At 44.0% G+C, this 72,089-nt stretch overlaps 1 protein-coding gene across 2 annotated transcripts; it reads right to left on the minus strand.

The window, feature by feature from the left end:
* Window positions 1-13,452: 13,452 nt before the first annotated feature.
* Window positions 13,453-58,291, minus strand: GPR141 (G protein-coupled receptor 141). Of its 2 annotated transcripts, XM_077809230.1 has the most exons (3): window positions 58,208-58,291; window positions 30,347-30,513; window positions 13,453-17,141 (listed from the first exon to the last, which is right to left on the minus strand). In XM_077809230.1, the coding sequence occupies exon 3, from the start codon at window positions 17,113-17,115 to the stop codon at window positions 16,183-16,185; it is 933 nt and encodes a 310-aa protein (XP_077665356.1). In that variant the 5' UTR covers window positions 17,116-17,141; window positions 30,347-30,513; window positions 58,208-58,291; the 3' UTR covers window positions 13,453-16,182. The 2 variants fall into 2 exon arrangements, with proteins under 2 accessions (XP_077665356.1, XP_077665355.1); XM_077809229.1 differs by lacking the exon at window positions 58,208-58,291 and having other exon boundaries at window positions 30,347-30,626.
* Window positions 58,292-72,089: the final 13,798 nt, after the last annotated feature.

A 72,089-nucleotide genomic window follows, 5' to 3' on the forward strand; every position in this document is an offset into this window, starting at 1 on the left:
TTTCTGGGGCAGAGTCTTGGAGCAGGGTGAGGTCAGTGAGGGATGGCGGCGGTATAGAAACAGAAAGGGAACCTAGAAATGCATCTGGGGAAGGTTCTATGGCAGCAGCATGTTTAGCAGAGGCATCAGCAAATGCGTTACCCTTAGCAACATCAGTATCCGCCATTGAGTGGCCAGGGCACTTAACAATAGCTAGGGCAGATGGAAGTAAAACTGCATACAGGAGGGCAGCGATGTAGGGCCCATTTTTAATAGGGGTACCGGCAGAAGTAAGGAAACCCCGAGTTTGACAGAGGGTACCAAAGTCATGTACAACCCCAAAAGCGTAGCGGGAGTCAGTGTAAATGGTGGCGGAGCATCCCTCCGCCAAAAAGCAGGCACGGGTGAGGGCAAGTAATTCAGCGACTTATGCTGAGGTTACAGAAGGTAAAGGCACAGCTTCCAGGGTTTCAGAGAGTGAAACTACAGCATATCCTGCAAGGAGACAACCTTGGTCGTCTCGAAAACAGGAACCATCAGTAAATAAAACAAGGTCAGAGTTAGGGAGAGGGACATCAGAAAGGTCAGAGCGCAGGACGGTGACAGCAGAGACAGTTGCAAGGCAGTCGTGGGGATCACCGTCATTAGACAAAGGAAGGAGAGTGGCAGGGTTTAACTGAGAACAACGCTTTATGGTGATATATGAAGCTGATAGTAGTAAAAGTTCGTACCTGGTAAGGCGGGCAGAGGAGAGGTGGCCTGTGTTACGTAGTAGCAGGAGAGTTTCTACAGAGTGAGGGACCAGGAGGGTAAGAGGAGAGCGGAGAACAAGGGAATCAGATATTTCGACTAGATATGCTGCAGCAGCCACAGCACGCAGGCAGGGGGGTTAGCCTTGGGCAACAGGGTCTAAAGTGGCAGAGAAATAAGCCACTGGGTGGTTCTTTTCTCTGTGCATCTGAGTGAGAACTCCAAGTGCACACCCAGATTGTTCATGGCAGAAAAGGGTAAAAGGCTTAGAATAGTCAGGCAGCCCTAAGGCAGGGGCAGAAGCCAAACCCTATTTGAAGGAAACAAAGGCAGAATTGGCCTCAGGGGGCCACGGCATGGGGTCAGGCACAGAGAATCGAGTGAGTTCCTGGAGAGGTTTTGCAAGGGAGGCATACTGGGGACTCCACTGTCTGCAAAATCCAGCCATGCCTAAAAACTTTCAGACCTGGCGTGGGGAGCAGGGTCGGGGAAAGCTAAGGATAGCTTGGACACGGGTGGGAGAAAGTGCACGGGAACCCTGGGAGAGGAGAAAGCCAAGTTATGTGATAGAAGCTTGACAGAGTTGTAGTTTAGAGCAAGAAGCTTTGTGACCCTTATTTGCTAGGGCAGTAAGGAGCACTAAAGAGTCAGTTTCAGAGGCAGACAATGAAGGGGAACAGAGGAGTAGATCATCTACATATTGGACTAGTGTGGACCTGGACGGCAAAACAAGGTCAGTAAGGTCTCGGGCTAATGCTTGGGAAAAATATGACGGGCTTTCAGTATACCTCTGGGGCAGTGTGGTCCATGTGTACTGTTGCCCCTTGTAAGAAAAGGCAAACAGGAACTGGGAGTCAGGGTGAACCGGGACAGAAAAGAAAGCAGAGCACAAATCAACAACAGTAAAATGAGTTACATCTGGTGGGATAGAAGCCAGAATCGTCGCTGGGTTAGGGACAACGGGAAAGGCAGGCATGACAATGCGGTTAATGGCCCGAAGATCCTGAACAAACCGCCACGATTTACCATCAGCTTTTCGAACTGGGAGGATAGGGGTGTTACAGGGGCTGGAGCAAGGGATAATAATGCTTTGTTCCCGCAGGGCGGTCATGACTGGAGCAATTCCAGCCTCTGCTTCGGGGTTTAAAGGGTACTGAGACAGGCGAGGCAGAGGTTTGGAGGAATCAAGAATAATGCAGACGGGGTAAGTATGTAAACAGCCCACTTCAGACGGGTGGGTTGGCCACAGAGAGGAAGGGACCTGTAAATTAGGTGTTCAAGGGATGGGACCAATGGGCAGCAGGGGACCGGAGTGGAAAGGGGAGTTTCAGACAGCAGGGAGGCTACAGAATCACTCAGAGAGGACTGGGGCATTTGTAAGTGGACACCATCCGGGGAACAGTAGATGGTACAGCCAAGTTTACATAACAGGTCCCAACCCAAAAGGTTCACCGGAGTGGAATCCGAGAGGAGGAATGCATGGTCCGCGGAAAGGGGACCAACCTGGACTGGTAAAGGTTTTGAAAGGGGATAAGGGGTTGGGACTCCCGTAATGCCCACAGCGGATATGGTTTTTTCGGAGCGGGGAACCTCAGGCAGGTCGGCAGTACAAACTGCAGAGAGCGAAGCTCCCGTATCAACAAGGAAAGGGAGAGAAAGATCATTAATAGTCAAAACACATTCACCCGTGGGAGCGAGAGGTAGTAAAGGAGCTAAAATTTCCTGAGGTTCCCTAGTGTTCTGTCATTGCTGTGGGACAAAGTAAGTCTGGGGACTGTCGGACTGTGCAGACAGGGGGTCTAGCTGGTTGTTTACAGAGCTATTAGGCCGGCGTGGACACTCGTTTTTCCAATGTCCGGGTTGTTTACAGTAATTACAAACACCCCCAAAACCCGAAAATCCAGTTCCACAGCCCCTCCCGTGATCACGTCCCCCTCCCCGGTACTGTTTACCTTGCCCTGAATAATGCTGTATTTGCAGGGCCATTAACTTTTGGGAAGATTGTTCCTCCTTTCCCTTTAGAGTGTGATGGCAGTATTCTGCCACTGATTGCAATTTATCCATGGTTTCAGTTTCCCACCCAATACTTATTCGCTTTAGCATACTGCCAATAGCAGGTAGGAGGCCATTAATAAACGCATGAGCCAGGGCGCCCTTCCCATTTTCACCCGGTTGCTGTATACCAGAATGTTGCAGAAAAACATCAGTCAGTCAGATGCGATAGTCACCCGGACTTTCTCCCTGTCGCTGTTTACAGCAATGTATGGCTGTCCAGTTTGTTTTTGGAGTCCATACTCGAGGAATGGCCTCATGTAGGCTTTTAGCTCGGTCTTTACACTTTTTCTGGTATTCAGCATCAGGACCGGTGTCTGGTAAAGTTGAATGGCGCTCACTGATGGGCCAATTGACTGCTGTGAGCCATTTTTCATGCTCGCTAGGGGTTACAAGTAGCTTGCACAGCTGCAGGAGGTCTGCCTCAGAGGGTTCATCGGTGTTGCACACTAACAAAAATTCCTCTGCAAATGTGGTAGGATTTTCCAGGGGCTTTGGAAAGCCTTTTACAATTGAAAGGAGCTCTGTACGAGTCCAGGGTTTATAGCTCTAAGTGGGACCCTCTTGTTGGCCCCCAGTATGCAGGATTCGGAGGGGAGCCTGGATAGGTTTAGAGCCAGAGTGTAAGTGTTGGGCCCAATCAGTGTCCAGGCTATCTTCGTATGTATGGGGAAAAACAGAGGAGTCAGGCAGACTGGAGGGTTTCGGGGGAATGGGGGGTTTTTCTTTATGGGTCTGAGTGGTACTGGCGGAATGGGCCTGGGCGGTATTGGACGATCCGGACTGGTCTGAACTGGAGACCCCTGGGAGTTGTTGTGACCGCCTATTGATCCCATGCAAGGATGCCAGGCCAATTAATGCATCTTCCTCATCATCATCCCCAGAATTTAACAAGGGGTTTTCTTCGTCCTATGAGATGGGAGTATGAAGGGGGATGGGATCGATCCTGGTTTTCTCGGAGAACGGGATAAAGGGGAGCGCTCGGTCTAGCAGTGGGAGAGGAGGCTTCTAATAAAGCTTTTAACTTATCATTTGAATCTTTGAGAGAGGCAAGTTTTGATTCTGTCCACCTATGATTTGCCTCTTCCCACCACTGCATGAAACAATCAACCTCTCCTTTTGCCAATTTAGTTTTAGGTTGGCTGAGTTTGTCTTTTAAGACATCTACTCAGTCTTTGTCCCAAGATCCTAACAGTGGCCACTGAATTTTGGGATTCTCCTGAGTTAGCCTAGACCATTTTTCCAGAAATTTACAGGAGTCCGGACCCTTCCTAAAATACATAAAATGAGCTGGTGTTCCTTTAGGAAACTGTCCCGACTTAGACATCTGGTTACCCATACAGGAGGACTTTACACACCAATCACACAAGAAGGAAAGTCGGGTTCATCAGAGCGATGCCCGGTGCAACACACAAAAGGAGCCCACAGACTACTGCCTCAATCGCCCTTGCTTTCACACCAAGGGTTTTACCCAAGGCACGGTGCGGTTGCGATTGTGCAGATTTCACTCACTCAGACCATGGGGACAGGAACCCTTTGGTCAGCTGATCCCCGGACGGAGATGGCGCCCAGACTCAAACACACCACAGGGAGGACGGATAGACACAGAGACAAGACAGTCCTCAGTCCGGACAAAATACAGAAATAATTACCTGACCAGATTCCTGATGTCAGATTCCGGGATCCCTACCAGAACAGAGTGGGAACCAATAGGTTTGATGGCGTAGACTTCACTGTGGTCATGCACCCTTCCGTTCTGGTGGAGGACCGCTCGGGCCAAATGCCCAGTTGCCGGCTTGCCACGGCCGTCCTAAGAACGGTCAGGAGTCACACGGCCCCAGTGAAGACGGTTGCCATCTCGGTGGAACCTCCAAATTGTCAAAGTCAGATTCAAGACTCACTGAATTTGTCAGACCACTCTGTTTATTAGCAAAGCGCTTTGCCAATGCACCCAGATATGTGAGCCTCCTGCAAAAGCTCAAGCTAACTTATTTAAACAGATAAGGGAAAGCCAATTTAACATGAGAGACAAAAGGACGCAGAAACTGACAAATATACATACATATCTTATTTGCATACTAACGTTTACCAATCTCCTAGCTCAGTAGGAGCTCTAAGTTAATTAGTTTGAGGACCCATTGTCTCACACTCCTTAATGTTTCTCTTCCTGACAACTATATTTCAACAAACCCTTCAAGCAGCATTTCTTTAATGAATTATAATTTCAATATAATTCATTCTACTTTCACAGGTGCAACGTCACAATTCCCTTTTAAATGATTCCTCCACTGGGACCATGCCTAGCAGGGGTGAGGGGGTGTGGCCTCTTGGGCCCAAAGCAGCTCTTTAACCTTTGCCTTACCAGTGCAGGGTTGTACACCCTGTCACAATGCCATAGAAGCAAAGAAGTGACAACATGTTACTTTAAAATCTTGTACTAAATTGCAAGTCACTTTTTAAACTACTAAACATTCAAATGAGTACAAAATACTTTTAATTAGTAATTACTATAGGGAAGTATTATTATCATTATTTGTATTATTGTAGCACCTGGGGGCCTGAATCATGGACTAGCACCCCATTGTACAGGGCACTGTACAAACACAGAATAAAAAGTCCCTGCCCCGAAGAGCTTACAAACTAAGTATAAGATAAGAGACAACAGAAAGGATACAGACAAAGAGACAGATGGGGGAGTGCAAGGAAACAATGAGCTAATGTTGGTCAGCATAACAGGCAATGGTCTCAGCGCACCAGCAGCCTAACTGTTGTCAAGTTTTTGTAGACATCACGGCAAACAGGAATTTTAAAGTGGGCTTTGAAGGAGGATAATGAGGTAGCTCTGTGGGTGTTTATTGTGAGCTCTTCCGAAGTGTGAGGAGGCAACATGGGAAAAAATCATACAATTATAGAATATCAGGGTTGGAAGGGACCTCAGGAGGTCATCTAGTCCAACCCCCTGCTCAAAGCAGGTCCAATCCCCAACTAAATCATCCCAGCTAGGGCTTTGTCAAGACTGACCTTAAAAACCTCAAAGGAAGGAGATTCCACCATCTCCCTAGGTAACGCATTCCAGTGCTTCACTACCCTCCTAGTGAAACAGTTTTTCCTAACATCCAACCTAAACCTCCCCCACTGCAACTTGAGATCATTACTCCTTGTTCTGTCATCTACTACCACTGAGAACAGTTTAGATCCAACCTCTTTGGAACCCCCTTTCAGGTAGTTGAAAGCAGCTATCCAATCTCCCCTCATTCTTCTCTTCTGCAGACAAAATAATCCCAGTTCCCTCAGCCCGTCCTTATAAGTCATGTGCTCCAGCCCCCTAATCATTTTTGTTGCCCTCCACTGGACTCTTTCTACTTTTTCCACATCCTTCTTGTAATGTGGGGCCCAAAAGCATCCTGTATCTTTCTAGGAGATAGAAGAATCGGATTCTCCACTGCCTTACCCCTTGTTTTATCAGAGGTGCCTGAGTAAATTGAGTACAAAGTGGATTTCATCCTGATTTGGTAGAGCTTTTCAGCTTTACACTCTTGCATAGATGTAAATGACTGCACCAAATGCAAGACAAGAGAATGAGGCCCACATTGTTTAAACTGTAGTATTGACCTGTCTATAGTTCCATGTTCAATTAGCTGTAAACTTTCATATTGAAACACTAGGGGGGAAAAAATTCATGTCAATTGAAAAATGTATGTGTCACCTTTGTCTACCGAGCCACAGAAACTGGGAAGAAGAAAACAAAATAACATCTTCTGGTGATAATGAGGTGGGGGTCTGGAAAAGTGTTACATAACATGCAGAAAGATTCAATTAGTTCAAGTTTTTAGTGAAGCTAGTTTGTCACCTCCCTTGTTAAGATCTTTATTTGTTTTTATGTAGTCTGTTTTGTGGTGTTACAGTTTAGCTGTTTGTTCCAAGCCCCATGCGCCTCAGTAGCGGGGTACACGCCACTTTACAAATACAAGAACATTTTTTACTGCATTATTTTATTTCTGAATATGAGTTTTCCTGATGGGAAAGTTCTAGTTTTGCTCCAAAAATACTGAAATATTTGAAAGGGCTTGAAGTTGCTCAGGTGCCATTTTAAATAAATTTCTTAGACCAATTTTTTACTCCAATATGCAGAGTTTATGGAGAGGTCTGGAGAAGCAGATTTTCTTTCCAAGGTCTTTTTCTTACCTGCATACAAATCTAGGCTTTCCGTGAGACTTAATTTATTTAGTACCTATGGGAAAGGAGTAATTTTAAATATAATGGCTAACTTGCACTAAATTATAAGTCAAATACTTGATGCCATTTTACCACAAATTGAAAAAGTACAAGAATCAGTAAAACAAATTGAAAGAATCAGATTTACAGGGAACAAGTCCCTTTAGAGACTAGGATCGTACGTATTAAAATTGATCTACCAAGCTCTAGGACCCTATTCAATACAGCAATTCAAAATAATCAGGCTATGCATCAGGGGCAGTGGCGTAGATAGGTGGGGCGAACAGGGGCAGTGGACACAAAAAAAGGTGCCACCCGCTTGTACTCACCGGGCGGCGCTCCGGGTCCTTGGCGGCACTGAAGGCCCCCACCCCCAAAGTGCCGCCGAGGAGCCGGAGCGTGTGAAGGCCCCTGCCACCGAAGACCCGGAGTGCCACCGGGTTAGTAAAAATTTAAAAGGGCACCTATAAATTAAAACAGCGCCACTTGTGCTCAGAGGGGGAGCAGCCACTCCCTCCGCTCCCCCCCTGGCTACGCTACTGATCAGAGGTTGTAAACACTGGAAATTAAATTCAGGGCTTCCATCCTTCATATATTAGTTTTAAAAGACGGTGTAGAAAGGTAATCCTCTTCTGGTTTTCTTCCTGTTTTACTAGACAGGATTTTAAATGTGAAATTCAAACCTTTGGTAAACATTGAAAAAGTTTTTCACCTATGAACATTTAGAAATTCATTGAAGGTATGTCTACACTACGGAATTAGGTCGAATTTATAGAAGTCGGTTTTTTAGAAATCGGTTTTATATATTCGAGTGTGTGTGTCCCCACAGAAAATGCTCTAAGTGCATTAAGTGCATTAACTTGGCGGAGTGCTTCCACAGTACCGAGGCTGGAGTCGACTTCCGGAGTGTTGCACTGTGGGTAGCTATCCCACAGTTCCCGCAGTCTCCGCTGCCCATTGGAATTCTGGGTTGAGATCCCAATGCCTGATGGGGCTAAAACATTGTCGCGGGTGGTTCTGGGTACATATCGTCAGGCCCCTGTTCCTCCCTCCCTCCGTGAAAGCAAGGGCAGACAATTGTTTCGCGCCTTTTTTCCTGAGTTACCTGTGCAGACGCCATACCACGGCAAGCATGGAGCCCGCTCAGGTAACTGTCACCGTATGTCTCCTGGGTGCTGGCAGACGCGGTACTGCATTGCTACATAGTAGCAGCAACCCATTGCCTTGTGGCAACAGACGGTGCAATACGACTGGTAGCCGTCATTGTCATGTCCGAGGTGCTCCTGGCCACGTCGGCCGGGAGCTCCTGGACAGACATGGGCGCAGGGACTAAATTTGGAGTGACTTGACCAGGTCATTCTCTTTAGTCCTGCAGTCAGTCCTATTGAACCGTCTTATGGTGAGTAGGCAGGCGATACGGATTGCTAGCAGTCCTACTGTACCATCTTCTGCCGGGTAGGCAAGAGATGAGGATGGCTAGCAGTCGTATTGCATCATCTTCTCCCAGGCAGCCATGAGATGTGGATGGCATGCAGTCCTTCTGCACTGTCTGCTGCCAGCCAAAGATGTAAAAGATAGATGGAGTGGATCAAAACAAGAAATAGACCAGATTTGTTTTGTACTCATTTGCTTCCCCCCTTCCCCTGTCTAGGGGACTCATTCCTCTAGGTCACACTGTAGTCACTCACAGGGAAGGTGCAGCGAGGTAAATCTAGCCACGTATCAATCAGAGGCCAGACTAACCTCCTTGTTCCAATAAGAACAATAACTTAGGTGCACCATTTCTTATTGGAACCCTCCGTGAAGTCCTGCCTGAAATACTCCTTGATGTAAAGCCACCCCCTTTGTTGATTTTAGCTCCCTGAAGCCAACCCTGTAAGCTGTGTCGTCAGTCGCCCCTCCCTGCGTCAGAGCAACGGCAAACAATTGTGCATCTGAGTTGAGAGTGCTGTTCAGAGCAGTCACAATGGAGCACTCTGGGATAGCTCCCGGAGGCCAATACTGTCGAATTGTGTCCACAGTACCCCAAATTCGATCCGGCAAGGCCGATTTAAGCGCTAATCCACTTGTCAGGGGTGGAGTAAGGAAATCGAGTTTAAGAGCCCTTTAAGTCAAAATAAAGGGCTTCATCGTGTGGACGAGTGCAGGTTTACATCGATTTAACACTGCTAAATTCAACCTAAAGTCCTAGTGTAGACCAGGGCTGAGGCAAATGGGATCAGAGTGGACTCTCCTTACTTTGTTTTATTTAATTGAGCATCCTCATGATGTAATCTGAAATACCCAAATGCTGTTGTTTCCTGACAGCTCATGGAATGACAATTTAGAAGAAAAACCACAGTTCATATTTCCTGTTATGCTGTTGTCCTCCCTCCCCATCGTTGTTGGTCACCCTCACATTTCACCATGTTTCAAATTACGTTGTAAGATCTTTGGATTACTTATTATTTGTGTTAGAGTAGTGCCTGGAGGCTCCGGTCAGGATCGGGGTGCTAGTGTGCTAGGTGCTCTTTGGATATTTGAGTAAGAGACAGTCTTTTTCCTGAAGAATTTACCGTCTAATTTAAGGTAGCACAACAAGTGGTGTAATGAAGAATTGGAAGGAATAGGGGAAGGGAGGGTGAGGGTAACTTTGATCTAAACACGTGGTTAGATTGACCACCAACTATACATACAGTTAAATGATATGGAGTCAGTTATTTTTTTTTAAATGTATAAAATATAATTAATTAAATCAAAAGGTATAATCCCTACTTGCCATCTGTCCAGTCACCATGATTAAGGCTAAGATTTAGTCATGGGTATTTTTGGTAAAAATCATGGAATAGGTCACAGGCAATAAATAAAAATTCATGGCCCGTGACCTGTCCATGACTTTTATCAAAAATACCCATGACTAAATCTCTACTTCTGGGAACCCACTCCTCTGGGGAGGCCCCTGATGGGGGGGAGCTGCTCCAGTGCTGGGGGTTGACTGTCCCTCCCCCGCAGCCGCTGCTCCCAGGGACCGTTCTCTGGACGGCCTCTGGGAGCCCCTGGGGCCACTGCTCCAGTCGCCCTGGGACCGCTGCTGCTTGGACGGTCCCCAGGGCACCCCCAGGACCGCTGCTCAGACGCTCCCCAGAGCTGCTCCCAGGACCACTGCTTGGGCAGCCCCCAGGACTAGCTGCAATGGCTGCTGCTCACATGGTCTCCAAGGTAACTTCCAAGAGCCACCTGATTAGCAGCTGGTATGGCTGGCTCTGGGGCGGTCCCCAGGATTGCTGCTCTGGCACTTCCCGGGGCCGCCCCCAGGACTGCTGTTCGGGCAGTCCGCGGGACCAGCCACACCAGCCACTGCTTGGGCAGTCCCTGAAGCCTGCTTCCCAGGGTTGCTTCAGCAGTGGCCGCTGCAGCTGGCCGTGGGGTGCCCAAGCAGCTGCTCAGGCAGCCCTGAAATCAGCCGCACCAGCTGCTGCAGAAGTCATGGAAAGTCACGGAAAGTCATGGAATCTGTGACTTCCTCGACCTCAGTGAAAGAATCGCAGCCTTAACTATGATGTATGGTTCTTGTGTTTTATGTTTCTGTAAACCACCTAGCCCACCGTCAGACACTGTAATAAGGTGACTATGTTTAAAAATAGCAACTTCTTTCTCAATAGTATATTTAGACACTTCACTGTGGACTTAAGTTTAAGAATTGGATTTTTAGTCCGGCTATCCCTGCAGAGTCAACACACCTAAGAGTGACAGAACTGAATTCTGTTCTTTTTGCATCAGATGCCGTATTGTTTGTAAAATTCCAAAGCTAGTTGAAGACACTCATGTTACATAGGTGACTGGGGACATAATCTGAAGACAGTGTTGTGTGGATGTAATTGTTGAAGGCATAACTTAATTTAGCCCTGCAGGACCATTATTACCAGTGTGACGGGGTGGACCAGCCCCGCACTGGGACTGAGAGGGTTAACCCTTCCCTCCTAGCAGAGGAAGCCATGCCCCTGAGGCTCTGCTGGGCATGCTCCGCCTGGAAGTCAGGTATAAAAACCTGTAGAGCTGTTCAGTCAAGGCTGGCAGCTGAGGAGGAAGGATGCTCAGCAGAGGCTCCAGCCCGGGAGCCGTTACAGCCCTTACCGGGGAGAGCTGAAGAGCCAGGAACCTGGACCAGAGGCCCACAGCTATCGGAACCCCAGGAAGCATCTGGTGCTGAGAGCCCTGGAGACCCTGATGCCACAGGGACTATGGCAACTGGTAGGAAGAGACCCAGGGAAGGTAAGGAAGGGAGTGGTACCTCCCACCACTATGAGGTCAGCGTGTTTCGGTCGGATTCCCCGCTGACCCAGTAGTGGATCTCTCCGCCCCTGACAGGGCCCTGGATCAGAGCCTGGTGAAGGCGGGTGGGCCTGGGCTCCCCTACTGGGGGTCACTACCCCTCCCCTTTTTTTCTTGAGATGACATAATTCTCTGACCCCTTGCTTGCCTCAGAGGATTTAAAGAGACTCTGGCCATTGGGTCCTACTGCTCTAGGAGCACACTATATGGACTCCGGCTGCTGGGCTGCGCTATCCCACTAGGGGGAAAGAGTTTAGGGGGACTCTGACCATTGAGACACACCGTACGGACTACCGGAGGGGTAGTAGAACAGATGTAGGTGCAGAAGGGTGGGGTTACTCCTCCTCCCCCCCCCGCAGATCAAAGGGGTGGATGAAGTACAAAACCCGCCACTACAAGTAATAAAGTAATCTGCTTTGCAATACAGCTCTCGTCTTGGGACAATATGGCCCTGCTTCTGGTTGTTAGACTAATATTTAATATTTCTCCAGATTCTTCCACCTCTTGTTTAGAAATGGACACCAGAAGTCCCAAGGGGTCTCCTGAGGATGTGATGCTTCATTGTACAGAGTTTGTTGCTCCATGACTAAAGGTGAATTTCTCTCACTAGTTGCTGGAATGGCTTTTTGTATGGTCCATAATTTGTTTTTTAGTTTTCACTCCTTCCCACTTGCTCTTCGATCTTTTATCTTCTTCACTTTATTGGAACCACTTAAAATCTTTGGAGAAACATAGGATCAATTTCAGTAGTGGTTTACACCATCGTAAGGTCTCTGGGTGGTAAAACTTCTTCGCAGGGGGAGTGAGTTATGGCAATGCAAAGTGGCTATAGTCCATTTTCAGACGGTTGTATGTTTATGGGAGTGGGGGGAGAGGGGTTCACTGTGACCCACCAAAGTGGGTGATGCTGTCTGAAAATTAACATGCTTGGACTGTGGGAGATTCTCTGCCTCTGTGAGGAAGGATCTGCCTACAGTTTTCCAGTGGAATTGAAAATCTCCTTCCTTCCAGCAGAACACTTGCGGGGGGAAAAAAGCAATGGTAACAGTGCCAGCCCTCCACTGATATAAATCTCTCCTACAATGGCTAGGTCTTTACTTCATTGCATCTAGCTTGGTGCTTATATATATAGTTACTTGCAAATATAGTATCTGGAACATTTAGTTACGCAAGTATTAATTGACAAAATTCCCTGTTCTTGACATACTTTGAAATCTGCTACACAAACCTGTGGTGCTTGCTACTTTTGTCAGCTCAGGGGTTTTCCAGGAATAGCAAAAATACCCTTTGACATTAAAAGAAATGAAACTTATTGGTCCTGATAAAGATTTTTGTTTGAGTTGCGCTTAATCACTAACTGCATTGGTTTCACATACTTCTTTGCTCCTACATATCTTTATAAGTGGTGGTTATGGTGATGCATTTTGCATACATTGTATTTCCATTCACCTCCCAGTTGCCACTTTTATCAACACACCCATCATGTATTTAAATGTGACCGCTGCTATCCTGATTAGATTTGGAATGTGGTGATTACACATTTTCTCACACATTTACTTTTTCACACACAAAGATGTGTACTTCACAGCTTGGTTTTGCTTGTGATCTCTCTTACAGAGTTCACTTCCGAATTTCACCTCTCAGATTTTTCATTTGCTGTTATAATTGCTGCTGCCTCACATATATCAATTCCATAGAATTAAAATTTTGCTCATGTAACTTTCTAGCTCATCGTGTGTAATTCTCCCTCCCCACCACTGCTGTTGTGTTACAAACAGTGCCCTCCCAGAAAGCACATACAAATCTTCAGCCATTCAGATGGCTTAACTGACTGAACATTAGTGCCCTTCACCAAAAGAGGTGTCGTGTTGGGGAGCGTAATGTTTAGCAATCCTGTGACAGCAGTGAACAGGCTGAGAATTCCACTCTCAGGTAGCAATGTACCATCATTTTTCCTTACCTCTTTTTGTGACTGTGTGAGTTTCCACATCACTTATTGTTCAGTCAAATTAAAATGCATGACGTGGTGTAATATCCGGTCAGCCACCCTGAACAGAACTATTGCTGGATGTCAGAATGGTGCTACAGCATTTATGCAATTTTTATTTAGTAAAAGATTGAATATTGTGAACATACATCGTGGAATTATACAGACTATTACAAACATTTGGGTTACATTAATTAATCCCACTCTATTGAAATGTATTAGTTGGAGTAAAAAATCAGATATACAAAAGCAAATTATTTCTTGTTCAGATCTCCTGGTTATTTCAGGATAATATGAACAATATCATTATATATTATACTTTAGAATATAATTATTATGATGGCAGCTCTGGTCGTGACTTTAGCTGAGGTTGTGTTCCAATTTCCATTTAAAGCAGGAATACCTCCCCTCTGCTAAATAATTAAAATATTGTTGTTTTTCACTAAATTAGGGTCAGTTGTTCTCCATAGACTAAATTTTCATAATTATCTTCTTGATTAATTACTTAAGTTTTTTATACATAAACTCTTTAAAAACACACCTGTTTTGAAATTTGGGCTTGGCTGCCAGGCCAAATGATCTAAGAAAATACAAAACATACTGTTCAAATTTGGCCTGGTAACAAGGCTTGCTTACAACACAGGTACATTTCTTCTAACAAGTCAGAATTCCTTTTCAAGTTATTTCCAATAATTGTCATAACTGTTTTTTATTTTGTTATACTGAATGCCAACAAATAACATACCCTGGAAATGAAGAGATTTTGACTCAACTGCACCCCTTTGGGTGAAGCTAAGGAACTGCAACAAAAGGAGAGAAACCAGTAACTACATGGTGTATGGTGTGGGTGTATTCTCAGAAGAATTACTTAAACTACATATGATTTTTCACAATGTATGAACAGTATATTTACTTCATGTCAACATTTTATTTAATGTGTTTACTGTATGTAACTCTATCTGTTCTGAGAATAAAATTTTACAAAATTTTAATATAAAGCAATTTTTATTTAATGTGTATTTGTAGGAAAGACTTGAATGAAAATATGTGCTTGTGAGCCAAACCAACAAATTTATTATTGTTATTATAAAACATTTATATAGTGTTGTAAAGGTAAAAGTTGCTCTATAGACCCTATACAAAGTATATTCTGCACACCACAGATGACATAGGAAAAAAATACAAACACAAATTTATTTTCACCTTCTCTCCCTGGTGTTACAGCCTTTGTTGACAGCTCCAAACTCTTGTTGTTGCACATGAGAATTTCTCAGTTCAGGATACTATAACCTGGTCAGACCTACTGAGCAATAAGGAGGGAGTTCTAAGCATGAGGGAAGAAGGCTCAGAGAGGCGAATGGTAGACATCAACACAAGGGATATTAAGGAGAGCAGCAGTACACTTTGTGTATAGACAATAGACAGTGAAGCAAAAGGAAATGAAAGGTGAGATATATGAAAGGGTGAGGTTGTGCAGTCTTGAGGTGAAAATGTGGGCAGAGCCATGAAAAAGAATTAATCAGATAATTTATCCAGCTAATACTACCCATTTGCCAAATGATTCACTTATTATTCAACTGACTCTAGATGGAAAGTTCGAACTTGATGCAGAAGGCAAAAAGAAATGGAAATAGGAATTAACCATCCACTGTTCTGAGCTACAGATATCAATGATATGTGTTATATATTGGGACATGTACAAGACAGTAGATCTGTGTAGGCTGAAGTATCTTCCACAAAGTGATTTTTTTATGTGCTTGATAATGGGTAATTCTAGGTTTTAAAAAATCCCCACTGCTCACCATGCATCTATAACTGTGAAATATAGCTGGCTGCTCAATCACACCACATATGCTAACCTCATCCCATCCCAGCCAGAGTTTCTATCTTTTTCACTTGCTCAGATAACAAAATTCTGTTGGACTAATTTTGTCCCAGGGACATTCTGAGAGGCCAGACTATGGCCTTCAAAACTGGGCAAAAGTATCATAGAAAAGGACATTATTGTTACCTTGGAGACTAAAATAAATGACCTGGAGAAACAACACAACTGCTGTCTGAATAATATTCTAAGTTAAATTATCTGTAGCGTTAACTAAATGAGCTCTTGAAAAAATTGGACAATTCTGTGAAGAAAGAGAAAAAACACTGGCTTTTGATTTGAACTGCCAATGCTGAATATAGTGCCCAGTGGTATGTAATTATTTATGGAGACATTTTTACAGCACAGGAAAGAGATAAATCAGACCTTTCCCTCCCACAATAAAGCTATTTTCAAAAGAGTGAGTTCAGGGGAAAAAATTTAAGAAATACATTTACTGCTTGCTTTTTAGGAGTTGTGTCAGTTGAGCATTGAACTAGAAAGCCACATTGCAGCGTAGGCCCAAAATTCCTCAGTGAAGACCTGCAGAACCACCACATTCTATCACAGATTGTTGTTAATAAATAACATATAAACAGTATACATAACATATACAGATCTAGGAACTTCAAAAGTCTATATATTTTATTATATAAGCCACTATCCATTGACTTTGTGTTTTATTTTTTTCTCTCCACATTCTTTACAAATCATCTTGGGCTATTGCTTCTTTTCCCTCTGAGGCATGGGATTGGAACCTTTGTCTCCATTGTGACACAGCACAGTTTCCACTAGTCTGCTAGGTTGGCCCTGTGAACACTGGTAAGTATTTCACCCACTCAAAGAACCTATGTTATTTTGCTGGTACTGTGTTTAAGGCATATAAAATAAATAGATACACATAATTTATAATGCTTTTTGACTTGTCTCCATAAATTATTATTTTAAAAAAATACAGACAAAGCCATATGTTTTCCTCCCACCTAAACACTTTAGTGTGGAAGATGGTCTCTAAAAATGAACAAACCTAACAGCATGCAAGTTTGTCTCGAAGAATAATAATCTTTTGCTTAAAGAAACGGCTTCCGCTTATAACAAATGACAGCAAATCAAGAGTGCTGATGGCAGTTATACTCAGACAGATATCATTGTAAAGTTCTAATTGTTTTTCTTTCATGTGCTGTATGTAATAGAGCCTAAAAAGGTGATACGGAAGGAAACAAATTATTATCACAGATATGAACATCAGACTTTTAATCTGGGCCCAGAATTCTTGATGTGACCAGACAGAGCCTGGAAGCTTTTTCACCACCTTTAGAATGATGAAGACTTGCAAGCCCAAGAGGACACATGTGATGGCAGCTACAGTGGCAATTATGACATAGTTCAGTGCTTTCACACTCTCCATCTTGAGTTCTTGTTGGAACGTAAAACATGTGTTATTTCCATAATCCCCAGACATCCCATACCGAGCACTGAACAACGGCAGCACAATCACAAGGGCCACTATCCACACTGTAGCACTAGCAGCCACAGCGTGCAGCTTCCTGTAGAACTCCACCTTGTCCTTCCATTGAAAGAAAATGAGCCACCGGATAACGAGCGTGATTATGTAGAATAGAAGCGTGAGGTACATGTGGATGTGCATCATAGCACTCACTGCTTTGCAAAAGGCCAGCCCAAAAATCCACTTCTGACTGATATAATAATAAAGCCGAAACGGCACAGTCAGGAGAACCAGGCAGTGCAACACCACGAGGTTGACGATCACCGCCGTGGTCACTGACAGAGTGTTCATTTTAACCAGCAAAAATGACATTGCGATGGCTCCAATTGTACCTCCAATAAATGCTACTGTATATATAGTAATCAATATGTAACGTGCAATGTCAGAATGAATGGTACCGGCCTGAGGTGTACCCACAGATGCATTCAGCAAGGTTGTAGTCTCTCCAGGCATGGTCCTGTAAATCTCTCTTTTGGACTCTATAAAAGAAGACATTAATGTCATTAAAGATTAAAGTGAGATTTAAAACTGAGAGCTACCATCTGAAAAGCAAACTGAGTCTTCAGCCCGGTTCTGGCTCCAGGGCGTATATATATATATAATCCTAGAAATGCTTGGATTACTTCATTTCTGATATCAGTTACTGTAAATGATTTTCCCCACTACTGAAATGTCCTCTGTTAGGAAAGGCAGTTCAGAGTTCCTACTAGTTAGGAAAGAATGGCTGCAAAAGTTGAATTTAAAGATGGAAAAAACCCAAGCAGATACATAGGTTAGAGGGAGAAGCTGATGAAGTTATGAAAATGTTACCAGCCATGTACTTAAAAACAGTTATTAATAAATATTTCAAAACAAAGGTAGGCAAAAAAGATCTGCTGCCTGGCCAAATTGAGTATGATCCTTATGGGGAATGACTGCCGAGGAAAGAGTACTGCAGAAAGAGATCGGGGGGAGAGGGGTCATATATGAATCAAGAGTGTCACACTGTTGCAAAAAGAGCGAACATCATTCTGGGACGTATTAGCAGAAGTGTTGTAAGCAAGACATGAAAAGTAATTCTTCCGCTCTACTGCACGCTGATTAGACCTCAACTGGAGTATTGTGTCCAGTTCTGGGTGCCACATTTCAGGAAAGATGTGGACAAATTGGAGAAAGTCCAAAGAAGAGCAATAAAAATTATTAAAGGTCTAGAAAACATGACCTGTGAGGGAAAATTGAAAAAACTAGGTTTGTTTAGTCTGGAAAAGAGAAGACTGAGAGGGGACATGATTACAGTTTTCAAGTATATAAAAGGTGGTTATAAGGAGGAGGGAGAAAAATTGTTCTTCTTAACCTCTGAGGATAGGACAAGAAGCAATGGGCTTAAATTACAGCAAGGGAGGTTTAAATTGGACATTCAGAAAAACTTCCTGTCAGGGTGGTTAAGCACTGGAATAAATTGCCTAGGGAGGTTGTGGAATCTCCATCATTGGAGATTTTTAAGAGCAGGTTAGACAAACATCTGTCAGAGATGGTCTAGATAATACTTAGTCCTGCCATGAGTGCAGGGGACTGAACTAGATGACCTCTCGAGGTCCCTTCCAGTCCTATGATTCTATGATTTTTATCAGTCCTTTGTGTTAACAGCTCAGATCTTTATTATAGAGGATCTACTTGGTGATCAAAAAGAAGACACAAATCATTAGAATCCTGCTATTTTTTCATTAGAGTTAAGGATTTTTAATTTATTTCTGATATAAATATTCTATTTAAGAACCAGATTCTACAGTTAATCACATGCTGCTCCATCGAAGTCACAAATATTAAATGTGACTGAGAGCAGAGTTTTGCTCAGGGATCTGTACATAATGAATTATATAAAATGTGTGTTATAGATATTAAATATTTAATATAAATAATATTTCTTCCCAGGTGCTAAAAGAGAGGGTAAGTATCATTCTGATGCTCTAAAAGGCTCACATTTACCACATATATGTTATGTTGTATTTTCACATTGAGCCAAATTCAGAAGTATTTATGTGCCCTTGAAAGGACCAAAATCAAAGTGAAAATTGTAGTTCTACTGTGTAGATGGGGACATCTTTGCAGTCCTGGAGGACTATTAAGACATGCAGCAGAAGAGAGAGCCATGGCAGGTCTCTGCAGCTCACTGGAAAGATGAAATCTTGATATGTTGGAAGGTGATGTGGGATGGGCAGACCACAGGACTGTATGACCACATACTGTTGGAGCAAGCAGGTAGATTGAATCCAGTGTTCCTTCCTATACCCGACAGTAGCTGGATATGTATGTGTGCCCTGAATTGTGTATCGACCTGGGTTCACCCCTGCCAGCTTCCTCCTGGGTCCTTGTGGGCGAAGCACTTTTATTTGAATTTGACTCATGGATTTTACAATGTAAAACCTGACCTGGTTTTCTTTTAACACCAAAGCAGTGTTAGCTTTGCAGTATGATAAGTAGTTCCTCTATCTATTGTATCACTGATCTTTTAGGTGATTTCCATTTTAAATAATACACATTTTGACAGTCAAAAGACTATTTAACAGTTTCCTCATTTGTGGAAAAGAGGAAATGCCTTTGATATTTCTAACAGCAGGTTTCAGTTGCAATGGGACATTAACAATATGATATTTCTCAGTGACTTCATTTTTTGATAAAGATTTTAGCTATTAACATGTTTTAGTATGCCTATCATTCTAGTATCTGAGCTCTCTTTATAGGCTGGCCACTATTTGAAAAGTCAACACTTACTTAAACTGTTACCTCAACATATCCAAAATACCAATTATTTCACTATATCTAGTATCAGCAATAACCAGGGGACCTTAGATATTGTATAGGAATTACTGGTAAATATTGACTCCCTAATGGTTGACTCTGTATTTTAGAGGTTAAAATTATATTTGTAGCTCAAAATGAAGTTCTCTCATTATTTTTCCAGTTAATTATAGCAAGCAAAATGTGTTGCAAAAGAGATTTTTTTCTGTAAGGAACTACAATTTACAGTTTCAGAGTAACAGCCGTGTTAGTCTGTATTCGCAAAAAGAAAAGGAGTACTTGTGGCACCTTAGAGACTAACCAATTTATTTGAGCATGAGCTTTCGTGAGCTACAGCTCACTTCATCGGATGCATACCGTGGAAACTGCAGCAGACTTTATATATACACAGAGAATATGAAACAATACCTCCTCCCACCCCACTGTCCTGCTGGTAATAGCTTATCTAAAGTGATCATCAGGTTGGGCCATTTCCAGCACAAATCCAGGTTTTCTCACCCTCCACCCCCCCACACAAATTCACTCTCCTGCTGGTGATAGCCCATCCAAAGTGACAACTCTTTACACAATGTGCATGATAATCAAGTTGGGCCATTTCCTGCACAAATCCAGGTTCTCTCGCCCCCTCACCCCCCTCCCAAAAACCACACACACAAACTCACTATCCTGCTGGTAATAGCTCATCCAAAGTGACCACTCTCCCTACAATGTGCATGATAATCAAGGTGGGCCATTTCCAGCACAAATCCAGGTTTTCTCACATCCCCCCCACCCCCATACACACACAAACTCACTCTCCTGCTGGTAATAGCTCATCCAAACTGACCACTCTCCAAGTTTAAATCCAAGTTAAACCAGAACATCTTGGGGGGGGGGGGGTAGGAAAAAACAAGAGGAATTAGGCTACCTTGCATAATGACTTAGCCACTCCCAGTCTCTATTTAAGCCTAAATAAATAGTATCCAATTTGCAAATGAATTCCAATTCAGCAGTTTCTCGCTGGAGTCTGGATTTGAAGTTTTTTTGTTTTAAGATAGCGACCTTCATGTCTGTGATTGCGTGACCAGAGAGATTGAAGTGTTCTCCGACTGGTTTATGAATGTTATAATTCTTGACATCTGATTTGTGTCCATTTATTCTTTTACGTAGAGACTGTCCAGTTTGACCAATGTACATGGCAGAGGGGCATTGCTGGCACATGATGGCATATATCACATTGGTGGATGTGCAGGTGAACGAGCCTCTGATAGTGTGGCTGATGTTATTAGGCCCTGTGATGGTGTCCCCTGAATAGATATGTGGGCACAATTGGCAACGGGCTTTGTTGCAAGGATAAGTTCCTGGGTTAGTGGCTCTGTTGTGTGGTATGTGGTTGTTGGTGAGTATTTGCTTCAGGTTGCGGGGCTGTCTGTAGGCAAGGACTGGCCTGTCTCCCAAGATTTGTGAGAGTGTTGGGTCATCCTTTAGGATAGGTTGTAGATCCTTAATAATGCGTTGGAGGGGTTTTAGTTGGGGGCTGAAGGTGATGGCTAGTGGCGTTCTGTTATTTTCTTTGTTAGGCCTGTCCTGTAGTAGGTAACTTCTGGGAACTCTTCTGGCTCTATCAATCTGTTTCTTTACTTCTGCAGGCTGATTTAGAACAACGCTTCCTCAGCTCTCGTCCCCTAAAGCCCCTACTCTACTTGCGCTATATTGATGACATCTTCATCATCTGGACCCATGGAAAAGAAGCCCTTGAGGAATTCCACCATGATTTCAACAATTTCCATCCCACCACCAACCTCAGCCTGGTCCAGTCCACACAAGAGATCCACTTCCTGGACACTACAGTGCTAATAAACAATGGTCACATAAACACCACCCTATACCGGAAACCTACTGACCACTATTCCTACCTGCATGCCTCCAGCTTTCACCCTGACCACACCACACGATCCATCGTCTACAGCCAAGCTCTGCGATACAACCGCATTTGCTCCAACCCCTCAGACAGAGACAAACACCTACAAGATCTCTGTCAAGCTTTCTTACAACTACAATACCCACCTGCAGAAGTAAAGAAACAGATTGATAGAGCCAGAAGAGTTCCCAGAAGTTACCTACTACAGGACAGGCCTAACAAAGAAAATAACAGAACGCCACTAGCCGTCACCTTCAGCCCCCAACTAAAACCCCTCCAACGCATTATTAAGGATCTACAACCTATCCTAAAGGATGACCCAACACTCTCACAAATCTTGGGAGACAGGCCAGTCCTTGCCTACAGACAGCCCCGCAACCTGAAGCAAATACTCACCAACAACCACATACCACACAACAGAACCACTAACCCAGGAACTTATCCTTGCAACAAAGCCCGTTGCCAATTGTGCCCACATATCTATTCAGGGGACACCATCACAGGGCCTAATAACATCAGCCACACTATCAGAGGCTCGTTCACCTGCACATCCACCAATGTGATATATGCCAGCAATGCCCCTCTGCCATGTACATTGGTCAAACTGGACAGTCTCTACGTAAAAGAATAAATGGACACAAATCAGATGTCAAGAATTATAACATTCATAAACCAGTCGGAGAACACTTCAATCTCTCTGGTCACGCAATCACAGACATGAAGGTCGCTATCTTAATACAAAAAATCTTCAAATCCAGACTCCAGCGAGAAACTGCTGAATTGGAATTCATTTGCAAATTGGATACTATTAATTTAGGCTTAAATAGAGACTGGGAGTGGCTAAGTCATTATGCAAGGTAGCCTATTTCCTCTTGTTTTTTCCTACCCCCCCCCCCAGATGTTCTGGTTTAACTTGGATTTAAACTTGGAGAGTGGTCAGTTTGGATGAGCTATTACCAGCAGGAGAGTGAGTTTGTGTGTGTATGGGGGTGGGGGGGATGTGAGAAAACCTGGATTTGTGCTGGAAATGGCCCACCTTGATTATCATGCACATTGTAGGGAGAATGGTCACTTTGGATGAGCTATTACCAGCAGGATAGTGAGTTTGTGTGTGTGGTTTTTGGGAGGGGGGTGAGGGGGTGAGAGAACCTGGATTTGTGCAGGAAATGGCCCAACTTGATTATCATGCACATTGTGTAAAGAGTTGTCACTTTGGATGGGCTATCACCAGCAGGAGAGTGAATTTGTGTAGGGGGGTGGAGGGTGAGAAAACCTGGATTTGTGCTGGAAATGGCCCAACCTGATGATCACTTTAGATAAGCTATTACCAGCAGGACAGTGGGGTGGGAGGAGGTATTGTTTCATATTCTCTGTGTATATATAAAGTCTGCTGCAGTTTCCACGGTATGCATCCGATGAAGTGAGCTGTAGCTCACGAAAGCTCATGCTCAAATAAATTGGTTAGTCTCTAAGGTGCCACAAGTACTCCTTTTCTTTTTACAATTTACAGTATATTTCGACTATGCTACTGGAAAGGATAGAGTACAAGTTCCTTCCTATTCTAGCTGTTGCCTCTTCTATAACATTGCATTTTAGCTTTAAGATGTTCATACCAGAAGGGATTAGCAATAGCTGTTTGTATGTCAATTTTTTAAGTTGTCAAACTGTAATTAGAAAACATGTCACTATAATGTTGCATTATCAGACAGTGTCAAATTAGAATGTGTATTTACAGTTTTAAAGTACTACTATACTAAAGGCAACTGCTGCAAATCTGGATTGCTATGACAGACATATGATTATCTGCATCATTAACAGTAGTTCTGTGGTTGGAGTTGGATGACCCCTGGTGGTTGCTTCTCAAGTTCAAACAATGAAACCTTTTCAGAATTCACATAGAAGAAACCAAGTAGAAACACCACATTTGGAATTTTTCACACACCTCTGCTATTGAGACAGTGAAAAAGTTACCTATGTCCCTCAGTGCATGCCAATGCATTGTAATGCAAGTTTCTACAGCATTATGGAGAATCTACACACCATCCTTGCAATAATTCTGCAGGAAGGCTCATCTTCATTGTGTGTACAAAGCATTCACCAACAGTGATGTTAAAGCACAGAAAATCAGCTTATCTGGCCACCACTGTTACAGCCATCCAGTTGAAACCTATTTATCTTGAGAATACATAACATAGCATGACACAGCGTAATATGCTTCACATAGAAAATTGCTACCTTCTCATAAGATGCAGTTTCCTACTGTGCAGACACCTGAAGAGCCAGAAAACATTGACCAGAATGGCAAGTGCCAGGTCTTACAGACATAACTTTTAGCAGGAGACACATGGAGTGAGAATGTGAAGTCTTTCATATTGAAAGGTAAATGCTTTATTACATTAAACCATGATCTTGGAACCTGCGTGCAGCCCAAGAAATAGACTCTATATGAGGGTCAAAGGGCAGACAAATAACTGCCACAGGCTGAGAACCACAGAGGAAACCACTCTGTGGCCACTAGTGCTGCCTCAGGGTTGCATTAGCTTCTGAGAGAGATGACTCCCATGTAGTTTCCCCACTCAGATTATGTAGTTGCAGATCTGCTGGCTAAGTCCCACCTCCAAAAGACTCCTCCACACTATGGATTCGCTACAGGATTGTGTTTTGTTGCTGCACAGGGTTCCCTCATTCTGGCCTTCACCTCTGTGTTGCAGAATTACATTAGTTTGCTACGCCCATGAAGATGGAAGGGGATTGGATTGACTCTGTAATATATATGTTCAGGGCTCTTCAGGGAGGGGCTTGCGTTTCCTTCCTTTCCTGATTCCCTCCCACCCAGGCTACATCATGGTCAGTGGTATTATGTGAGATCAGAAGCAAATCTCAAATCCTTCTCTACACTAAATGTCTTGTCATTTGGCTAAACTTTTGGGAGACAGGGGTTTTGAAGAACAGTAGCACAAAGGCACACAGCCACCTCATTTGGATCGTATAGAAGCCAAAGAAGCATCTATTGATGTTGGGGACCTTCAGGAAATCATCAAAACATCAGTATTTTGTTTCAGCAGAGGAGGTAGCAGATTGTGCTGGGCAGGAGTCCAGAAACTAGAGTCTTTCATAATAGTGATTGACAAAAAGATTTTTGTGATAAATTTGAGTATTGATGTTCCATAAATTCATAGATTACATTATTAATTATTATTATGTATTATTAATATGGCACAGGCCATAGGACTTCCCTGAAGTCATTCCTGTTTGAACTACAACATATGTTTTAGAAAAAACATCCAATCTTGATTTAGAATTTCCAATGACGGAGAATCCAAAGCAGTAACTCCTCACTTAAAGTCGTCCTGGTTAACGTTGTTTCATTGTTACATTGCTGATCAATTAGAGAACATGCTTGTTTAAAGTTGCACAATGCTCCCTTATAACATCGTTTGGCAGCCGCCTGCTCTGTTCACTGCTTGCAGGAAGAGCAGCCCGGTGGAGCCAGCTGGTGGGGGCTTGGAACCAGGGTGGACCGGCAGCCCACCATCAGCTCCCCGTTCCCCTAAGTTCCCTGTGTGGCAGCCGCCCAGCAGGCTATCAATTGCCCGGCAGCCCTCTCCCCACTGCTGTGTGCTGCTCCTGCCCTCTGCCTTGGAGCTGCTCCCGGGAGCCTCCTGCTTGCTGTGCAGGGGGAGGGGAAGGCTAATGTCAGGGTGTCCCCCTGCTCCTGCACCTTGCTTACCCCTTCTCCTTAGAGCAGGGTGGGGACATGACAGGGCTCAGGACAGAGGGAGCTTCCTGGCAGCAGCTTCTGTCTCAACTTGCTGATCTACTTAAAAAAGCTGTGTACTTAGAGTGCGGTCCTCATACTTAAAGGGGCAATGAGCATCTCTCTCTCACACTCACACACGGTGTATGTCTCTGTCTCTATCTGCCATGCTGTCTCCCCTCCCTCCGTGCTGCCTTGTAGAATGTGAGGCTACATTAACAACAATGGGTTAACCTTTGACAGCTCAGCTGATAACTAGTTCATCATTTAGCAGTAAGTCATTCCCTGGGAAATATCCCACCCTCTGATTCCACCACCTCAACCAAGCTTCACAATCATCATTGCTGTGTACAGCATTAAATTGTTTGTTTAAAATTTATACTCTGTGTGTGTGTGTGTGTGTGTGTGTATATATTTTTTTTCAACAGACAAAAGACTATAATATATATATGGTGAAAAAAAATTCCCTGGAACCTAACCCCTCCTATTTACATTAATTCTTATGGGGAAATTGGATTCATTTAACATCATTTTGCTTAAAGTTGCATTTTTCAGGAACATAACTACAAAGTTAAGCAAAGTTAAGTTTACCCTTGGTAAACGGTTCCAATGGTTAATTACCCTCACTGTTAAAAAATTAGCACCTTATTTCGAGTCTGAGTTTGTCTAACTTCAATTTCCAGCCACAGGATCTTATTATACCTTTGTCTACTAGACTGAAGAGCCCATTATTATCAAATTTCTGTTCCTCATGTAAAGACTGCGATCAAGTTGCCCCTTAACCTTCTCCTTGTTATACTCAAGGAGCTCAATCTATTTAGCATATCACGATACGGCATGTTTTCCAACCCTTTAATCATTCTCGTGGCTCTCTGAACATTCTCCAAATTATCAACATCCTTCCTGAAATATGACCACCAGAACTGGACATAATATTTTAGAACCGGTTGCACCAGCGCCAAATACAGAAGCAATATAACTAGGGCTGTCGATTAAATGCAGTTAACTCACACGATTAACTAAAAAAAAAAATCATGATTAATCACAGTTTTAATTGCACAATTAAACAATAGGATATCAATTGAAATTTATTAAATATTTTGGATGTTTTTCTACATTTTCAAATATATTGATTTCAGTTACAACAAATACAAAGTGCACCGTGCTCACTTTATATTATTATTTTTATTACAAATATTTGCACTGTAAAAATGATAAAAGAAACAGTATTTTTCAATTCACCTCATACAAGTACTGTAGTGCAATCTCTTTATCATGAAATTGCAATTTACAAATGTAGATTTTTTTTATTACATAACTGCACTCAAAAACAAAACAGTGTAAAACTTTAGAGCCTACAAGGCCACTCAGTCCAACTTCTTGTTCAGGCAATTGTTCACATTGTTTACATTTACAGGAGATAATGCTGCCCACTTCTTGTGGACAATGTCACCTGAAAGTGAGAACAGGCGTTCACATGGCACTGTTCTAGCTGGCATTGCAAGGTATTTACATGCCAGATATGGTAAACATTCATATGCCCTTTCATGCTTCGGCCACCATTCCAGAGGACATGCTTCCATGCTGATGACGCTCATTTAAAGAGAAATGCATTAATTAAATTTGAGATTGAACTCCCTGTAGGAGAATTGTAGGTCTCCTGCTCTGTGTTTTACCAGCATTCTGCAATACATTTCATGTTATAGCAGTCTCGGATGATGACCTAGCACATGTTGTTCGATTTAAGAACACTTTCACTGCAAATCTGACAAAACACAAAGAAGGTACCAATGTGAGATTTCTAAATTTAATGTGACAGAGTCAGGCCAGATGGCTACAGGAGAGTGATAGAAGGCAGATATATTAGCCCCAGGTTAAGTAGGTCCCTTTTCCCTGGATAAGGTAACAGGGAAGGTTCCAGAACAATCAGGAACTTTCTGGAAACAATTAAGGCAGATGGGCTGATTAGAACACCTGCAGCCAATCAAGAAACTGCCAGAATCAATTAAGACAGGCAGGCTAATCAGGGCACCTGGGTTTGAAAAGGAGCTCACTTCAGTTTGTGGTGTGTGTGCGAGGAGCTGGGAGCAAGAGGCACAAAACCTGAGAGTGAAAAGGCATACTATTGGAAGACTGAGAAGTACAAGCATTATTAGTCATCAGGAGGAAGGTTTTGTGGTGAGAATAAAGAAGGTGTTGGGAGGAGACCATGGGGAAGTAGCCCAGGGAGTTGTAGCTGTCACACAGCTGTTACAGGAGCCACTGTAGACAGCTGCAATCCACAGGGCCTTGGGCTGGAACCCGGAGTAGAGGGCGGGCCCACATTCCCCCTATCCCTCCATCCCCCCCAACTCCCTACTTGATACCAGAGGAGTTGACCTGGACTGTGGATTCACGAAAATGGCCAAACTGAGGGCTGCCGTGAATCTCCGAGGCGAGCAAATCCACCAATAAGCACAACACCCACCAAGGTAGAAGGGAAACTTTGTCACAATAGCTACAGCACTTGACCCAAGGTTTAAAAATCTGGAGTGCCTTCCAAAATCTGAGAGGGATGAGGTGTGGAGCATGCTTTCAGAAGTCTTAAAAGAGCAACACTCTGATGCGGAAACTACAGAACCCGAACCCCAAAAAAGAAAATGAACCTTCTGCTGGAACATCTGACTCAGATGATGAAAATGAACATGCATCAGTCCACTCTGCTTTAGACAGTTATGGAGCAGAACCTGTCATCAGCATGGAAGCATGTCCTCTGGAATGGTGTTTGAAGCCTGAAGGGACATATGAATCTTTAGTGCATCTGGCATGTAAATATCTTGCAACGCCAGCTACAACAGTGCCATGAGAACACCTGCTCTCACTTTCAGGTGACATTGTAAAAAAGAAGTGCATTATCTCCTGCAAATGTAAACAAACTTGTTTGTCTGAGCGACTGGCTGAACAAGAAGTAGGACTGAGGGGACATGTAGGCTCTAAAGTTTTACATTGTTTTATTTTTGAATGCAGGTTTCTTCGTACATAATTCTACATTTGTAAGTTCAACTTTTGTGATAAAGCGATTGCACTACAGTACTTGTATTAGGTGAACTGAAAAATACTATTTCTTTTGTATTCTGTGTTACAATTGAAATCAGCATATTTGACAATGTAGAAAATATCCCAAATATTTAAATAAATGGTATTGTATTATTGTTTAACAGCTTGAATAATCACGATTAATTTTTTTAATTGCTTGACAGCCCTAAATATAACTTCCCTGTTCCAACTTGCTATTCCTTTGTTTATACATCCAAGGAGCACATTAACCCTTTTGGTCATATGACTGCAATGGGAGTTTATGTTCAGCTATTATTTACCATGACTCCTAAGTCCGTTTCAGAGTCACTGCTTCTCAGAATAGAGTCCCCCATCCCGTATGTATTTTTTGGATTCTTTTTCGCTAGATGTATGGCTTTATATCATACCATACACATAGTAATACACACATTGTGTGCTTGTGCCCAGATCCAGAACACTCTGTATCAGTGACTAGTCCTTTTCCATATCTTTGTGCTATCTGTAAACTTTATTATTAATAATTTTATATGTTCTCCCAGCTCATTGATAAAAATATTAAATAGCTTAGGACCAAGAACGAATCCCAGTGGGACCCCTCTAGAAACACATGATGATTAATGATGATTCCCCGTGTACAATTACATTTTGAGAAGTATCAGCCAGTTTTTAATCCATGTAAGATATGTCATGCTGATTATGTATTGTTCTAGTTTCGTAATAAAAATGTCATGTGGTACCAAGCCAAGTGTCTTACAGAAGTCTAAATTTATTACATCAATACTATTACCTTTATCAAGCAAATTTGTAATCTCATTTTTAAAAAATCAAGTTTGACAAAATCTCTAAAAAGTATTATAATCTGTGCTGACGAATGAATTAAGCGGTCTCTCTCTTTCTCTCTCTCTCTCTCTCTCTCGCAAGTGTCTTTGCAAAATTTATCCTGTGATAAAGATCTGTATCAGGACTGTCAGAATTGCCCTCCGTAATCATGTAGATTTTCATGTAATCCAAAGGTTGGACTCCGTGGAAGAGGCATTTATATTCTTTGTACAGCTGACTGGGACCTGTTTTCCCCTCTCAAAATTTCAATGAGAACGAAAATTTTCCTTTTGTGTTGAAGTTTTTAGTGGAAATTGTTTTGGTTTTCATAACAGCTGAAAACCCTAAACCAAAATTTTACAAATTATCGACAACCAAAACCCAAAAATTTTCATTTTTTTTTACAAAAACCTGGAAAATTTTAAAAATAATTTTTTTCACAAAGATTTTCATTTAGTCAAAAAGCTATTTTATGTTAAAAAAGTATGACAGTTTTTGACTCACTCTAATTATTTTTGACTAATTCTAATTGAGTATGCTTATAAAATTTGCAGATGACACCACGCTGCGAGGGGTTGCAAAAACATGGGAGACAGGATTAGAATTCAAAACGACCTTGACAAATTGGAGAATTGGTCTGAAATTAACAAAAATTAAATTAAATAAAGACAAGTGCAAAGTGCTTCACCTAGGGAGGAAAAATTAAATGCACAACTCTTAAATGGGGAAATAACTGGCTAGGTGATGGTACTGCTGAAAAGGATCCGAAGGTTATAGCAGATCACAAATTGAATACAAGTCAACAATGTGATGCAGGGGTGAGAAAGACTAATATCATTCTGGAGTGTACTAACAGCAGTGTCATATGTAAGACACAGGAGGTAATTGTCCTGCTCTACTTAACACTGGTGAGGCCTCAGCTAGAGGACTGTGTCTAATTCTGGGCACCACACATTAAGACAGTTGTGGAAAAGAGGAGGGAAGAACCTACAAAAATGATAAAAAGTTTAGAAAACCTGACTGCTGAGGAAAGGTAAAAATAATGAGAAAAGAAGACTGAGGGGGACCTGATAACAGTCTTCAACCATGTTAAGGGCTGTTATAAAGAGGATAGTGATCGATGGTCCTCCATGTCAACTGAACATAGGACAAGAAGTAATGGGCTTAACCTACAGCAAGGGAGGTTTAGTTTAGATATTAGGAAATCTAGCCCTGTTTCTATGATTCTTCATGGTGTAGATTGCAGTGACTGCAATATCCACACTCCAACAAACAAACAGACCCCTATGAAACTTGTAAAATACATTTCTGCTTAGAGAAAACTGAAGTAATTAAATATATCAGATAGGAGAGTACACATTTACTATACATACCTATGATTTTTCCAAACAATTTTTAGAGATCTCTGTCACTTTTTCTGTAGTTCATTTACTGGATGTGAGCCGGTGGTCCCTCTGTGTGTGCCACCATCTGACTGAAACTTTGCAGTAGAAATCCAGTCTATTGATGTAGATGTAGACAAAGGACATATAACTTGTCACTGGAATGATGGAAAACAAAGGAGACTTCCAAAAATGCTGTATTCTTAGTTCTGGTTTTTTGAAAATAAATAAATAAAAATGGGGGGGTTACACAATAGAACTTTCCTTACAATCTTCTTTACCCTCCTAGCTGCCATGGGCATGTCATCTGACTTACCAGATGCAGCATCAGAGGAAAAAGAGAGAACAAACCCAAAATTTATGCACAAAAGAGGGAGGAGGAAGGGGAGGAAAAGTGACCTCCGTATACCGGAAACCCAAAAGAGTATGTGTTAGGAAAATAATACCACAAAAAAGCAATGAAGAAATGTTTCTTCCCATACCAGAACAGCATAAATAAGTAACAGTTATGAAAAATGGCTGTACAGAAAAGCTCTTAGATTTATTTAAAATAAGAAAGAAAAAGGCAGTTGGATGCATTTTTTTAATTACAAACTTTGCTTTCAAACCAGTTACAAATTGAATCACAGAACAGATTCTGCTTTTCCAGACACATACACCTTGTTCCTAATCAGGGTTTGTCCTCCACACTTTGAAGCTCATTGATTTGTATCTTCATTTTGTGCAATCTAAAATAATAAAGATCCAGATTCCCAAAGGTATTTAAGTGCTTAGCTCTCACTGAAATCAATGAAAATTAAGTACCTGAATACCTTTGGGGATCTGAGCCTAAATAAATGGTTTTCAATTAAAAAAAATATCATTATGTTACTTTCTCCTTTGGACCCTGTCGAAAGCGGTGACCCTGATCCTCAACTGCATTAGGGCAGCTTTGTGCCTAAAGCTTTTTTACCTAGTCCCTGGGTTTCCCTTGCATAAGGGGATGCTGAAGTGGTTTAGAGCCTCAGTAACAGCTTTTATATCTTTTCTGCCTCCCTGGAGTCAGTTCAGAGGATATGGGCAGGGGAAAGGACACTGGCATGCCCTGATACCTTAGTAATCTCTACCCCAATGACCCTTTGGCAGTACTGGATTTACCATGGCACGACTGGCGCCAGGCCCACGGTCCAAAGGGGCCCCAGCCTGGCCTGCTCTTCTCCATCCCCTGTTCTCTCCTGCGGGGGCAGAAGCTTGGTGCTCCCAGCTCCTGGGGCTCCTGCTGCAGCAGGGCAGGCTCCACCAGCAGCCAAGCTCTTCTCACGCCTCTTCCCCCAGTGTGCCACGTTCCCACCCCTCCCTTTCCCAGCCGGCAAATAGCTGTTTGCCAGCGCAAGGGAGGGGGAGGAGTGGAGCCGCAGTGTGCTCGCCACTCAGGGGAGGAGGCGGAAATGAGGCAGGGGCAGGGCCTTGGGGAAGGGGGTGGAATTGGGGCATGCCCCCTCCAGCCCCCTGCCGTGAGCGGCTCAGGGCAGGAGGCTGGGAGCACCCCCACGACCCCAGCCCACAACCCCAGCCCCCACCCCCACAACGCCAGCCCTTACTCCTGCACCCGCCACACATACCCAGCCCTCCCATGAACCCAGCCCTGACTCCTGCATCCCCTACACATACCCAGTCCCCCCACACCCGATGCCCTTACTCCTGCACCCCCAATATCTCCACCCCCACCACCAAACGGGAGCTCCTGCACCCCCCCCCCCACAATTCCCACCTGCACCTCTCGCACCAAATGGGAGCTGCCCCAGGTAAGTGCTCCACACCCCAACCTCCTGCCCCAACCCTGAGCCCCCTCCCTCACCCTAACTCCTGGCCAGACCCTGCACCCCAACCTGCTCCTGCACCCTAACTCCCTCCCAGACCCCCTGCACCCCCAGCCCTGTGCCCAGTGCCCAGTGCACTCCCACCCTCAGCTCAGTGCAGAGAGAGATGAAGAGAATGGGCTAAAACCAGGGAGAAGGTAGGTACCTGCTCTATGTGGGCAGGGGCGGGGGGGGGGATCCTGTTTACCCCCTCCCCAGCCCTGCTGCGCTTGAAGTTTACCCCCAGCCCCTCCCTTGCTCCAGGGACCAACCCTAGCTCCCGCCCCACTGTGCTTTTGCCCCAGGCCCCTGCCTTGCTCCAGTCAACAGGGACTAATCCTCCCCCCATTCCCTAATGTGCTTATCTTGCCCCTGGTCCCTGCCTCGCTCCAGCTGGGGACCAATCCTTCGCCCCCTCTGTCATGAGTCCCTGGGCGATGCTCTGGAACTGCTCCCTATGAAGCCAGTCAGGACTCTGGGGAAGTCTCCTTTCTGTGAACAGCCTGTCTTCAGGACACAAAGCTCACACAGCTTCCACCTTCCTGGGTCTGACCTCAGAGCATTCAGCATCCTCTGCCCCTCCGTGCACTTCCCACAGCAAGTCCGCTCAGGCGGGGGTCCTGGGGAAGCCAGAGGGTCCTGCACCCCAACTTCGCAGTCAGACGTGACTCTCAGCCAGCCAGTAAAACAGAGGTTTATTAGACGACAGGAACATGGTCTAAAACAGAGCTTGCAGGTGCAGAGAAGGGGATCCCTCAGCTGGGTCCATTTTGGGGGGCAGTGAGCCAGACAACCGCGTCTGCACTTCACTCCATATCCCAGCCAGCCCCAAACTGAAACTCCCTCCAGCCCCTCCTCCTCTGGGCTTTGTCCCTTTCCTGGGCCAGGAGGTCACCTGATTCCTTTGTTCTCCAACCCTTTAGCTCTCACCTTGCAGGGGGGAAGGGCCAGGCCATCAGTTGCCAGGAAACAGGGTGTTGGCCATTCTCTGTGTCCAGACCCCTGCACACACCTGCCCTCTAGGGCTCTGCAACGATCATACACCCTTATCCCACCCCCTACATACTTAAGAACTGCCTAGGGGAAACTGAGGCACCCCCACACTATTCAGAGGAAACATGAAGAACAGTCCCGCTTCGTCACATCCCCCCATACCTTGCTGTCAGGGTGGATAAAAATCAATGATTTTTTTAAAAAAATTAAAAAATCGGATTTTTTTTAACTTAAATTGGATTTGTGAGGGGGAAAAAACCTATCTAAAGATAGTTTTAATTAAGATACATTATATCTTATCATGGAATAGGGATTATAAATTCTAATTCTATAGTATGAGACAATATATTGATGTAATGTTTAAGAAAAGTTTTGTAAATGAGTTCTAATAGTTCATGGATTAGAGACCCAATTTTATGGGGTTCCACGGGCTTCTGTATAGATTATTTAGGTTACTCTTTCTATCTACCCAATGGGACGCAGTGCTCAGTCTAGAAGACACCATCAGGGATGCTTAATTTTGCAGTTCTCAGACTGTGGGTTTGTGTCTCTAGCGGTAACATGCTTGTTAACAGCAAAACTGTTTTTAAATAAATAAATAATATATAGAGGTGAGAAATAACAGACCTCAACTCTATTGTCCCTCTGCAAATTTGTGTTCACAGAGTCAATCCTTTATCTCTCTCTAAAAGTGAAAAGTTTCAAAAAGTTCAATGAATAGAAGATTGTTGGGGGCAGATCTGGACAAGGAGAAGAAGTCTGGAGATAAATGTGAGAAGCGAGGGACATATGCTTTTTTGTTAAAATATTATGTTTGCTGTTGAAGAAAAAAATCCAGAATACTTAACGTTGTTGCATTAGTTAAATAAAACAATTTAAATGTCTGTCTGGTGATGTTCTCCTAATACAGCATGGCAAGAAAATCCTCCAAATATTAATGATTAACCTGTTCAACTGGAGATAGTTCACCTCCCAATGACTTCATAAATATCTGCTTCAATTATCTTTGGTAAATGAAATAACCAAACAATCATTAATTTTCTGATATAGCTGTAAAACTCATCTGAAAAGTTTTCAAAATAAATCACTGTTTAAAAAAGTATAGTGTGTACCTTCTAAAAATGAAACCTACATCTATCTCTGAGTTTTGAAGAATATGTATTAAGGTTATAACAACCAACAAGAACTCACTTTTATGTAGAAAACCATGATTAAATCGAGTCTTCCTGACTCGTGATTTAACTCATGATTTAAATCAAATCCACCCTGCCCGCTGTGCTCTTGCCCCTGACCCCTTCATTCCCCAGGGGGGCCCACAAATATGTTTGGTGCCGGGCCCACAAAAAGTTAATCTGGCCCTGCCCTTTGGTGTAACGGCATTCAGCACAATTTAGAGTAAACCGCAAGTTCCTTTAAATTATGCTAGAAAACTGAAGGAGAAATCAAACGAGGCTTGAAAACAGCAAGAAAAAATTGCAAGAAGAACCATAATAAAATCTTATAATAAGATTCTTTGTCACTCATTCTCAGTCTAGAAATTTTAGAGATGCTTCCCCTACCCCATTCATCAGTCAGACTTCTGAAGCTTGACCTATTAGTCTTCACTCCCAGGGAGCCTCTAAGCTAACTACAGTACTAACCCCTTCTGTCCATTCCTCAGATGACCCTTGGATTTCATTTCCACTCTAAGCAAAGGATCCAACCTTACTACCCAACTGGCTTTTCTTTTTCCTCTGGAGAACTTTTAAAATCGGCATGCTATGGGTTTCCGTAGCAACTGGTATTCAGTCAGCGTAATGTTTTCTATCATATGCCCTTTGTATGCCACAATGGATTCTCAGATTTAAAATCTGAACAATACTCTTTTTCCTTCTGTGGCTCCCAAGACACCTGGTCTTTTATTCTGTGATCTTTATGTCCCAGAATCCTTTGTGATCCATATCCCAGAATCCTTTGTGTTCTATATCTCAGAATCCTTTGTGCTGTTTCAGGGGAAAAAATGCTGTACAAAATAATGTTTTGCTTTAAAGCCATTATACACATTATGCCAAAAGGACATATTTACTCTGAAGTCAACAGGGTTTCTCATGTGAATGAGGTCTACCCATGCGAGTAGCGGTTTGCATGTTGGAGCCCTCAATCCATATAATTTTGATATAGTTACAATCATCAAAAATATAAAAGTATCATTTATACATTGTTACAGAAAATTCCATAAATTATACATTCCCCAATGCTGAAGCGATTGAGGCGTGTGTGTGTGAGAGAGATAGAGCAGTGAGAGAAGCCAGCAAACCACAATTAAGGCTGTGATTCTGTCACAGAAGTTGCGGATGTCACAGATTCCATGACTTTCCGCGACCTCCGTGACTTTCGCAGCTGCAATGGCCAGTGCGTCTGATCCCTAGGGCCAGCTTCTCGGGCACCCTGCAGCCAGCCGCACCAAGCGCTGCTGGAGTGGCCCCGGGGCCAGCCGCACCGGCCGCTGCTTAGGTAGTCCCAGGGTGACTGGCTCCAGGGAGCACCTGAGCAGTGGTCCCAGGGGCTGGCCCAGGGCCAGCCACTTGGTCGCTGCTTGGGCAGCTGGCCCAGGGGAAACACCCAAGCAGCAGTCCCAGAGCAGCTGGCCCCAGGATAGCGGTTCCAGGGAGCTGCCTGAGTACCTGAGCAGCAGTCCCGGGGCAGCCCCAGGGAGCACTTGAGCAGCGGTCCCCGGTGCCTCGGAGCAGGGATGGCTGGGGGCAGTCAGCCCCTGTGGCCAGTGCAGGGGCTAGCTGTTGGCCCTCTGGCCCCCACTGCCTGGTGTCCTACCAGCAGTGCCAGCGGCCCCAGGTGCTGCTAAGTTTTAGTCAGGGGTATTTATATAGTAAAATTCATGGACAGGTCACGGGCCGTGAATTTTTGTTTATTGCCTGCGACTTGTCCATGACTTTTACTAAAAATACCTATGACAAAATCTTAGCCTTAACCATGCTTCACTGGCTAGGGAAGCTACAGTGAGAAGTGAGAATCTCAACCAGCAATCCACGGATATGTGGCTGGTTGAGGCTGCTTGGACAGTAGTGGACCTTGGAGCTACAGTCCTCTTAGCTTCTTAATTAGCAGCTGCCCACTCTTCATCCTCCTCCAGACAAAGGACTTTGCTGGGGTTAGAGAGAGGAGATCAGAGCTCTAAGATCTACTGCTGCCCAAACAGTTATAGTTGGTGCCCTCTCGATGGATCACGGGCTGACACTCTGAAGAGCCACACCTGGCTTTCCAAACTGAGACTGCCTGAGAGATTATTTCTTGGGATCTGGGAGGGCATTTGTAGGAAGGGCTTTGAGAAGGTTTTCATGAGCTCCGTCTTTTGTGCTGCCTCGCGGCATGGACCCGCATTTATCCCCCACACATCCTTCTCCCCTACCTCCACCTCCATCATTATTAAAGTCATCCCTCCAATTTCTCTTGCGTTGGGTGTCTCACTCCCACATGTATGTCCCGTGTATGTAGCTTCTCCACCCCCTCTGCCTCTCTGGCAACGATGAAGGGTTTTGTCAAACAGAGGCCACCTCAGGGATGAAGCTCTCAGTTCTGCTCTGTGGGAGTTGACACTCCTCCCTTCTTCCTGTTCTGCCTCTGCTGTTTGATCAGCTGAAAAGAGTGAAGGTAGCTCACACTACCACACAAAGACCTGTAACATGACCTCGCTGTGATTAGCCCATGTTGTGTGCAGTTATACGTGCAGTGCCTCAGGCCTGGTCTATGCTAAAAAGTTTTACCAGTAAAACTTGCCTTATTTCTGCACGTCCTTGTGTGAGTCCATACGCAGTTTTGAGTCCTGTCAGTAAAACCCTGACTTTCTGTCCGTCAAGTTAAACCACCTCCTGAATGATTTAATCCCTCTAGCAGCACCATTCCACAGGTACAGTACCTGTGTATCACCTATACCAGTAAAACTGTGCACCAGCAACAGTTCCCCAATGCCCCATGACAGGGACTGCTCTGGTCACAATGTTGAACTCTGCTGCATAGAGGTCACATTGACCGTAAACCTACCCCCCATCTCCTTTAAAATGCCCAGGATGTTCTGGACATGCCTCTCCTCCTGCTACACCCCCTTTGTGAGGTCACAGGATATGGCATCCTATAAAGCTGCAAGGAAGCCTTGTGCTGCTGCCTAGTCCTGGCTTTCCTTGGCTTGGTGAGAAGGAGCAGCCCAGCGTGGAATTCCACAGAAATGAAAACATTTTTGCAGATGTTTCAAAGGAGCTGCCGAAGCTGGGGCAGCAACAAGCAGCAATGTCAGGCCACGGGGAAGGAACTACAACAATACTATCAAAAAGCAAGGGAGGCCAACAGAAAAGCAAGGCATCCTCCCCTGCCCTATGCCACTATTACGTGGAGCATAGTAAATGTGTCATATCCAGTGCGTGTACAGAAATATGAGGTTTTGCAATAGAGCCTGGGCTATGTCAGTGTGTTATGTGCACCCTCTCGCTGGAGGGTGGAGGTTCAGAGCCTGTCAGTGACAATAGAAAGTGTAATAATGCATGTGTGTTAAGAGGTGTGGCTCAGCTTTGGATTTCCTTACTTATATGGGTTTGTTACGAGTGGGTTTTGCCCGTAAGGAGCCTTTTGCAGGTTTCTAATGCAGTTGTTGTTTGTTAGAATATAGAATACTGGATTGGAAAGCAAGCATGCAAAGCTTTCACCATTTAGATACCATCTTACATTATTACATCCGTTGTTTCACAGTAAGTTAGCACACAGGATGTAATGTAGTTCTGTGGTATTATACAATGAGACACTAAGCAGTGGCATTAAAGGTTTTTTGGATTACATAGTCCTAGTAATTTCGGTAATGGGTAATGACTATAGAGATGTTCAGGTATCAGACAATAGCAATAAAAAAAAATCCCTAGCTCTTTTTCAGCAGTAGATCTCAAAGCACTTTACATAGGAGGTTAGTATCATTATCTCCATTTTAGAGATGGAGAAACTGAGGCACAGGGATGAGAAGTGATTTGCCCGAGGTCACCCAGCAGGCCAATCGTAGAGATGCAAATAGAACCCAAGTCTCTTCAGTCCCAGTTGAGTGCTCTATGCGGTTAGGCCACTCTGCCTTGTCTTCTGCATTGGGTGGTTCTAGAATGTTTGTGTATCCAAGGATCAGAGTACGGATGGGGGAAATAGTCATGGTATTCTCAAGATCAGCACATAAACCCACATAGCTGACTGTTTTTTACGAAAATTGTGCAACAACGTTGACATTTTCAATTGTTTTCATTAGGCTTCAGGGTTAATGTGCCACTATGCTTAATGGGAGCAGTCCATACCTTTGAATATCTGCAGACTCAGATAAGGCTATATCCACAAGGTTATGGGGAGTAAACTTTGTTTTAAGCGAGTGCATAAATTCTACAGAAAATGGTGAGGGCATAGGAGAAATAGTTTAATTTTTGTTGTTGGAGGTTGCAGTTGATGGTCTGTGATATACAGGAGGACAGACTAGATGAGCTACTGGTCACTTATCTCTAGGATTCTGTGAGAACAAAGATGCAGAGCCACACTCAGCCCAGCCCTTAACAAGCCTATGTAATATTGCTTTGGTTGGTATTAGAGCTGGTGGAAATTTTCTCTGATTTTCAATAGAAAATGCAACTTCTGCACAATCAAAATTTTCCATGGGAATGTTGCAATTTTGCTAAAAAAATAGATTTTCCATGTACGAAAATAAAAACAAAATGTTTGCTGTTGGACTCAAGCAATGTGAATTAAAACATTTTGGTTTGTTGAACTGAAACGAAACATTTTGTTTCAAACCAGTTAGACACTGAACAGCATCTGGCTAAGGTGCCTCATGGGAACGGGTTGCATCATGCCCCCATCATTCCTTATGGGCTGCGCTCCTTGGCTGGATTACATTACCATGTTTCAAAATTTCTACACTGAAATTCTTCAGAAATTTCCATTCTGCTAAAAATTTTGATATTTAACTTTTTATTCGGATTTTGGATTAAAACATATGTTGATACCCTGGAATTTGGTACAGAAAATCTGATTTTTACGAGTCCTAACTGGTGTCTAGTTTCAAGCCCTAGATAGGTACGGAAGATTTGGGTACACCTCGCTGAAATTCAGTCATGCTCACTCAACTAATGGCCAAGATTTTGCTACAGTATATATCTATATTTTTCTTTGGACATTAAAAAAAACCCCAAGTGTTACATACCACCTTGCAGAGAATAGTTTATTGGAGGGAAAGTTTACATTTCCATCAGCAACATACGGAGCAGCAAACAGAATGTGATTATTTTAGCAAAGCTATACTACACAACTCCAGCTGTGTTATAATGCAGGGGTTAGAAAGTTACATTATTTTAAACTTGTGACTAACAGGGAAGTGCCTTAATAAAATGCCAAATAAAACAAATGCAAATAGGTAGTAGGTTACAGAATCACTATTTCTGTTCTTTGGGCATCTGGGTAAGATACTCAGTTGGTATAAATCAGTATTACTTCATTGACTCCAATAGACTACACTAATTTACACCAGTTGAGGATCTGACCCAGATTACTAAATCTTCATGGCCTGACTTCTCTGTTGCAGTAAGGCCCCTTTCCACTGTTTGAATGGTGTAAAATGAGAAGCAGGCCCTTTATGTTCAAGCATAATACATGCTGTATTGTTAGTGATTACTTCTGTTGGGGACACTGGGGCATGGCCACTGGGTAACTTGAGGGGATGGAAGACCACGAATGTCGAGGAAGCCCCCTCGCACTAGGCCCAAGTGTCCTTGGCCTCCCCTCCCGCCTGGAGGCACTCGCAGCAGCTCTGCGTACTGGGCCCAAGTGTCCTTGGCCCCCCCGCCTGGAGGCACACACAGCAGTTATGCTGAGAATCTGCAACAATATGCTGCAGAATCAGACTGCCTGAAACTAAGCAAGGCCAAACAGGGCAGATATGGAAGAACAATGCTGAATAAAGCAGCTTTATGTATGGTTTAAGAAATGATACAGAGAACAAGAGCACTAGCTGGGAGCTGGATTGGCTGGCTATATGGATACTTGGGGCAGCTTGCTATTGCATAAGTATGCTGGGAAAAAGGATGTATAAAAGCCTGTGTAACTTCCTGCTCTGTGTGCAGGATTTGAGATTTTATTCTCCCTGTACCTTTTTGCAGCTGCAAATAAACTTTTCTGCTTCTCCACCCCGTTGTGATTATTGGGTGTAGCACACCGGGTAGCGAACCAACTCCAGCTGTTGGTTAGCCTCTCGGCACTGGGTGCCGGCAACAGCTTTTGGCGTCACTGGGTGGGCTGACGAGGCTGCAATTGAGCCTTTCCCGGACCCCTCCTGGAGGTCGAGGATTGTGGCGAGAACTGACACGCAGTGCGCACCGGTGAGTTCACCGGGGCCTCGGAGGAGATGCGATTTGATCGACCCCGGAGGGCACAATGGTGCAACGCACTCATATAGTGGAGAAGCAGTTGTGGTGGACGACGGTGAAGAACCGGTCCCTTGGACATAGGGGAGGAGCAGTTGTGGACGACAGTGAAGAACCGGTCCCTTGGATAAGGTAGGAACCTTTTGAAATCCAGATTGTATGCTCTGTTGGAACCTGGGGACGCCCAGAGTTACCCTGTAGGTATGGGACAGGGACAGAGCTCGGGGGTTAGGGCATGGTGTACGCCCCTAGAATGCGTTCTAGCAAACTGGAAGGTATTTGGTGCGGATCCGATGACTAAGAGCCAATTAAAACGATTCTGTATAGTTGACTGGCCTCAATATCAACTAGAGGGCCAGGAGTGGTGGCCACCAGGAGGGTCAATTAATTACAACACGATCCTTCAGTTACTGCTGTTCTGTCAGAGAACAAGGAAATGGAATGAACATATGTATGCGCATTTGTTTCTGACTTTATGTATTCGACCAGATATTTTACAGCACTGTAATCTGACTCCGACTGGTTCGGTAGTAGCTAATGTTAGTCCCCAGACCCCACCCGCACTGTAATGGCAAAGCCGGTGTCCCCTTTGGCCCCCACACCCCCACGTTATAAGGGTAGGATGCCTCAGGTTACAGAGATTGCCCCCTCGGTGGGACTCTATCCTTTGCTTACCGAGACTGTTGTGGCTTGCCCAGGGGCAGAGGGACGTCAGGCTACCACTATGCAAGTTTACACCCATGTGCCATTCAATCCAATAGTCTTAGCAGCTTTTAAAACACAGGCTGGGGAATTCTCAACGAACCCAAGCAGGTTTATATCAGTCTTTGAGGGGTGCCTCAGTAGTCACAAGCCGGATTGAGACGACTGTAATATCGTCCTAATAACTCTGTTGTCTGAGGTAAAGGAATCAGGTTACAGCTAAGGCAAGGAGAGCGTCAGCGTTCAAGCGAAAAAAAAAAAAAGGAAAGGAAGCTATCTGTCAAGTTCCTACCCCAAGCAATCGTAAGCAGCTCAGGGCATTTCTGGGTATGGCAGGCTTTTGCAGAATATGGATCCCAGAGTTTGGACTGTGGGCTAAACCCCTGTACGACTGTGTAAAAGGAGCAGATCATGACCCCTTTTATTGGACCCCAGAGGCTGACAGGGCATTTAAAATCCTTAAAAGAAAATTGATGGAAGCCCCAGCACTGGGCCTGCTGGATCTCTCTAAGCCGTTTCAGTTGTATGTACATGAACGAAGGGGGGTGGCCCTAGGAGTGCTCACACAGCTGTAAGGAGCATGGAGACGTCCCATGGCTTATTTTTCTAAGCAACTGGATCAGGTTGCAAAGGGTTGGTCGGCATGCTTACAGGCGGTCGCAGCTACTGCCCTAGTGCTTGAGGAAGCTGAGAAGCTAACAGTGGGAGGGGTTATGCAAATCTATACTCCCCATATGGTCCAAGCCTTATTGGAAGCAAAGGGAGGGCTTTGGCTCACCCAGGCTCGGATTGCTCGGTACCAGGCTAAGCTGTTAGAGAACTCTGAAGTCACCTGACAGCCTTGCCCCTCCCTTAACCCAGCCACCCTCTTGCCAGAAACAGAGGAACAGAAACATGACTGTTTAGAGATCATAGATGTCCAGTACTCCAGCCGTCCAGATTTAAAGGATGTACCCCTCCCAAATGCAGATTATGAGTGGTACACTGATGGTAGCAGTACTGTAATAGATGGGCAAAGGAGGGCGGGTTATGCTGTTGTGACCCTCCATGACACTGTGGAAGCTGAAGGTTTGCCTGCTGGGACCTCTGCCCAGCTTGCCGAACTAATAGCCCTGACCCGTGCACTTGAACTGTCAAAAGGAAAGCGGGTCAACCTTTTTACTGATTCAAAGTATGCTTTTGGTGTGCTACATGCTCATGCTGGCCTATGGAAGCAAAGGGGAATGCTGACAGCCCAAGGCTCCCCAGTCAAGTATGGGACCCAAATCCTCCGGCTCCTAGAAGCTGTACAACTTCCCTCAGAAGTGGCGGGTGGTACACTGTAAAGCCCATCAAAGGGAGGATCAAGATGTGGCCAGAGGTAACGCCCAGGCAGATAGAGAGGCTAAGCATGCTGCGACCCTGCCATCCCCTCAGACTGAGAACACCCATATGCTGCCCTTATCCCATCAGTAGGGGAGCTTCCAACCCCTCAGTACTCTGGGGAGGAGAGACAGCTAACTGACAAACTCGGTCTCCGGGAAAAGGAGGGATGGCTCCATTCCCCAGAAGGGAAGGTCCTCTTACCAAAGGGCCTGATCCGGCCAGTGCTGCAGAAACTACATCAAACCACTCATGCTGGCAGGGAAGCACTTATCCAGCTAATGGGAAAATACTTTATCACTTCCGGACTCCGACCCCTGGCTGCCCAGGTACAAGCGGACTGCTTAGTCTGCCAAAAGAATAACCCCCGACCGGGACATCCTGTGCCACCAGCTGCCCTAGAACCCACTCCGGGCCCCGGACAAGTGTGGCAAATAGACTTTACTGAGTTTCCCTGGACCCAAGGGTTCAAATATCTCCTTGTCATAGTGGATCGGTTCAGCGGATGGCCAGAAGCCTTCCCATGCCGTAACTGCACTGCCAGAACAGTGGCCCTCAAGTTTGTTAAGATCATTCCTCGCTTTGGACTCCCCCTGCGGATGGAATCTGACAACGGGACGCATTTCACGTCAAAAATCATTCAAAGCATCTCACATGCCTTACAGATCCCCTGGAAACTCCATACACCCTGGAGACCGCAAGCCAGTGGTGTAGTGGAGCGTACCAATCAGACCCTTAAACGGCATCTCTCAAAAGTGTGCCAAGAAGCCTCACTGTGATGGCCTGATGCTTTGCCCCTCGTCCTACTCCGTATCCGCGTTCTCCCTAAGGGTAGATTAGGGCTTAGTCCCTTTGAAATTATGTTTGGAAGGGCATGGCCTATGAATGGCACCCCGGTTCTGTCAGTGGAATGGGAGTTGGGTAATGTTTTTTTGTCACAGTATATGTGTCCCCTGTCTGCTGTTCTTTTGTCTCTTCACAGGTATACCAAGGATTCCCAGCCTCTCCCCTTGGACTCTCCCGTCCACTCCTTACAGTCCAGTGACTCTGTGCTTGTTCGTACCTGGAAAGACGAGCCTCTCCAGGAAAAGTGGAAAGGATCCTATACTGTCCTGCTGATCTCCCATACAACGGCAAAGATCGAGGGACACAAGAACTGGATCCATCACTCTCGTCTGAAGGCAGTACCCGCCCCCTCGTCAGCAGAACAGTGGGCCGTCCAACCTGCTGACTCCTCATCTAGTGACGATCTCGGGCTAAAGCTACTGTTTAAAAGACACAAATAGCAGGCACCTTAACTCCAAAATGGGCCACCCAGGTACTGGAGACCCTGGGTTAAAAAGACTCTGGTGATAATTAATTGGGTAACATTGTTATTCTCTGTATTGGTATTTCCAAACTGTGCATATCGGGAGCATAACTCCTTTGTTTCGCTTGCGCACCACGTTGCTATTTTAACAAACCAGACTGATTGCTAGGTATGTGCTCCAACTCCACTGTCCCCCAAAATGGGAATGCCCCTTGACATGCTGCCCTTGACCCTAGCAGAATTAGCCTCCACCAAAGAGCAGGAAAGAACGGACTCGCCGTTCTGGAATAAGACCTCTTTACAGCAAGCCACCTATCAGGACCAGGAATATTCAGTTGCAATACTCACTGAGGGAACGTTATGTTTTACCCGAAACCAATCTGATCACTATGGGCTTCCTGTGGGAAAGAGCTCCTGTGTTATTACACAGTGGGCTGATGGGCATTGGATAAAGACCGAAAGGGGAGGCCAACAGTGTGGGTGTAATGGTTCCTCCCCTTTTAGGGAAACTCTTACAAATACTCTTACCACAAAAGAGGGGTTTGGAAATATAACTTGCCATCCAGTTAATATCTCCAATTTAGCAAGCCAATGGTGGGTTTGTAGTGGTCCCTATGGCGAGTGTAATTTGAAAGGCACAATTAGAAACGCCCCCACTTGTACCCAATCAGGAGGATGGGATGCCCCCTTAGGGGCATATGAACTGTTTGGAAAAGCAGCCAAAGCAGCCTTAAGTATCCCAGGAATCCCCTTAAGAAACAGTCCTTACTGGGCCCTACAAGGTCACTATTTTGTATGTGGCCGAAAGGCTTACAAGGTGCTGCCAGCCAACTGGACAGGTAGCTGTTATATAGCTCATGGAGTTCCTCATCTTTCCATAACTGCCACACTGCCCAAAGGAAAGATTAGAAATGCCCGAGACTCTTCTGTTGAGTCACGAGAAAAGACCCTGTGGCGACTGACTACAGCATTGGAGGGCAATATGAAGAATTCCCTCACAACCGAGAAGCTTGTAGGGTGCTCTGTACTGGGAATAGCGCCACTGTTTTCCGGGCCAGCCATGGCATGCATAGACCGCTATACTGTAAGGCTGCAAATGGTACTTGAGAAAGTTGCCTTAGAGTTAGAGGACTCGGTTAGTGATTTAGGATCAGCAGTAAAAACATTAAATAAAGAGGTACAGCAGCTCAGGACGTTTTCCCTCCAAAACAGGTTGGCTTTGGACTATCTCTTGGCATCCCAAGGAGGGGTTTGTGCCCTCGTCGGGCCCCGATGTTGTGTATATGTAAATGATAGCAGTTATGAAATCTGTGAAAAGGTGGTACAGGCTGAGGCCCATGCCCGAGCCGGAGCAGAGGTTGCCTATACTGCCCCAGAGAGCAATTGGTTGCAAACCTTGTTTTCAGGCTGGGGTTTGTCGTTTTGGCTTGGTGGTTTATTTAGCCTGCTATTGAAACTTCTCTTTCCTGTATTGCTTGTATTACTGGTATTATGCTGTGCAGTATCATGTGTTAGGGCCCTTTTGCAGAAGTTAATAAGTCATTCTCTTCAGGGCTATCACAAAGTGCTTATGCAAAGTCCTATTGTAAAGAAATAAGTAGCCCAAGTGAGAAAACTCAGAGCCAAGGATGTTGAGTGTTCTCAAAGGAGGGAGTTGTTGGGGACACTGGGGCATGGCCACTGGGTAACTCGAGGGGATGGAAGACCACGAGTGTCGAGGAAGCCCCCTCGCACTAGGCCCAAGTGTTCTTGGCCTCCCCTCCCGCCTGGAGGCACTCGCAGCAGCTCTGCGTACTGGGCCCAAGTGTCCTTGGCCCCCCCGCCTGGAGGCACACACAGCAGTTATGCTGAGAATCTGCAACAATATGCTGCAAAGTCAGACTGCCTGAAACTAAGCAAGGCCAAACAGGGCAGATATGGAAGAACAATGCTGAATAACGCAGCTTTATGTATGGTTTAAGAAATGATACAGAGAACAAGGGCACTAGCTGGAAACTGGATTGGCTGGCTATATGGATACTTAGGGCAGCTTGCTATTGCATAAGTATGCTGGGAAAAAGGATGTATAAAAGCCTGTGTAACTTCCTGCTCTGTGTGCAGGATTTGAGATTTTATTCTCCCTGTACCTTTTTGCAGCTGCAAATAAACTTTTCTGCTTCTCTACCCCGTTGTGATTATTGGGTGTAGCACACCGGGTAGCGAACCAACTCCAGCTGTTGGTTAGCCTCTCGGCACTGGGTGCCGGCAACACTTCTAATTAGGGCTGTCAATTAATCGCAATTAACTCACGTGATTAACTCACAAAAATTAATCGCGATTCATCGCCATTTCAATTGCATGTTCATTGTTTCTGTTAAACAATAGAATACCAATTGAAATTTTTGGATGTTTTTCTATATTTTCAAATATATCGATTTCAATTACAACACAGAATACAAAATGCACAGTGCTTACTGTTAGGATATAGATATTCAGGCCTGTCTGTAAAGGCCTACACTCTAAGAATTTAGGTGTATTCTTATCACTTGGCTAGTTAGAGGTATAAAAGAAAGAATAAAAATCACTGTCTTCCGGTGTAAGGTCCTTCTCTTACTGTGACAGTCTGAGGCCCTGTTCTTAGGCTAAGGCCTTTAGCTAAACAGCAGAGGCAGCCATAAGCTGGGAAGCGACCGGTCACATCCTCACATTCCAAACTAGTCACATTGAAATAAGGTGCTATTGGGCTGTTAGGAATACAATCCTGTCCTGATAGTGCCTATTGCCTCCAGAGAAAAGGAAGTGTCTAGAGGATGTAAAAGGAAACTTAGTTTGATAGCATCCTGTCTGGCAAGAACTCACTTATCAATAGCTGGGATGTGAAATCCTCATTTCTGTGTTTGTTCTATCATTGTAGTCCCCATTTCCCCATTGTTTGTCTGTATAATCTCTGTCTGGTTCTGTGATTGTTTCTGTCTGCTGTATAATTAATTTTGCTGGGTGTAAACTAATTAAGGTGGTGGGATATAATTGGTTAAATAATCATGTTACAATATGTTAGGATTGGTTAGTTAAATTTCAGGAAAATGATTGGTTAAGGTATAGCAAAGCAGAACTCAAGTTTTACTATATAGTCTGCAGTCAATCAGGAAGTGTGTGTGTGTGGGGGGGGAAATGGGAACAGGGAATGGGGGTGGGGAAATTGGAATCGTGTTTAGCTAAAGGGGGAACTGGGAACAGGGACACAGGTAAGCCTCTGTAGTGTCAGAGCTGGGAAGGGAACACTAAGGAAGGAAACTGGAATCATGCTTGCTGGAAGTTCACCCCAGTAAACATCAAATTGTTTGCACCTTTGGATTTTGGGTATTGTTGCTCTCTGTTCATGCGAGAAGGACCAGGGAAGTAAGTGGGTGAAGGAATAAGCCCCCTAACACTCACTTTATATTATTTTTATTACAAAGATTTGCACTGTAAAAATGATAAACGAAAGAAATTGTATTTTTCAATTTACCTCATACAAATACTGTAGTGCGATCTCTATCATGAAAGTGCAGGTTACCTATGTACATTTTTTTGTTACATAACTGCACTCAAAAACAAAACAATGTAAAACTTTAGACCGTACAAGTCCACTCAGTCCATTTCTTGTTCAGCCAATTGTTCAAACAAGTTTGTTGACATAATGTTGTCCGCTTCTTATTTACATTGCCACCTGAAAGTGAGAACAGGCATCGGCATGGCACTTTTGTAGCTGGCACTGAAAGGGATTTACGTGCCAGCTATGCTAAACATTTGTATGCCCCTTCACGCTTCAGCCACCATTCCAGAGAACATGCTTCTATGCTGATGGCACCCATTAAAAAAAAAATACATTAATTACATTTGTGACTGAACTCCCTGGGGGAGAATTATATGTCTCCTGCTCTGTTTTACCCACATTCTGCCATATATTTCATGTTATAGCAATCTCAGCTGATGACTCAGACATGTTATTCATTTTAAGAACACTTTCTCTGTAGATTTGACAAAACACAAATGTGAGATTTTTAAAGATAGATACAGTATTTGACCCACGGTTTAAGAATCTGAAGTGTGTTCCAAAATCGAAGAGGGATGAGGTGTGGAACATGCTTTCAGAAGTCTTAAAAGAGCAACACTCCGATGCAGAAACTACAGAATCCAAACCACCTAGGGTCCCCCCCATCAGATTCCCCCACTTCAGCCCCACGACCCCTTTTGCTCCTTTCTGCTCCCCCCTCCTCACTGTGGCCCCAAGACAGGAGAATCTCTGTCCCCGTGCCACGGCACCCAGGGGAGTGAGAGCTCCTCCAGTCCAACGGCCGCATCAGGGGTCCGAGTGCTGGAGCTTCCCCCACCACCCCTCGCGCTTTTGCGAGAGACCAGGGTCAGGGCACTGGGGCATCTCCTGCCCTGTGTGCCCAGTGCTTCTGCCAGAGAGTGGGGTCGGGCGCGGGGGCTTCCCCCACTGCCTGCGGCTTCTTCCGGGGACATGTAGGTGCTGAGGCTACCCCTGCCTAGGAGCTTGTGATGGGGAAGGGGTCGGGGGCCGCTGGAGGGGGCTTCCTCCATCCTGCGGCTCCTGCCAGGGACAGGTCAGAGGGTGCCAGGGAAGGGTTCCCCCACCCTGCCCGCCCTGCGCTGCTGCTGCAGATTGGAGTTGGGATGCGGGGGCTTCCCGCGACCCACCCCACCCAGCAGCCAGGGCTCCAGCTGTGGATTTTTTCCAGAGCCCCCCAGTTGGCTGGAGCCCAGGGTACGGGCCCTGTCGGCCCAGTGGCTAATCCGTTTCAGACTGGCCTCTCATTTCATGTTAGACACAGGGCTTGCCTACACAGTGAACTACTGCACAACCATCCGCAATGATACAGTGCTTTTATGGCACTTTCATTGTGTGTTGTAGCACCCAGGTTTACTGCAGTGTAATTCGCCATGTAGACAAACCCACAATAATAACCCAGGATCATGATTCTGCTCTCCTCTACCATGGCTTTACACCAGCATACATCTTATCATAGCAAGCGTTCAAATTCTGGCTGATCTCACATATGAACTAAATTTGGTGGTCTCATGCTAGTTCCCTTTTCCTACTTCACAAAACCATGAGACAATTCATCATGATTGGCTGTCTCTGTTCAGGAGGCCCAAGACAGAAATGCCTAGGGTATTGCAGATCAAGAGTGAGGAGAATAGGCAGGATTATTTGGAGAAAGTTTATATGGTAGCCAGCAGCGATACGTCTGGGCCAAACCAGTGTTGGTAATGCCTCACTTACACAAGCACGAAAGTCACTCACAATTTTTTGTTAAAGAATAAAGTACCAAAAACACCCACATAAAGTTTCATGGTAGCTGTTCCTTATACCAGAACTTTCATAAGGGCAATACTGTAGATGGTTACCCACTAAAACACATCACAATCCATTGTGCTTCTCCTTTCCAATGAACAATGACATTTTTTAAATTCACAAATCTATAAAAATAACAGCTCTGACTCTAACAACCACCCTAACGTTTCCTGTCTCTATTGACATTCTCTACTGACATTCTGCTTTGCCCTCAGTCACTTATTACTGAGAGCATTTGAAGCATCCAGAACAATTTACACAAAATGCCAACTCAAACACCAATCTAGACACTGATATTTTCAGAAAGGCTGTCATTTATTTTTAATAATGGCGCACTTCCAGCAATATATCACCTGCTTAATTATATCTCTTCCTGCAGGTTTTTGCTGGTTCACATCTGTCACATACCATTAGATTTTCAATAGACGTGCTGTTCATCAAAAATCCAGTACAGCCATTCACTTGTTATCAGAACTTGTTCACAGCAGCATGATAAAAATCCTTGAGGGAAGAGTGATTGACAGGGAAGGACACTTGCTCCCATCTTAAAGGTGAGATTAGATTGCAGAGAATAGACTCACTTCTATCTTACAAGCCATTTCAAGAAAATAAAGCACTTGTGTTTTCAGAAAGATGGTATTTACCCTAACATTTGTTACAAATACATGTGGGTTCATCATTACCTGCATGCCACAGCAGGTATCATATTTTGAAGAAGTTTCTTTCAAAAGAAGAAAAAGTTCTATCAAAATAGCAAGTCTCACACTATTGTCTATCAAAACTGTTATTGAAACCACTGCTCTCATGCTTATTCCCACATTTTTTCCTTTGCTGTCTGTTTAGAGAGGTGAATACAATGGCTATAAGATGTGCAGCAAATTTTAATTTTAGTAGAAAGCATCTCTTTCATGCTGCAAAAACATAATATATATGAAGCATAATATAATAAAGTCTGCTCTATCAATCCCCCTGATCTATCTCCATTACACTCAAGTATCAGTATTAAAAATACCATGGGAATAGCCTTGTAGAAATACCATTGGTAAACAGAATAGATACGGAAGATTCTTTCCTACTTCAACATTAATAAATATTAAATACATTATTATATCACTACAGTAGGGAAAGCATTTGGGATAAACAGGGGCATGGATGAAAGGTTTCCTCCTTGTACCTCTTTCAGGGGAGTTACAGCACAGGAATAGCTCTGTGTTGTATTTTAAAAGTACAGTGGTGTGCAGTAGCCTTTCCTAATTAGAGAAGCTAAAGAATGCATAATTAAACAAGGCACTGTAAGTATCTGACTGCTCCATTACAGACAAATTGTTTGGCCTGACATGGTGTGTGTTGCAGGAAAATGATAAACTCTGAGATTTCTATTCCAGGCTAATGGTAAGTATCTGTGTGTGCATGTTACATTAAGCACCTTAATGTGAGCATTTGCAAAACTGTGAAACTAATTGCATTAACAATAATCTCATTACCAGCCTTTCTTAGAAATCCGTGTGCAGTTTTGCGGCAGCAGGAACATTTTAGGAACTGAAGCCTGGATTCTCTACATGTCCTTCCTTTTTTTTCAGCCTTCACCCTGGGGATCTTACAAGTGGACCAGTCCAGGAGGGTGTTAATTCCCCAGCCTCCTCATGCTGAAGATGGATTGGCAGCATACTGTGTCTGATATGAGAAGCACTACATTTAAGACCTTAGTACCCGGCACTACAATCATGAAACCCAGCCTAGGGGGTTGCTAAATGAGAGCCTCAGTCTCTGCACCACTGTGCTACCTCAGTTCTGGGTACTGCAGCTAACATCCCACCACCGGAGACTACCGCTGCAACTCAGCAGGGTCAGGTGACCAGCAGCAGACTGCTGATTTGATATCATCGGGCATAAAGCTTTATGTTCCTGTCTGAGCACCTAGTTGCTAAGGGTTGTTGCTTATAGGTGACAGCTAGGGAGGGCATGCGGGCTCACGTACACCTCCAGATATCTGCTTGGCCTGCTGGGAGAGGGAGAGTCCTTCGCCTGCTGCGCCTGCCCGCCAGCATGCTTGGCCCCTGTCCCTGGCAGGGAGTGGACGGGGTGGGACCAGCCCCGTCTCATGCCAGCCGCTCCAGCTCGCTGCTCCGTGCAGTGCTGCAGCTGCCTGCGAGAACCTGGCTGGGAAGGAGGCAGCAGCCCACCCCCTCCACTCAGGCCTGGCTGCCAGGGACAGAGGCCGAGCGAGCCAGCGCTCCCTCTCACCCCCAGGACGTTTCCGGCTTGCTTGGCCCCTGTCCCTGGCAGCCAGGCCTGGGTGGAGAGCAGAAGGGGTGGGCCACTGCTGCCACCCTGGCTGGGCTCTCTCTCAAGGAGCTGCTGCGCTGCACAGAGACAGTGACCCAGAGCAGCCACCTTCAGCCGAGGTGAGATGTGTCTCACTCCCACTCCCCTCCTGGGCCCGGCTGCCAGGGAGAGGGACCGAATATGCCAGTGGAGTGGTGCAGTGAGAGAAGGACAAAGCAGGGCCAGTGCAACCACTAGGCAAACTAGGCGGGTGCCAAGGGCACCAAAATTTGGGGGCACCAAAAAGCGGTGCCCTGCCCCCTGGGCTGGTCCCGGCCTCTCTGCCCCTGTCCGGGGTGCCAAGTGGCCCCTGCTGCACCGGGGCTTCCCAGGCGGCCAGCCCCACTACCCGGCTCAGCAAGAAAAAGCTGGCTTCCAAAGGCACCAAAAAACCGAAGCCTTGTGCTTGAGGCGGGGGCAAGCCCCAGCCATAAAAAAGCCAACGCGGGGCTCCTGCAGCAAATGCATCGTGGGCCCCGGCCCCTGTGCGCCCCCCGGCTCTTCCCTTGCCTCACTCGGGCTCTGCGGCTCCTGGGCGTGTAAGCCGCCGCCGCTGCCCCTTCCAAAGCAGGCTCGGGGCCTCGCGCCGTGGCTGGGAAATGCTCGGTCTCTAAGGGCAGCCCGCTTCCGCCGCACCTGGCCGCTCGCCTTGGGCAAAAAACAAAAGCTAATGCTGGCAGTAAAGGCAAAAAACGTCGGCGTGGTGCAAAAGCTGCTGCAGCGGCCCAAGCCGGGCAAAGCCAGTAAGTAAACTCTGGGTGAGGAGCCACCGGGGTTGGGTGGGGTGGAAAGGGCTCGCAGGGGGGCTGTGCACCCTCCAGGAAAACTCAGGGGGCGGGAAGGTGGAAACCTGGTCTGGGAAGCAGCCCTGGGCATGGCTGACCCCTGGAGTCTATAAAGGCTCGTTAAAATTTGCCCCACAATAAAACAATGTGCGGGGGGCGCAAGGTAAAAGTTTAGTCTAGGTCGTAAAATATCCTTGCACCGGCCCGGGGACAGAGCCCCGCCCCTGCAGGTAACTCTGGTGGGATTGGGAGAGCGTGGCAGCCCCAGGCTGGGCACAGGGTGGAGGCTCGCTAGGGAAGGCACTGGGAACAGGTTCCCTGGTCTCTGCTCAGCTGGAGGTAGGGGCATTGCCTGCACCTCCCCTTCTGAGGTGTCTGTGAGCTCTGAGGAGGCACTAATGCTGTGAGTCTCCCCAAGCTGGGACTAGCCCCAGCCTAGCCCAGAAGCACATGCTCCTTGGTCCTGTGGCCCCAGCCCCTGAGGGAGCCGGCAAGATTATCTCAAACCCAGATTTTTTTTCTTAATTTGATTCGGTGCGGCGGGGGGGGAGAGATTTCATTGTCTATATTAAACTCAGGGGGCGGGAAGGGGGAAACCTGGTCTGGGAAGCAGCTCTGGGAAGGGCTGACCCCTGGAGTCTATAAAGGCTCATTAAAATTTGCCCCACAATAAAACAATGTGCGGGGGGCGCAAGGTAAAAGTTTTGTCTAGGGCGTAAAATATCTTTGCACCGGCCCTGCCTACATCGTTCCTTATCCAGCACTTAACATGATGGGAAATCATTTCCATCTTGAATTCATGTTTGAGCTGTGGGAGCTCTACTGGGTGTTAAACAACTTGATGAAATCATGTTATTTGCATCCGCTGACAGTGTCAACTGTTACACCCTTTCAGGAACTTTCACATTGTTTTGTAGGTAAGATTGCTCTGATTCAGACTTAGCTGTCTGCATCTGTCGTTGCAAAGTTGTGTCTGAGGCAGGGCCGGCTCCAGGCACCAGCATTCCAAGCAGGTGCTTGGGGCGGCACTGTGAAAGGGGCGGCAGTCCGTGTGCCATCAGGGCGGTGTCTCGTCTTTCCGTGGCAGCGGCAATTCGGCGGCAGCTTCTTTCCTCAGGCTGCCGCGGTGGCAATTCAGCGGCAGCTTTACTCTGCAGGCTGCCACGGCGGCAATTCGGCAGCAGCTTCTGTCTGCCTGGGGCAGTAAAAACGGTAGAGCCGGCCCTCGTCTGAGGCTAGGGGTGGAGCACTGGAACATCTTCTCTGCTTCATCTTCAGCTAGTAGCACTGACAGAATGAGATGTTCATGCTGCCGCATGAGTTAAATCCCTGCTGTTCATGGCAGTTGATGGCTAGCAGAGAGAATACAATACTTCCCTACAGAAGGGCATAATGCCAGCTTTTCTTAAAGAAGTGATTTTTCAGATCCATGCTCAAGAAACCATCTCTTGACAATGTCAGTCTCTTCATTCCCTCCCAATTAATTCCCTGTCTCAGATATTCCTTATGAAGAATGACGATTGCAACACTGACACCCCTCGTACAACCCCAAAATAGTCTTAGCTGCTGAGCTAAAATCCAACAATGGATTGATTTTTTTTTTTTGTTTTCCCCAAGGAAGACTTGTTTCCAGCAAGGTCCTCATTCTTAATTAATATTTTCTTTTATTCTATATGACTTTATTGATGGCAAATGAAAGAACAAGAAGTTTCCCAGACTGAGTAACCGATGTCACTTTAGAATTCCAAGTATTTCATCTGTTTAAATTTTTCTTTCTGACAAGAGGCACTTTGATGAGAGCCTCTGACAATTTATTTTAAAATATAGTAATTCAGTTGTGACCCTAAGAATGCCTCAATGTCAGCTGGCAAAAGGCCTGTTCAGTAACAGCAACTTCTACCAGACCTGACAAATTCACTATACGTAACACATTGCTGTGATAGTATTTATGTATAAAGAATTTCATGTGAGATCTTAAATGAAAGCCAGGATTATGATGGTCATTTACACTGTTGTGAAATGTATGTACTGATTATATTTTAAAAGTTATGTCTATATGCTGTCCTTATAGTTTGTATCAAGGTGTTATTCCCCAGCAGAGGTGAAAATCTGGTTTTGACAGACAAAGGATTGTATATTCATACATCTGCCTAGGTTCATATGTAGATTAAATATTTTAAGCCAGACACAACTGGAGCTACATTTTCATTTCAAGTCAACATGTGGATATGAAGACATCTTGGAAGAGCACACCAGGAAGGGAAACACAGGACGTCATGCTGTCACTGGGGTCAAAGCAATGAGTTTGGGGAAATATAAAGAGGAACAAAAGTCCATTTTGATATCCATTTACTGAGGAAACACCCTTGAAGGGCATAGGGTATTCACGAAAACTTGGATCCTGGTCTGACTGGAAACCAGCATCTCTGGCAAAGACTGAATCCTTGAGAGAAAATCTGCTTTATTAAATAGGAAAGGTAGCCATTAATAAGTGTGGACCTAGGATTGTGGTTTAGGTTTTGTTTTGTGTGTAACCATTCTGTTTCCAATATGTTTACTCAATACTTATCTGAATCTTTGAATCTCTGTTCTTTGTTAATAAACTTATCTTTGTTTTTATTATAAATGCATCTCAATGCTATGGTATTGAGCCAAGTATGAATCCTCAGTTGAACCAAATAAGCTGATGTGTATACTGTTCCCTTTGGGGACAGTGAAGCTGGTTATTTCTGTGTGTCCAGTGACGGGGGCTGGACCCTGCAAGGGACACTGCCAGAGGGACTTTGGGATGGGGTATACCTTGTGCTCCCTTCCAGGCAAAGGAAGGGCTGGCAGAGTTCTGCGGAGAATGCTTGAGCCGCAGTGAGGCTGATTGTCGTAGGATGCTGCCTCACAGCAACCACAAGAAAGTCCCCTTCATGCTGGTAGGCAGGGGGTAACAAGGTGACTCACAGTACTAGGTACTCCAAGAAAGCATCACGTCAGTATAGCAAAATAAACAGCCCCCCTGCAGCACATGATCATACTAAATAACTGTGCAGCAAGACAAAGCAAAATAAACAGCCACTTCCCTACACGTTCCCACTTCTCTACACGTTAATCGTGAACAACATGTGCATCTTCAGCAGCCCTCTTAAAAAGATGTGCCTTGGAGCATGCCCTGAACATCAGCAGATCCGGGCTATTTTGCACCAAGGGGCAGCTGTGTATTTCAAAGGAAAGGAGCCCTCATTGAGAATATCCTCTTTGTTCCCTGGCTTTTTATGAGGGCGCTCTGGCTCAAGTGCCTCTGCAGATCTTAATTGTGGCAAAATATCCCAGGGAAAGAGACAGTCTCTCAGGTGGAAAGGTGTTGAGCCATTTGGGGCTTTAAATTTCAGAACCAACACCTTTAAACTATCCACAAACTACTGGCAGCCAGTACAGAACATTGAGCACTGCTTAAATATGCTTGTGGCAAGAATCGTCTCTTAGCAAGAAGACTGACATATTCTTCACTAGCTTTAAGGGGTAGTCCTAAATACAAAAGTCTGGTTTTGAGGTGACAATGGCCTGAATTATACTGGTGAGGTTCACAACAGAAAGAAAGCTACAACCTTCTACCTTGAAATGAAATGAAAACAAGCCAGCTTGGCTACTGTTGAAAGACAGTCATACAATAATATTTGAGAATCTAGCTAGACTCCTTAGTTGCAGAAACATAAGTAATTTATCAGCAAAGACATGACTACAGTCAGTGGCGGGGGAATAGTGGGGGCAATATAGGCAGTTTGCCCCAGGCCCCCTGTTTGAGAGTTCCCCTAAACTAAGTGACAGTATGATGCGGCATATGGGGTGACAGCGGCACTCGGGTTTTGGGTAGTTGGATATTTGCTCTTCATCCATCGTTAGGATGAGACCAGTTACCAGCTCCACTCATAATGTTAATGTTTCTGTTTTGCATTCTCTTTCCAGAAATGTGTATTAAATGCTAGAAAGGAGAAAAGGAGTACTTGTGGCACCTTAGAGACTAACCAGTTTATTTGAGCATGAGCTTTCGTGAGCTACAGCTCACTTCATCGAAAGCTCATGCTCAAATAAACTGGTTAGTCTCTAAGGTGCCACAAGTACTCCTTTTCTTTTTGCGAATACAGACTAACACGGCTGTTACTCTGAAAAATGCTAGAAAGGATTTCTCAGGTGTAGATGTGACGCTCCCCCGGAGTACCTAGGGTTGTGAGTCATCTCACCACTATCTGCCCTTAGCATGAAGGAGTATTATCTGTGCTTGCTGTGGGTCAGCTCCCTGAAACCAACAGTCTCTGGCAAAACAAGCACTGTCTCCCAGGCCTCTGCAGGCCTCACGCATTCTATGTAGGTAGCGAGAGGCACACATCAACCCCTGAATACTCTGAGCCTTCCGTGCAAATCCAGCCCCCTATCTACTGAACACTCCCAGAATTACCAGGTCTGCTATTCCCAAGGGAACAGCACACACCAGATTGCAAGATTCAATTTAGGACTAGCACTTTGCTTAACTCTACAGCACTCAGATATATTTATGGTGAAAACAAGAACATATTTATGATCAGAGATTCAAGGAACCGTGAGAAAGAATATTGGAAACAAATGGCTACATGTAAAACAAAATAAGAACACACATTCTAGAGACTAAACTAATGTTAACCTCATGTCTAAAGAAGTTTTCTGTCACCTAAAGTTCTCTTCAGCATTTTCAGCCAAGACAGAATGAGACCCCCACCTTCATGAATGCAAAAGCCCTTGTTTTCTCCCTTGGCGAAGGGCGCCTGGGTGTCTTCCTTGCCTTCTAGAAATAACCCCAAAGCACCCATTGTCTTTACTCATAAACAGGATAACCCCCCATGGCTTGCTTCTTCCTGTGTGTTCTTTTCATGTTGATTTCACATCTCTTCATTAACATTTGACTTCATATGTAAATAAACATCCATTGTGTTAGCTTACAATGCTTAATTTACATCCTGACAGAGAGAAAAACATTTTTTGTCTAAGAGAAAACCTGTTTTTTACCTTTGCTGGTGCCTAATACCTTGATACAGACGCTAAGGACATGTTTTCCATACATATACATAGCTCCTTACATAGTGTCTGTACATACATTTCACACTGGTATGGATGATTAGTGTGACACCAGCTTTTAATTTAAGACCTTGCATGATATTCTTTGTTGAACCGGAATGTATACATCAGAATCAGGATATTCCTGTAACCGCCTTGCCAATTGGCATTAAGAGGTTTTGGTGGTCACAGCACAGGTGCTGGAATCAGGGGTGCTGGGAGTACAGCAGCAGCCTGTGGCGTGAAGCGGTTTCCATCATATACAGGGTTTACAGTTTGGTTCAATGGCTCTGAGCACCCCTACCATACACATTGTTCCAGCACCCTTTGGGTCACAGTAGACACTATGATACAAGCAGGTCAGCATTCCTGTACATGCGTCCCTGACCACTAAGTAAACACTTTTAACATTATTGTACTTATCTTACATAAACTTCACAGAGCACAATATTCACCTCAGTTACTGCAGCCTAAGTAAAAATGTGACTCTTTCTAAGCTTTATCCTAAAGATTTTCCTGATAGCTTTTTTTTTTTACAGTTTTATCTCCTGGCAGGATCTAGTAAATTCAGTTCAAAGCTGAAGTGTTCTCTTTTGAGTCTAAGAGGTCAGCTCAGTTGCTCAGTGTTCTTGTTCCTGAGAACGAGATCCTAACTTCAGTATCACTGTTAAATACAATTAAAAGTGCTTACCTCACATTCATTATGAAGAAGAATGCAGATATTTATCAGGATAATCACAGAGTTTATTGGGAATTCAGCACTGTACAAACAGCTACTACTGAAGAACTGAGACCAAATGTTTATGGTTCCTGAAACGTCACGAACAACCACTAAACCACAAACGGATGTCTGACAAACTCACTCTGTGCCTGATCCAGCGATCTGATGTAAAATTTCTAAGTGTCTTATTATATTTTAACATACATTAAATATTTCCAATTATTATAAAAGACAACTGTTTGAAAACAGTTGCACCTGCATAAAAAGGAATTCAAAGTAATTGAAAGGGGAAAAAATTGTGTATGAAAGTATGCATGTGAGAGAGTGAACAAATTCTGATCTGTAGCTTGGGGTGCAAGCCAGCATTCAAAATTTGATTCAGTGCTTGAGTGAGATCTGAGCTTAGTGTATCTCTTGTGGCTGTTCTTCATTCTGTGGTCCTGGTTAAACAGCTCATCAGGACTCCTGTTGGTCTTTGGTTTTTCTCAGAGTCAATATGCGTAAAGCGGTGTAAAGTTGAATTTGCTTTTTTTTATCATCTGTGTCTGATTTGAATGGGACTGCTGCCATAAGTAAATTAAGGGGGATTTGAAGTCAGTGGAATTTAAATTCTGTGTTATTACTCATATGAGTATGGTAAGGAGAATTTGGGGATTTGGCTCATTCTGTTGCTTCAGGCTCGTACAAATAAAACTTATCAAAGGAATCCTTTTGTAAAATATTTTCAATTGCCACACATAGTCTCATATACATAAGATTATATAGAAAGAAAACATTTTTGTAATTAGGATTAGAGTCCACACATCCCAGAGGTTGTGCGGTTACCAATAAGCATGTCACTTATACGTAGTAATACAAGTCACTCGGGGATCTAACTGACCTGTGCAAGGTCTTTTGCAAAACTTAAACCCTGCAGTGCCTCTTCTCTGGTGAGTGCCTCTCTCTCTTTGAGTCCTCATGTGTGCCTCCCTCTCTTCTACTGGAGAATCCACCAGAACCCTGAGTGCCAGTATATAAATGTAGCTAGGCCTTGTATGTGTAGACATAATTAATAAACACAGTTATTTGGAACCCATCTATGTCCATGCAGTTTCCTCTTATTCTTATTGTTGTATAGAGACGCAACAGAATGCCTTCACATCCCTGTGTATTGCAGAGTGCTAAAGGAGCCCCTGTCATGATGGGGACTTCTGGGGGTGAGCTAGAGAGTTGTTATAATTCTCCAAGAACTCTCCAATATTTGTATAAAATGTGCTTTTTCTGTGAATCCTCCTGCCAGTAAACCCATTTGCTAGAATAGCCACAGGAAGTGCCCACAGGAAGGGCATGAACACAGTCAAGTTTGTCCAGTTCTTAGGTGAGCACATGTTAGTCTAACAGCCTTTTTGTATAGTTTAGGGTTAGCTATTGTAATCTGGCAAGAAATATAGAAATATTACTCCACTTCCTCTGCTTGTTTAAAGTATGTTGCTGCACTGCACATGGTAACATTTGAAATATATAATTTTACATTATGGCTATCATTATTTCACTTATGTTAACTGCCCCATAGGTCAGTTCAGCAGATGCAACCATGTGATTATTCTTAAATATTTTAACCTCTTCGGACTATATTATCCATATTATATTCTTTAGTATAGTGTTTAATTTAATATACAGACAGACATGTTCTTATTACAGCTCATTATCCAGTTTTGCTAAACAGAGCAAAAGGGCAACACTTGAATTATCCCTGTTTCTATGGTATCTTATGGCAGTTTATTTTATAATATTAGACCAGGTTGAAGAAGTTGAATCCTTCACATTTTCTTTAACCAGTTTACAAGGAAGAGAGAGAAGGAGTAGCATTAAGAGTGAATGCCATAGAATGGTTTCAGATGACTTGTTCTGTTCCCTACTATACCACAAAAGACTGTATCACTATGGGACGATCACTTAGCTTTTCCCTTATTTTACACATATGTAAAATAGGTAAAATACCTATCTGTTGTAAAGTACTTTTAGAGCTGCAGATAAGTGCTATCTATACCCAAAAGTAGTAAGTAATATGAATAATAAAAGGTGATGATATTTTCAAAGACATATGCAAAACAAGAATATTCATTTTCCACAAAATTATGAGGATATATATTTTTTAAAACTAGAGAAACCAGAAAGGTCACTTAATTCTTTGTTCTAGTCCAGTGTAAAGATCATACAAGATAAAGAGCAATAATGACAAAAATTATGAATGCTCCTATGATGGCTAGACAGTTTTTTTTTTTTTTTTAAATTTAATAAGAAAATTATTCCTCCAATTACTGGTAGGTTTTGGTTCTGAAACCTTTTCTATAAAATTGTAATCATCCTGGATTTAAAACTTACAATCACTTTAATCCTCAAATGGCACAATCATACTTTCCAGACGATAACAATAATACTTTATTATTTTGCTTACATCCCCTGATATCCATCTGGGAGCTAAAGTTCTTTGAAAGCACAGATGAATTCCTCTTATTAACTCTGTGATGTACTATTATCCCCATTTTACAGATAAGGAAACTCAGACACAGTGCATTTAGAGGATTTGTTCAGCGTTACGTAGCAAATATGGAAAAAAAGCCAGGATTAGAACTCTGGTCGCCTGATTCCCATTCTTGTGCCATAACCAGTCACAATATTAAACTTCTCGTCTGAACTTGTGAAAGCTAATGACCTCACTAAATATTTACTTAAAGTTGAAAATACATAAACTGTCTCTGAATGTATATTGAATATTAAACACTTTGGCTGCTTGGAGAAGTAAAGGAAGGAGAGCTGAGAGAGAGGGGCCTTGGAATCAGACTTCTCTGACTTGGAACTGTTTGCAATATTCTTGACTGTGATGTCAGCAATGTTCTACATTACTTTTATGGCAAATTCTGAATGTTTGCTCTCACTAGAAGCAGAAGTATCTGCACACTGGTTAAAACGTCACATGTTCTAATAGATTGCAACCTGTGTATCATCAGTTAAAGTTAAGAGCCACAAAACTATTTAAAGAGCACAGCCCCAACCACAACATTTGTATCAAAAGCTATCTTTAAAACAGAATTGTTTACCAGTATACCCTTCAGCTATCGTGTTCTTGTTCTGTATTTCCTGTCCTGTCTGTGTGAAACTACAGGAGAGCAGGACAATGAAGATGAACTGATAAGTGTGTGTGCAAAAGTTTTAGTTTCCTTATTTTTTTTTAAAAAGAAAAGTTTTTTTCTACTGTAAGCAGGGTCTGAATGAGCTCTCCCCTGACATCTAGGAATGCATGGAGGGGAAAAGACTACAGAAGCAGATTATGTTTGCTTAGATATGTCTACTTTGCCTGAGTGATCAGCATGATGGAGCTGCTTTGCCAAAATGATCAATGTTGGCTGGTTTGAATTACAAATCACTCCAGTATGTCAATGCAGGGGTAATGAAATGTTGTTATCCTTATTGTATGAGTGAAAGGTGTTAATGCCCCTGTTGTCTGAAGACAAAAAGAGGGTTAGTTGGCAACAACAATCTTTAACCCACTAACCTCCCTTTTTGACCATGGGAGTGTTTACGGGTCGTGCCTTGAATACGTGTCCCTTTAGAATATGTGCTGACTACTTAGACTGAACTATCTGTTCCGCCTTGTAGTTAGCAGTGAAACACTGTGGACCTGTCCCAGGCCTGAGGAAGAGCTCTGGGTAGCTTGCAAACTTGTCTCTCTCCCCAACAAAAGTTGGCCCAACAAAAGAGATTATCTCACCCACGTTGTTCCTCTTATTTTGTTGTACACAGACTCAGTACTTGCGAGAGGGGAAGTATTGCTTCTTAGGCCTTGTCTACACTACCAAGTTTTGTCACCAAAAACTGCCTTTTGGCGACAAACCAGCAAGAGCGTACACCCTACAATGGGACTTTTGTCGTGAAAAACGCCCAGTTTTGGCGACAAAAAACTTCCACCCCACGAGAGACTTTTGTCTTTTCCCCTCTCTTTATTGTCGACAAAGAGCCAATGTAGACACTGTTGATTGTTTTGTCAACAGAACTGTCTTCCACCTTAGAGACTAACCAATTTATTTGAGCATGAGCTTTCGTGAGCTACAGCTCACTTCATCAGATGTAGCTCACGAAAGCTCATGCTCAAATAAATTGGTTAGTCTCGAAGGTGCCACAAGTACTCCTTTTCTTTTTGCGAATACAGACTAACACGGCTGTTACTCTGAAACCTGTCTTCCACCAGTATCCCACAATGCCCTGCCCTGATTGCTCTGCTGAGTGTTTTGATCTCTGCTGCCCTGCAGGCATGTGCCCCTCCCCTTTCAAAGCAGGAAGTATCTGTGTGCTGCTCCATTTGGGGAACAAACAAAGAGCAAATCATTGGCATGCTCCTGTTCTGCCCAGCACTAGGAACACAGCAGCTGCTGCAGGGGGAGGGGGCCAAACTGCTGCACTGTTTTGCCATTCCTCAGCACGGAGAGCTCACAGAGTTACTCATAATGCTGCTCTCAGCAGCTGAGGGGGCTGTGGGAGAACTCGGAGAGAATCCCAAGATGCACAGCGATCAGCTCTTCCTTCCCACAACACTGCACTGTGGGATACATACCCACGGTGCATTGCTCACCCTGTCAATGATGGTGTCCCCAATGTGGACATGATCTCTTGACAGAGAGAGCAAGTGTGAACAACCCTTGGCGATGTTTATTTTGTCGACTTTTGGGTGTCGACGTAAGTTTTGTCAACAAAACGTGGTAGTGAGAGACAAGCCCATAGAGGCTCCCAGGGGTGGTGTTTAGTTTTCTCAGATTACTGGTTGGTGGCTCAAGACGATTCTGTTTTCTGTTGTTAAGAGGAACCCCTAAAATAGATATTGAACCCGGCCTTTGTTGCTGCTGACTCTACCTGGCAAAAGGCTTACACTTCTATTGTTTTTTTAAAATTAGAAATAGAATCTGATGCTTTCTTTTTTGACTCCAAAACCCTGGCAACCTTTGGAGGACCAAAAACATACCATCACAGGACGCTGAAACATTAGTGGCATCTCTTCCAGACACCAACTGCTTAGAAAGGGATTGTTGTTCCTATACGGTGCACCATCCAGATTTTTACTTGTGGATCTCTCTGTATGGAACACACGCTAGTCTCTTAAGTAAATATGGGTAAGAGAGATTTTTTAACTCACTCATTTGAGATAAACTCTATCCTATGTTTCTATCCTAAACGCTATCCTGTTTTTCCGGTTTATAAATTTGAGTGTAGCTTTTCACTCACACCTATCATTCCGTAGGTATATTGATTCAGTTGACAAAGATACTTATTAAAAATAAAATTCAGCCACTTTGACTGAGAACACTTTCTCTCTTGTTCTCATGTGTTTCATCTTGGTGTTTGTTAGTTGCTCTGTCCTGTAGAAGCACAACGGTCTTTGTGGATTGCAGATGGAGATTCAATTGCAGATGTAGCTAGGTCCTGAATTGTTGGTGGCTTTGATGCTCACGACTGAGGCCTCGAACCAGCGGTAGGAATCAATGGAGGAATCTGAGAACTGTGGCATTGTGTTCATAGTAGTCTGTCCTATTGAGGCTACAGGTACCCTCATTCTGCACAAGTAAGAGCTTCTGCATTGCTTTCGTCTTTAGTAATAGCTAGTTACAGTAATCCAGTTGAGGAGGTGAATGCATGAATCACTTTGGGTAGACCATCCAAGAAAAAAAAGAGTGAAGTTTCCTATCTACCTGACAGCAGAAGGTGGCTTTTTTGCTATCCATACTACTTGATAACCTGTGCTTAGTGCTAAGTTGAACAGAACCTAGAGGTTTCTCAACCCTTTGTTAAAATGGGGCAGAGTTCTTCAATGGAAAGGGAGGTTGGCGTCTTGCTAGTTTTTCAAAGCAGCCCTTCCAACCAGCATCACTTTGGTCTTGCATGGGTTGAGTTTGAGCCAGCTGGTTTTCCTCTAGGTGCTGCTCTCCTGTAGGCATTGTGACATCCTTGTGGTGGCCATGACTGCATCTGTTGAAAATGATACACAAATGAATGTCCTTGGCATGTTGTTGGCAGCAGAGTTCATGGCATCTCCCCACAAACTCGAAATAGTTTGATGTATATTGAAGAGAAAGGAGGAATGTCATAATTCTTCAAGAGATTCCATTATTGGGGGCTCCCTGAGGTGAGCAGAAATTGTCCACTGTCACTGTGTTCTGTTAGAGGAGAAGTTGGAGCCTCTGAAGTACTGTACCATTCCAGGTATGCTGTGCAGGTGGGTCAACAGCACTCTGTGGTCCAACTCCTCAAAGGCAACAGAGATGTTGAGTAGTATAAGCATTAAGATATGGCCTCTGTTGCCATGGGGAGGTCATTCGTTAGTGCTAGTAGGTTTGTGTCTCTGTGCTGTCTCCTGGTCTGAGACATTCAGTAAGTTGGTACATATCCCATGTTCTTAGAGCTTAGTTTTCACTAAAAAACATTTTCCAGTTGTTTTAAAAGAATCATAGAAATGTAGGGCTAGAAGGGAGGTTATCTAGTCCAGCCCCCTGTGCTAAGGCAGCTTTGAGCATGCCTAGACCATCCCTGACAGGTGTTTGTCTAACCTGTTCTTAAAAACCTCCAATGATGGAGATTCCACAACCTCTGTTGGAAGCCTATTTCAGTATTTAACTATCTGTACAGTGAGAAAGTTTTTCCTAATATCTAGCCTAGGTCTCCCTTGCTGCAGATTAAGCCCATGACTTCTTATCCTGCTTTCAGTGGATATGGCAAACAATTGATCACCCTCCTCTTTATAACCTATAACCTTTTACCTAATTAAAAACTGTTATCATGTACCCCTTTAGTCTTTTCTCTAGACTAAAGATGCCCAGTTCTTTCAGCCTTTCCTCATAGGTCACGTTTTCTAAACGTTATATCATTTTTGTTGTTCTCCTCTGGACTCTCTCCAATTTGTTCACATCTTTCTTAAAGTGCGGGGCCTAAAACTGGATATAGGACTCCAGCTGAGGCCCCCTCATTGCTGAGTAGAGCAGAACTACCTCCTGTGTCTTACATATGACACTCCCATTGCTACATCAGAATGACATTTGCCTTTTCCCTAGCAGTATCACACTGTTGACTCATATTCAGTTTGTGATCTGCTATAACCCCCAGATCCCTTTCTCCAGTACTGCTGCCTAGCCAATTATTCCCCACTGTGTATTTGTGTGATTTCTAAAAAGAAAAGGAGTACTTGTGGCACCTTAGAGACTAACCAATTTATTTGAGCATAAGCTCACAAAATTGGTTAGTCTCTAAGGTGCCACAAGCACTCCTTTTCTTTTTGCGAATAGACTAACACGGCTGCTACTCTGAAACCTGTGTGATTTCTGTGATTTTTCCTTCTGAAGGACAATACTTGCAGTTGTCTTTATTGAATTTCACTGTATTGATTTCAGACCGCTCCAGGAATTCTGCTAGGAATGGCAGATGAGAGACAGGGTGATAATTTAGAGAATGTTTATGCATCAAATGTTTACACATCAAACCAGATAATTGGGGGCAAGTGGTGGTGTTGTTTTTTGAAAAGGCTGCAGGTTTACTTTTCTGAGGATGTTGTTGATAATTTCCATTAGCAGACGACACAGTTGCTCTTTGGTAGCCTACACCAGCCAGAAGGAACACTGAATTTTCTACTGCATCCATCTGAGGAAATGAGCTGTAGCTCACGAAAGCTTATGCTCAAATACATTTGTTAGTCTTTAAGGTGCCACAAGTCCTCCTTTTCTTTTTGCGGATACAGACTAACACAGCTACTACTCTGAAACCTGAAGGAACAAATGTTTCTCAAGTCTCCACTGTGCATGAGTGTGCTAAACACCATTGCAATGGTGGAGCAGAGAGCACTTACAGGCACCCAGTCTGGTTCTGAGTATTCTGCCTCACTGAGTTTCTCGTGCAGCTGTTTGATCTTTTCTGCAGAATATAATGAGAGTTCCTCGCAGCAGCTGATGCTTGGGTCTAATGTTTGAATAATGCAGCTAGTTGACTTTGTGGTGTGGTTTTGTAGCCGCACTGGCAGTGTCCTACAAGAAATCTTCATGCTGGAGGCTAGATTTGAGCAGATGTTGTACCACCTACATTCTATTTTCTGCTTGAGTGGTTGAGTGGTTCTTCTGACGTTGTTCATTGGTGAACCATGCTGATATTGTTGGTCAGTGTGGGAAGGTGGGGCAGCTTAGAGTCAACTGTGAGCATCAGAGGATTAGACTATTTTAGTAACTCTTCAGCTCTAACTTTGGGTGGCTTACTTTTGTAAGGTAAGCTGGAAATATAACTGATTCAAGTTTGCTTGATTCAAAAGTTTTCCACAGTTGAACCAACTTTGTTGGTTCATTCCCCTGTAAGTTGCTCGGCAGTTAGCAGAAGGTGACTTCTCCCTCAGCACCCATTAGCCCTAAGCAAACAGTCAATATCCTCAGGTGTTAGGGCTCAGATTAAAAGATTTATCCAAGGCTGACATAAAAATATCCTTATTCAGACTGCTCAGATTCAGGCAAGTGCTTGTCATGGTTGCTGAGTTTAGCTTAAAACAAGGAATAATAAATTAATTCAAATAATGAGCAGGACAACAGAATAGAACTTTTTAAATAAACAATATCTACTAAAAACAAGATTCAGGCATTGGCTAGCTGTATGAGCAAGTAACAGAAATAGAAAACTTAAGTAATGTTATAGTCTGATAAACTATAAACCAGTCTGATAAACAATCAAACTGCAAGTTCAAAATCTCCTCCAAATTAATGAAAGGCACAGAGCAGTGCTGAAATCGGTGAGCTGCTTCTCATAAGCAGCACAAACTCTTTTGGTAACCTGAAGAGATCATACATTTTAGCTATTCTAATGCTATGTTCAGATGACAGGTGTGCCATATAACACTCAAACATTACTCCATACATTGTTAAGATGACCCACCCAGGCCATGGAGTATATCAACTCCACCAGCTCTACCAGCAGGTTGAGGGCAATGTGAGAAGGCATAACTGTTCTATTCCCCATGTTTATTCCCCCCTCCCCACTGTTCCTCACAAGTTCTTGTCAACTGCTGGAAATGGCCCACCTTGATTATCACTACAAAAGGTTTTTTTTCTCTTCTGCTGGTAATAGCTCACCTTACCTGATCACTCTCGTTACAGTGTGTATGGTAACACCCATTGTTTCATGTTCTCTGTGTATATAAAATCTTCCCACTGTATTTTCCACTGCATGCATCCGATGAAGTGAGCTGTAGTTCACAAAAGCTTATGCTCAAATAAATTTGTTAGTCTCTAAAGTGCCACAAGTACTCCTTTTCTTTTTGTTCTATAAGCATACTGCAGGTGTGCAAAAAAAAATGTATGCACTCAGTCAATTTTCTTTCATTGCAAGGAGTCCAATACATTGTGGAGAGCTATAGACTATATCTGATATCCCAAAGAAAGATGGTAGAAAAAGGTTTATGTGTGTAGCAAGGAGAGGAAGGGGATAAGCTGAACAAGAATTAGACAAGTTAAGCATAATTTAAAGGCATAGGGTGTATGGCAGTGCAACACTGAGGTAGCAGAGTTAAGCACTCAAAAAATCAGGAAATTGAAAGTTTAGGTTAAATATATAACATTAATTCTGCCTCCTCAAGTTCATTTCAAAGCTGGACACCTGAATGAAGTTCTCTAACTTGCTAAGTAGTAGCTTATATGAGTTTGTCAATTGATATGTACCAGGCTTGTTATCCCAAGGGGAGTCTCTGACATTCTTCAAACCAAATGCACTGCTTCAGGTAAAATAGACAAATTTATTCACTATAAAGATAGATTTTAAATTATTATAAGTCAAAGCGTAACAAGTTGGATTTGGTCAAGTGAAATAAAAGCAAAACGCATTCCAAGCTGATCTTAACGCTTTCAATGTCCTTACAAATTTAGACGCGTCTCACCACAGGCTAACTGGTTGCTCTTCAGCCAGGCTCTCCCCTTTAATCAGCGCTTCAGTCACTTGGTGTGGTGTCTGTAGATGTAGGTGGAAGAGAGAGGAAGAGCATGGCAAACGTCTCTCCCTTTTATCATGTTCTTTCTTCCCTCTTGGCTTTGCCCCCCCCCCCACCTTTCAGAGTCAGGTAAGCATTACCTCATTGCAGTCCCAAACTGACCAAAGGAAGCGGGGTGACTCACTCGAGAGTCCAACAGATCCTTTTGTTGCTGCCTAGGCCAGCGTCCTTTGTTCCTGTGAGGCTGGGCTGGGTTTGTCCCATACACTCCCTGATGAGGTGTGAACTGCCTCTCTGCTCTTGGAGAGTTTTTGTCTGGGCTTATTTTAAGTCATGAAGACACATTTTTAGTCTCATACCTATATACGTGAAATTATAACCTATAACATTACTATAACATTACTATAACAATAATGCTCAGTGCATCATGAGCCTTCCGAAGACACCCAACATGACAAACTTTGCATTGGATACCACACAATCATTTTACAAAGATTAACATGTTGAGAGGTTTATCGCAGGAGTGGGTGGGTGAGATTCTGTGGCTTGAGGTGTGCAGGAGGTTAGACTAGATGATCATAATGGTCCCTTCTGACCTTAGTGTCTATGAATCTATGAATCTAAACGTGGGGGTGTTCCCCCGAGGTACAATGCGTCACACAGGGATGTTGCAGGAAATTGCCACATATGTCACTGTAGCTTCTCCTGCCCCTTTATACTCCAGGCATGGCTTCCACCTGGAAGAGTACAGGATAGGAGACTTCTGTGTCTAATATCCCTTTTGTGTGGGATCAGGACTGTCATGGCCTCTCCTCTACCTTTGGAGCTCCATGGAAGTGACTGCAGAGCCAGAAACATTTAGTCTTGTGTAGATATTATGTTCCCCCTCAGTATCAGTATATATCTCTATATAGAGATATATACTCTTTAAATGGGTCTTCATTTAGATTCTCTAGTGTTTTGGAGTGTCATTAAAGCCTAGATTTTATAAGAACAGATTCTTATTCTTTACATATATAAAAGATGTGCTAATTATTTTAGGTATAAGTTGCCTAGTTCTCTTGTTACTGTCAGGTTTTGTGTCTTCAAGAGGAAACCATGGCACCTTACTGCCAGAGTTACCAGAGTCTGGCAAGGAGCAGAACCCCTAAAAATGTAGAGGAAACGAATCACAAAGGTAGACTACATGATCGTTCAAAAAAGTGTACACTCTTCTGTTTAAAATAAACCCGAGACATATATAAGTGCATTCATGGACCAGTGGAAATAATGTCAGCTCCAGCTGTTCAGTCACAGACTCCAGCAACAACCTGGTTCAGTCAAACCTGCCTCACACCTCAATGTGCAACACCACATCTACCTGCAGTATCTGCATCTCCTCAGAAACTTCCCCAGACAACTCCACTGCTCTGAACCTCCGTTAGTATGGCAAAAAAGTCATGATAGAGAGGTTTGCCAAGATAGGCATCTCAGCCACAGCAATAGGTAAGTCTACGCTTCACGACAAAGGCCTTGTTTGTGTTTAACCATTTTACAGTTCCCAAGTCACAGTTCTTTCTCATAGAATTGGGTTATTAGATCTTTGGGTCTATTTGTTCAACTTGGTAGGGGTGTTTATCTTTGCCAACTAGAGATACACAGTAAAATGGCTGTAATGTAAAATGCCTTCTGCTAAATAGCAAGCCTGATTTTTTTTTAATGCCCCTGGGTAACAGTCTAGGTTGGGAAGTGAGACAACACCCATATGTATGTGCTATGTCCTTCCTATTCCCACCCCTCTCTCTCCCTGGAGGCTTAGACAGCAACAGGGTTTGCCGCCACTTCCACTGTTTGCCACCCAGATGTAGTTCTGGTGGTTGGTTCTATTTTGATGCATTATAGACATCTTAAAACTACTTTGGGATAAAAAAAATGTTCTTCTTTCCCAAGCTACACATTTTTAACTGTCCCTGCATCAGTAAAAGCTTCTCTGCTTTGTAGAATTTTGGGTTTTGCTAAATGTGTTATTTATCCATTCAGTGTTGGCTTAATTTAGCAAAAGGGATGGTCACGTAACAAGGAGGTAGTACATGGTGAGCCAACACAATTTTGCTCTTTGCTGCACTGGCCTTTGGACTTTTATGGATTTTCCAGGGCTCTAAACTTCATCTTTTAGATAAGCACAAATAATAAAGTCACAATAAAATAAAATAGTAGCATGTATTCGTTATTGGAGCTTGTAATTTTGTAGATTTCTGATTTGCTTTCAAATAAATCCCCAATCCAGGAAAGCATTTAAGCAAAAAATCCCAGACAAGTCAATGTGATTATTCACATGCTTACATGTTTTGCTGACCTGGGACCTGGAAGTGCAACAGCCCCTATCCATCTCATGAAATTAATTTCTTTTGCAAAACTTAGATGCTTTGCTAACAAAATAACTGAAATACAGATAAATTCCATACATCATTGTGACACTCTGTGCCCCAAAGTGACACTCCGCACCTCATATTCACCATAGTGATATGATTATGATGCATCTTGTACAAAATATGTCATGTGAGGTGTCAATGGAAAAGTTATTGTTTGCTGAATATGATTATCCTATTTGTATGCATGTATCATTTTTGTATCTGGAGTTATGAATATTGACTGTGCATCTGTATTTCAAATGTGTGCTTGCTTCTGGGTAACTTCCCACAAGTTAATTTACATCCAGTCTAGCCAGTACATTGTGAAGGGAGTATTCAAGGTAATGGCCCATCAGCGATCACAATGGGCCATGGGAAAAGCTTATCCTCACCTGATGGGCTTTTCTGTGGATGCTTCAGTCAGTATATGAGTAATGACTGCTATGACTCATCGAAGCATGCAAGGGCATGTGACTAGATCATGTGATACTGGACTCCATCTTGTGCCTGTACTTTTCTACAAACTGTGCTGGGGACTTTGCTTGGAACAAAGAAGTTCCCGCCACATGGAAGAAGCTATAAAAGGGGGAAGTGACATCACCACTGGGCCTCACTCCCCCTAGAACACAACACATGGAAACACCTTAAGAACAAAGACTGAACTGGGGAAGGTGGTCCCAGGCAGGAAAGAAGGAATCCTAGCCTGTGTATGGAAGATTAGTGAACTGTGTGTAATATCTAACAGGGTGAGACACTGCTTGACTTAAATCCAAGTTTATAGAATTTTGTTTTGTTTCTTAGGTAATCTACTTTGATCTGCACACTTATCACTTATAACTACTTAAAATCTATCTTTTTGTAGTTAATAAATCTGTTTTATATTTTTTTACCTAAAACAGTGTGTTCAGCTTGAAGTGCTTAGGGAATCTGCTCAAGAACAAAAACTGGTGCATTGTCCTCTCCACATTGAGGGAGGGGTGGACTGGATAATAAACTTACACTGGTCAGAGTTTTGACCAGGGCAAGACCAATACAGTTCTGGGGTTGTAGGCTGGGGGCTGAAGGCTCTCTATTGTTGAGTGACTGGCAAAGGCATTCGTGTAACTGTAGCTGGTGTGTCCCTGCCTGTGTAAATATTTGTGTGAGTGCCGGACCAGCAGAGGTCTGCAGCTTGTCACAGCATCACAGTGAGTAAGGGAGCCCATGGTGGTCAGATAGAGGGCTCAGCAGTACCCCAGTTCCAGGTTGCACCCCAGGGAAGTCTGTCACAGTCATTCACATTGATAAGCAGAAATAGAATTAAAACTACTGCAGCCATGACTATTGCCTTCAAGCACATCTGTTCGGACTGAAAGATTCAAATGAAATTGAAAATAAAACACAGAGAACCAAACAAAATAAATGAGCTTTACACCTTGCTCTGGAGCCTGGTAGATTCAGCTTCTGGTGACCCACCAAAGGCAAGTTCCTGCTCCTGAGGCTTTGT

The sequence above is a fragment of the Eretmochelys imbricata genome, chromosome 2, assembly GCF_965152235.1.
Source record: "Eretmochelys imbricata isolate rEreImb1 chromosome 2, rEreImb1.hap1, whole genome shotgun sequence".
Taxonomy (NCBI): Eukaryota; Metazoa; Chordata; order Testudines; family Cheloniidae; genus Eretmochelys; species Eretmochelys imbricata.

Coding starts and splice junctions, on each gene's coding strand:
- GPR141 (XM_077809230.1), bottom strand. CDS start 17,115: ATGCCTGGAGAGACTACAACCTTGCTGAATGCATCTGTGGGTACACCT.